Source organism: Salvelinus alpinus, chromosome 9, assembly GCF_045679555.1.
Source record: "Salvelinus alpinus chromosome 9, SLU_Salpinus.1, whole genome shotgun sequence".
In the NCBI taxonomy this organism is placed as follows: domain Eukaryota; kingdom Metazoa; phylum Chordata; class Actinopteri; order Salmoniformes; family Salmonidae; genus Salvelinus; species Salvelinus alpinus.
In genome coordinates, this window is record NC_092094.1 from 51835203 (window position 1) to 51907291 (window position 72089).

General features: G+C 42.6%; 1 protein-coding gene across 1 annotated transcript; it reads left to right on the top strand.

Annotated features, from left to right (window-relative positions):
* Positions 1-22221: 22221 nt before the first annotated feature.
* LOC139584004 (ethanolamine kinase 1) lies at positions 22222-56142 on the top strand. The gene is made up of 8 exons (XM_071415516.1): positions 22222-22759; positions 26401-26663; positions 29589-29729; positions 38561-38709; positions 39890-39973; positions 44291-44451; positions 51695-51768; positions 55418-56142. The coding sequence occupies exons 1-8, from the start codon at positions 22619-22621 to the stop codon at positions 55485-55487; spliced, it is 1083 nt and encodes a 360-aa protein (XP_071271617.1). The 5' UTR covers positions 22222-22618; the 3' UTR covers positions 55488-56142.
* Positions 56143-72089: the final 15947 nt, after the last annotated feature.

A 72089-nucleotide genomic window follows, 5' to 3' on the forward strand; every position in this document is an offset into this window, starting at 1 on the left:
TCAATGTAAATCTCTTTCATACACAAAGACAACAACCTGGGTCTCCCGGGTGGCGCAGTGGTCTAGGGCACTGCATCGCAGTGCTAGCTGCGCCACCAGAGTCTCTGGGTTCGCGCCCAGGCTGGGCTGGGTTCGCGCCCAGGCTCTGTCGCAGCCGGCCGCAACCGGGAGATCCGTGGGGCGACGCACAATTGGCATAGCGTCGTCCGGGTTAGGGAGGGTTTGGCCGGTAGGGAGGGTTTGGCCGGTAGGGATATCCTTGTCTCAGTATGTAAAAATGTAATAAAATGTATGCACTCTACTGTAAGTCGCTCTGGATAAGAGCGTCTGCTCTTGGCCGGTAGGGATATCCTTGTCTCAGTATGTAAAAATGTAATAAAATGTATGCACTCTACTGTAAGTCGCTCTGGATAAGAGCGTCTGCTAAATGACTAAAATGTAAAATGTAAATGTAACAAGCCAATACGAGAGGAGGGGGACATTTCTTTGCTCCCCCTGACTGCAGAAATTCAAACAGCATTAAACACAGGTCTGGATGCCCTACTCTAGTAGGGCTGTATAGTGAGACATCTGTAGAAAGAGTGTGTGTGTGGTGTGGTGTGTGTGCTCTAACAAAGCAATGGTAAATGGGTGAGTAAAACGCTTATAAATATGTTATAAACTAAATAGTGTAGTTACACAGTGAAAGTAAACCACTTTGAATTGTTGTATGTGAGTATTTCTCTTTGTCAGGAAAAAGGCACTGTAAATGAACAAGCTTAAGGGAAATGTTTTTCTGACTAGCTTTGTTTTCTGCACTATTACCCACAATTTGTCCAGACGAAATATGGACAGTAAATATAACACAAATGTATGTAGACTTTCAACATTTTATTGCGCAGGACACTTGATATTGTTTCGAACATTTGATCAAACAAGAGGGAGGCACCAGCATTGAGGCTAGACTGTGTGATCAGAGATGAAAGTGAATATGTAATTAACACTCTCCCTATAATTGCTATCAGACATTCTTTTCATTTGAAGATTAAATGATTTATGTTCTCTTCCGAAACCACGGTCAGATGCCCAGTCATACATATTTAATAAAACAGGCAGGATTAACACACGGGCGGGCAGGCTGGCTGCTAAGCTAAATGCCATGCTATCGTGTGCTCTATCGTGCATCTCTAAATGAATTAAATGGCATATCTAAAGTACACTCATCATGCAGACAATTATTACTGTAAAATGAAATCAAACTTGGTGATAGAGTTGGAGTTTACTTAGCCACGCAGCCATGGGTGAACAGGGAATACGTTAGAGGACTGTGTGTGGAGTAGGTGTTGTTTCTTATCCTGTATTTGTGCATATTAATAGGCCCATAAATGCATATCTTAGTTCATTATTATCTCACAGTGCAAAACGGTCTATTTCATTGAACCATGTAACGCTAATAGCCCCTACTTAGAACAAAAAACTGTTGGGTTGTTTCATTTCAGCAAGCCATGACACCCACAATCTCAGATTCTTCTGAAGTGGATTTCTGTAGTTAGAAACAGATAATATAATAATTCCTGCAACATTATTTTTGTTGAAAGACAATTTGAACTCTGAGACATTAAGCTAATTTACTGCACCCAAATTGGCCATTTTAATTTATGGGATTCATATAATATATACTATATATTCAATAAATATAGTACCCAACATCGGATTTGGACCAAACCTCTTCTTAACAATCCAACTAAATGGTCAAAAGCTACCCACGGACCACCCCAAACCCCACACCAAGCCCACCGCAATGGCCCGTATACAGTATCAGGACAAACTGAATTGCTTTCATGGAGGATTGGCTTGAATTGTGAGGATGACCACACTATTTATTTTCATAATGAACAAAAGCTATTGTTGCAAAGAAAATGTACTCAGCTCTGGCAACCCATTATGACACACACCTGGCAACCCTCATTACGCACACCTGCGCCCCATCATGAGGCACACCTGGACTTTATCACTACCCTGATTACTTCCCCCTTTATCCAGCACTCCCTAGCATCACTCTTCAGGCAGTGTTGGTTCACTTTTCATGTCCAGAAGCTTCTCTTGTTTTGTAACGCGCCATCTTCGTTATTATTAACCATCTGCACCTGCTTCCTGACTCCCTGTGTCTACATTACAGAATTCGGCCTCAGAAATGATGGAAGCAGCAAATGATTAGACCATCTTCCAGATGTTCAAGCAACAGGTTTAACTACTCTACTGGGTACGACCATGAAGGAGGTCCTACGTGTTCTCCACCGCCTCGACACCACCAGCGAGGTTCTCCATACCGCTGACGGAGTGCCTCCTACCATGTGTCGTCACAGTGAGTCAGTCCCCCAGCCGCCCGCCCAGGTCAGCGATGCCCGACTTTCCCTTCCGAGAAGGATGACGGTACTCTATCGAAATGCCATGGCTTCCTACTCCAGTGCTCCCTCTATTTCACCTATCAGACGGGAGCCCCCACCCCCGAGAGGTCCAAGGTTGCCACGGTCATTTCACTGCTGACTGGACAGGCGTTGGAGTGGGCTACGGCCGGCTGGGAGAGAGGAGAGGATGAGTTTGGTTCCTATGAGAGGTTCATAGCGGTCTTCGACCATCCTCTAGAGTGCAGAGAGGGAGGTGAGTGACTTTTTTATTTTTCTTCGGGAGCACTGGTGTCCACCATGCCACTCCGCTCCTCGTTTGGCTGTCCTAAGGGAGAGCCTGAAACCATGAGGTGGGGGCCACGCACCTCTCCACGTCACGGGAGACAGCTGGGACTCTGTTCCTATTGTGGCCAGGAGGGACACCAGCTTCAGCGGTGCCCGGTGCGTGACCTTCCATCTCCCAGGGTAGGCATGAGTTTTCCATCACTTTCCGCCAAACCCTTTCTGGCTTCAATTTGGCTGGCTGTCCCTCATCTGTCTCTACAGCTCTAGTGGACTCCGGTGCCACTGGGAACTTCATCAACAAGACCTTTGCCTCCTCCCTGAACATAAATTAATACCCGCTCTCCTCTCCTTTTCCTGTTCAAGCCCTGGATACATGACCATTGGGATCCGGCACAATTACGCACATCGCAGCACCCTCACCATGGGACCCATGCACCAGGAAAGCCTTCCCTTCCTCATCATCACCACACCCGTACAGTCATCCTCGGCCTCCGTTGGCTCGAACGTCATAACCCCACCATCTCCTGGTCAAGGATGACAATCACCGCCTGGGGACCAGGATGCCGGAGGACCTGCTTTCCCACACCCTGTGGTTCCACGTCTGTGGAGGGTCCTGGGAGTGTCCTCCAGCCCATCAAGCGGTCCTCCCATATCGTTGGTCCCATGTTTTGGGACATAGATGTGGACATCTGCCAGGCTCTGGAGAGAACCAGTTCCTGCCACCTGCCCTCCAGAGCGCATCTACGTCCCCAATGAGGTGAGAGATTGGCTGTTGACCTGGGCACACACCCCTTGCCGCTGGACACACATCCCTTGCCGCTGAACACCCAGGTATCACCCGCACCATCCAATTCCTCTCCGATAAATACTGGTGGCCCACCTTGGCGAAGGACGTCGCCCACTATGTCAACTCATGTTCGGTATGTACTCAATCCAAATCTTCCCAGCACACTCCAGCAGGTAAACTACTTCCCTTCCATCAGCGCCCTTGGTCACATCTGTCCATAGAATTTGTTACGGATCTCCCCATTTCTGATGGTTTTGCCACTATTCTGGTTGTTGTTGACAGATTCTCAATCTTGCCGTTTTTATCCTTCTCTCTGGTCTACCTACCGCTCTCCAGGTCGCTGAGGCACTATTCCAGCAGGTCTTCCGACACACGTCGCGGGTCTGGAAAGCCTTTATGGAGAAGCTGGGGACCACGGTCAGCCTCACATCTGGGTACTGGCCAGATGTGCAGGGGCCAGCTGATATCCAGGAGCTGGAGAGGTTCGTAAGGAGTCACTGCCAGGACTGGCAAGGGGAGTGGGCCCGGTTCCTTCCCTCGGCGGAATTTGCCCAGAACTCACTCCTCCACCAGGCTGACTCCCTTCCAGTGTGTCCTGGGATATCAGCTGGCCCCTGCTCTGTGGACTCCGAGCCAGTCTAACGGGCAGGTGGAGAAGACCAACCAGGAGCTGGAGAGGTTCGTAAGGAGTCACTGCCAGGACTGGCAAGGGGAGTGGGCCCGGTTCCTTCCCTCGGCGGAATTTGCCCAGAACTCACTCCTCCACCAGGCTGACTCCCTTCCAGTGTGTCCTGGGATATCAGCTGGCCCCTGCTCTGTGGACTCCGAGCCAGACTGAGGCCCCTGCAGATTATGAATGGTTCCGGCGCGCCGGCAGAAGGATCAGGTGGACCACCACTGCAGTGAGGCTCCCGTGTTTCATCCTGGTGCTCACGTCTGACTCTCCATCAAGAACCTCCGTCTGCTCTGCTGGAAGCTGAGCCCCCGGTTTGTGGGGCCTCTCAAAGTCCTCCTGAGGGCCAATGGCATCACTGTCACGTCTCCTCCCGCTCCGGCGCTCGACATCACCGGTTTACTAACCACCGGTCCTGGTAACCCATCATTACGCACACCTGCGTCTCATCACCACCTTGATTACTTCCCCTTTATCTAGCAATCCCCAGCGTCAGTCTTCAGGCAGAATTGGTTCAGTTTTCATGTCCAGATGCGTCTCTTGTTTTGGAACTCCATGTTATTATTAAACCAACTGTCTACGTTACAAATGTTTTTAAAATTGTATAACTGCCTTAATTTTGCTGTACCTATTATGTGGATCCATAATAAATACAAATAAACAATACACTACGCCGCAGCTTCATAATACTTGTCAAACATAGAGAACTGATACTGGCCATTAGGGAGTGCTTGGTTTTGGGGGGTCCGTGAGTGGCTTTTGACCATTTATTAAAATCATTGTTAAGAAGACGTTTGGTCCAAGTTGGGTACTATATTTATTGAACGTTACATGAATCCAACAAATTGAAATAGCCAATTTGGGTGCATCAATTGGCATAATTTCTTAGTTCTAATTATCTTTCAGCAAAATGTTGCTGAAATGCTTATCTGTTTCCATCTACAGAAACCAATTTCAGAACAGTCTGAGAATGTGGGTGTCGAAATCCTCTTGTGCTTTTTGAGATGGAATAACTCAGTAGCCAGACCTAACTATCCAGTACTCATTATAAAACTACATTTGGGACTCATCTGGTTACGCGGTTATGGTGGCTGGGTCTCCGACAGATGATTTCAGCACTTAACCCACTGCCATGCTCGATAAACACACAGCCCAACCGCAGTATTGCTTTCCGCGTATCCTAATATTGACATTATTAGCATTCACAGTCTGAGGAAGTCTCTGGTGAAACGTTTTCCGAACATGGAATATATAATCCAGGAATTATAACATTTTATGGGGGAAATATAAGAGTGTTACCGGAGCAGGCTTAAGACTACATTTGTTCTATGCTAAGCACGCCCAGCTGTGGTAAGGGCTGCTTCTGCCAATAAGCAGCACTGCTTCACAGAGCCTAAGCATGAGTCCCAAATGGCACCCTAGTCCCTACATAGTGTCTTAATTTTGACCAGAGCCTTAGGCATGGTCAAAAGTAGTGCACTATATAGGGAATAGGGTGCCGTTTGGGAAACAACCCAACATCCTTGTAGAAGCTGCTGTTAGTATTAGACTAGAGCCATTTCTGTGGGTGACCTCATGGACTGTGGTTTGGATGGCGCTCCAATGACGAACAATGTTTAAAGCTATGGCAATGGATGACAGAAAAGTGTACAGTACAACATGACCTCAACGTTTCAATCCTCGTCTGCTCTACACGTAGTAGCGTTTCTCCAACTCTTGACAGTCGAGCCAATTGATTGGCTAAACATTGCCTACATATTTTCATTACAAACTGGATACAGTACATACACTCTCAGAAATAAAGGTTTATTTTTGTTCTTAAAGGGGTACAAACACTTGTCACTGTAGTGATACCCTGTAAGGTATGCCCTTTGTACCTTTAGTTATAGGTACTTAATTGTACTCTTGCGGTTTGTACCTTAAAAGAGCCAATAGTGTACCTTAGGGGACAGGTACAAAATCATACCTTTTTAGGGTACCACCAGTGTGGCAAAACCATTTGTTCCTTTTAGTTGGCAAAAAATGTACCTCTAAAAAGGTTTTGGGGTGTTGTTTTAACAGGGTGTAAAGCCTTATTTGCATATTTCCCAGTGTGCCTTTCAAGTTAATTTTAGAGTAGGCAGTAGCATGTTTGTTAGTGACAGAGACATGGCTGTTGCGTTCAATTGATTTTTGTCCTGTAGTCTTCACCAAGTGATTGCCTAAGTGAATATTTGTAATTGAAATTAAACTCTATGACCACCCACATGAAAAAATACTAGTTTACTATAGAATACTACAGTGCTTACTATAGAATTATGTAGTTAACTGTAGTATACTGTAGAATACTATAACAAACTGTAGTATCCCTCGAGCATGTGTACTGTAGTACTTACTATAGAATGTTGTAGTATACTGTAAAATAGTACAGTAAATACTACAATAATGTCCGAAAAACACTACGTTTTTTTAACTATAGTAATAATACAGTATTCACTTTGCATATACCCTTCCCATTCCCCTCCCCCATATCCCAATTTGTGCCACCCATAAGTGAGAAACCTACATGCCAAGTATAGCATAGATTTTCTTTATTATTAGCCTATCAGATTTACTACCAATGCTCCTTATAGGACACATCACTGCACCATGTACTTCTCTGTAAACTGGCAATCTCTGTATAACAGGTGCAAGACCCACTGGTTGATGCTTATTTACATTGAACAAAAATATAAATGGAACATGCAACAATTTAAAACATTGTACTGAGTTACAGTTCATACAAGTCAATTGAAAGAAAAAAATGAGGCCTGGCCGAATCTATGGATTTCACATAACTGGAAATACACATATGCATCTGTTGGTCACAGATACCTTTAAAAAAATAAAAAAAGGCAGGATAGTGGATCAGAAAACCATCCAGTATCTGGTGTGACCACCATTTGCATCATTGCCTCATCTCCTTTGCATAGAGTTGATCAGGCTGTTGATTGTGGCCTGTAGATTGTTGTCCCACTCCTCTTCAATGTCTTTGCGAAGTTGCTGGATATTGGCGGAACTGGAACATGCTGTTGTTCACGTCGATCCAGAGCATCTCAAACATGCTCAATGTCTGGTGAGTATGCAGGCCATGGAAGAACTGGGACATTTTCAGCTTCCAGGAATTGTGTACAGATCCTTGTGACATGGGGCTGTGCATTATCATGCTGAAACTTGAGGTGATGGTGGTGGATGAATTGCACAACAATGGGCCTCAGAATCTTGTCACGGTATCTCTGTGCGTTCAAATTGCCATCGATAAAATGCAATTCTGTTCGTTGTCCGTAGCTTATGCCTGCCCATACCATAACCACACCGCCACCATGGGGCACTCTGTTCACAACGTTGACATCAGCAAACCGCTTGCCAACACAACGCCATAAACGTGGTCTGCGGTTGTAAGGCTGGTTGGGCGTACTGCCAAATTCTCTAAAACAATGTTGGAGGCGGCTTATGGGAGAGAAATGAACATTCTGGCAACAGCTCTGGTGGACATTACTGCAGTCAGCATGCCAATTGCACGCTCCCTCAAAACTTGAGACATCTGTGCCATTGTGTTGTGTGACAAAAAGTCATATTTTAGTGGCCTTTTATTGTTCCCAACACAAGGTACCCCTGTATAATGATCCTGCTGTTAAATCAGCTTCTTGATATGCCACACCTGTCAGGTAGAAGGATTATCTTGGCAAAGGAGAAATGCTCACTAAGACGCATGTAAACATATTTGTGCACAACATTTGAGAGTAATATGCTTTTTGTGCGTAAAATTTCTGGGATCTTTTATTTCAGCTCATAAATGTGTTTGTATTTATTATAGAAACCCATTATCTGCTGCCAAGGCTACTCTTCCTGGGGTCCAGCAAAATGTAGGCAGTTTATACAATTTTCGACACATTACAATACATTCTCAGATTTCACAACACACTGTGTGCCCTCAGGCCCCTACTCCACCACTACCACATACAGTTGAAGTCGGAAGTTTACATACACCTTAGCCAAATACATTTAAACTAAATGAAATGTCAGAATAATTGTAGAGAGAATGATTTTATTTCAGCTTTTATTTCTTTCATCACATTCCCAGTGGGTGTGAGTGAATTAGTATTTGGTAGCATTGCCTTTAAATTGTTTAACTAAGGTCAAATGTTTCGGGTAGCCTTCCACAAGCTTCCCACAATGTTGGGTGAATTTTGGCCCATTCCTTCTGACAGAGTTGGTGTAACTGAGTCAGGTTTGTAGGCCTCCTTGCTCGCATACACTTTTTCAGTTCTGCCCACAAATTTTCTATGGGATTGAGGTAAGGGCTTTCCCCCTTTTTCCTCCAAACATAACGATGGTCATTATGGCCAAACAGTTATATTTCTGTTTCATCAGACCAGAGAACATTTCTCAAAAAGTACGATCTTTATTCCTATGTTCAGTTGCAAACCATAGTCTGGCTTTTTTATGACGGTTTTGGAGCAGTGGCTTCTTCCTTGCTGAGCGGCCTTTTAGGTTATGTTGATATAGGACTCGTTTTACTGTGGATATAGATACTTTTGTACCTGTTTCCTCCAGCATCTTCACAGGGTCCTTTGCTGTTTTGGGATTGATTTGCACTTTTCGCACCAAAGCACGTTCATCTCTAGGAGACAGAACGCGTCTCCTTCCTTCGCGGTATGACGGCTGTGTGGTCCCATGGTGTTTATACTTGCGTACTATTGTTTGTACAGATGAATGTGGTACCTTCAGGTTTGTTTGGAAATTGCTCCCAAGGATGAACCAGACTTGCGGAGATCTAGAATTTTTTTTCTGAGGTCTTGGCTGATTTCTTTAGATTTTTCCATGATGTCAAGCAAAGAGGCACTGAGTTTGAAGGTAGGCCTTGAAATACATCCACAGGTACACCTCCAATTGACTCAAATTATGTCAATTAGCCTATCAGAAGCTTCTAAAGCCATGACATCATTTTCCGGAATTTTCCAAGCTGTTTAAAGGCACAGTCAACTTAGTGTATGTAAACCTCTGACCCACTGGAATTGTGAAACAGTGAATTATAAGTGAAATAATCTGTCTGTAAACAATTGTTGGAAAAATTACTTGTGTCATGCACAAAGTAGATGTCCTAATCGACTTGCCAAAACTATAGTTTGTTAACAAGAAATTTGTGGAGTGGTTGAAAAACTAGTTTTAAAGACTCCAACCTAAGTGTGTGTAAACTTCCGACTTCAACTGTATCTACAGTGCTAAATCCATGTGTATATGTGTGTATAGTGTGTATATTATCGTGTGTGTATGCATGTGCCTGTGCCTATGTTTGTGTTGCTTCCCAGTCCCCGCTGTTCCATAAGGTGGTTTTTGTATCTGTTTTTAAATCCAATTTTACTGCTTGCATCAGTTACTTGATGTGGAATAGAGTTCCATGTAGTCATGGCTCTATGTAGTACTGTGCACCTCCCATAGTCTGTTCTGGACTTGGGGACTGTGAAGAGACCTCTTTTGGCATGTCTTGTGGGGTATGCATGGGTTTCAGAGTTGTGTGCCAGTAGTTTAGACAGACAGCTCGGTGCATTCAACATGTCAATACATCTCATAAATACAAGTAGTGATGAAGTCAATCTCTCTTTGAGCCAGGTGAGATTGACATGCATATTATTATTATTAGCTATCTGTGTACATCCAAGGGCCAGCCGTGCTGCCCTGTTCTGAGCCAATTGCAATTTTCCTAAGTCCTTTTTGGTGGCTCCTGACCACACAACTGAACTGTAGTCAAGGTGCGACAAAACTAGGGCCTGTAGGACCTGCCTTGTTGATAATGTTGTTAAGAAGGCAGAGCATCGCTTTATAATGGACAGACTTCTCCCCATCTTAGCTAGTACTGTATCAATATGTTTTGACCATGACCGTTTACAATCTAGGGTTAATCCAAGCAGTTTAGTCATCTCAATTTGCTCAATTTCCACATTTTTTATTACAAGATTTAGTTGAGGTTTAGGGTTTAGTGAATGTTTTGTCCCAAATACAATGCTTTTAGTTTTAGAAATATTTAGGGTTAACTTATTCCTTGCCACCCACTCTAAAACTAACTGCAGCTCTATGTTAAGTGTTGCAGTCATTTCGGTCGCTGTAGTAGCTGACGTATATAGTGTTGAGTCACCCGCATACATAGACACTCTGGCTTTACTCAAAGTCAGTGGCATGTTGTTAGTAAAAAATGTAAAAAGCAAGGGGCCTAAACAGCTACCCTGGGGAATTCCGGATTCTACCTGGATTATGTTTGATAGGCTTCTATTAAAGAACACCCTCTTTGTTCTGTTAGACAAGTAACTCTTGATTCACATTATAGCAGGGGGTGTAAAGCCATAACACACATTTTTCCAGCAGCAGTCTATGATTGATTATGTCAAATGCTGCACTGAAGTCTAACGAGACACACAAATGACTTGTGATTGGCTGAGAGAAATTGATGATAAAATGATTGTGGGTGTTAAGTGCTGTGCTTGTTGAGTGCCCTTTCCTATAAGCGTACTGAAAGTCTATTGTCAATTTGTTTACTGTTTAATAGCATTGTATCTGGTCAAACACCATTTTTTACAGAAGTTTACTAAGGGTTGGTAACAGGCTGATTGGTCGGCTATTTGAGCCAGTAAAGGGGGCTTTACTATTCTTGGGTAGCAGAATGACTTTAGCTTCCCTCCAGGCCTGTGGGCACACACTTTCTTGTAGGCTTAAATTGAAGATGTGGCAAATAGGAGTGGCTATATCGTCTGCTATTATCCTCAGTAATTTTTCATCCAGATTTTCAGACCCCGGTGGCATGTCATTGTTATTGCCATACCGTATTATTTACATTATCAACATATGAATCACAACAAAACTTATTGTATGACCTCTTATACACTATATTATGCCCAGCCTTTGGAACTTTGGTTTTCCTAGATATACCTATTATATTGTGATCACTACTGTACATCCTATGGATTTGGATACTGCTTTAAAGCAAATTTCTGCACCATTAGTAAAGATGTGATCAATACATGTTGATGATTTAATTCCTGTGCTGTTTGTAACTACCCTGGTAGGTCGACTGACAACCTGAACCAGGTTGCAGGCACTAGTTACAATTTAAAGTTTTTTCTTGAGTGGGCAGCTTGATGATAGCCAGTCAATATTTAAATCACCCAGAAAATATACTTCTTTGTTGATATCACATACATTATCAAGCATTTCACACATATTATCCAGATACTGACTGTTAGTGGTCTGGTGGTCTATAGCAGCTTCCCACATGAATGGGCTTTAGGTGAGGCAGATGAACCTGTAGCGATATTACTTCAACAGTATTTAACATTAGATCATATCTAAGCTTTACAGGAATGTGGTTCTGAATATAGACCGCAAAACCGCCCCCGTTGGGATTTCTGTCTTTTCGGTAGATGTTATAACCATGTGTTGCTACCACTGTATCATAAAAGGTATTATCTAAGTGAGTTTCAGAGATAGTCAGAATATGAATGTCATCTGTTACAAGCAAGTTATTGACTTCATGGACCTTGTTTCTTAGGCTACATATATGTTAATATGGGCTATTTTTAGCACTTTTCTGGGTTGCTTGATTGTTTTTAATGCTTTACTGGGACGCTTATCAGAAGTAGACCTACTCATGTTATTTACATTGGAGCTGTTAGTGCAGGGTGAGCTGCACAAAGTGGTCTTCCTACTAGGGCACACCGCCTCAGTGCTAACAGTGTAAATCTGGTTCATAGGCTCATGATTACTGCATACAATAGCTGTAGGATAAACGGAAGTATTCGGTGCAATTAGGGGTACATAAATTTAATTACTTACATTGTGTTTGCCAATGCCCCTAGGATCATGTACATTTGATGCAGCAGTATGACGACTTATTGTCACAATGGTAGGGATTAACTGAGCTGGTCTTGGATCATTGACCAGTCATTGCTTCAATGCAGCCTTGAAAAGCCAGTCCAGGAGTCCAGGAGCCAAGATGATTTGGATGGACTCCGTCATTCCTGTAGAGTATCTTCTGTTTCCAGAAGGTGTCAAAGTTATCTATAAAAGTGACTCCAGCAGAGCTACAATAGTCTTTTAGCCAGATGTGTAGTGTCTGCTGAATCTATCACACCGGCGGCCTAACGATGGTACTGGACCTGAAATGATTGGCCGTTTTTTGGAGTCTTTTAATACAAAAATCAGTTCTGAGCTAGCCCTCCTGATGTCGTTTGATCCCACATGGACTACGACAGTGTCAGCTCCCGGCATCTGTGGTAGAACAGTCGGAAGCAGCCTTGTTTTGACCTGTACTCGTGCTCCTGGGTAGCACATGGTTTGTGCCTTGGTAACCGAGATGTTTTTCACCATAGAGCTGCCTATGATGACAGCTGGTGATGTTCAATGGGCCGGTCTCTCAAGGAGCCTCATGGTCTGATGAGGGTGGGAACTCCGAGGATCTAAACCATGGAGACCCCCATTTCCAGAGGATGCGATTTCTTCGACTTCCACAGCGAGTGACGCACCTCCATGGCTGGTTGGTTGGGTCGAGAACAGCTCCGTTCTCCAGGGAAGGTGGAGATGAGGATGAGGGTTGCAGTGGGTATCTCAGATAGGGGTGAGTGAGGCCTAAGAGCGTTTTATACACGTTTTAAACACAACACTTCATGTATTTTCGTGAAATGCCTGGGTTCACCGGGGATCTCTCGGTGAACAGGGTAGCCTTGGAAAGGGGGTTGGGCCTTTTCCTGGCACGCTTGTAATCTTTGTAGTTCTTTGGCCCACTGGTCACAGGTCCAGAAATGTCTAGACTTTCCAAGTTACAGTATTTCCTTTATAACATTTTTAATGACATCACAAAATGACATTAGTGTTCTATAGATCACCTCTGACCATTCCCCACGTTCCTCATTAGAAATATTGTTCCAGTATTCGCTTTTGAACGTGTTAGAGTTTCAGCGGGAAAAAGGTCTGTTGAGACAAAGCACATTCCTTTAGTGAATTTGGAGAGTGCATGACTGGATCTTCTCCCTTGATTTACAACAGGACTTGATTTGTTCATTCCCACTAGTTCTCTCCTTCCCCCTCTACGGGTGAAAGGGGGTCTGATTGAAGTTATTCATTGCAAACCTGATCTGACCTATTTGAATCTCGTGGACAGAGTTGATACCAATCTACCATAAAAGCCTGATTAGTGGAGGGCTGCAGAGATGGTTGTCCTTCTGGAAGGTTCTCCCATCTCCACAGAGGAACTCTAGAGCTCTGTCAGAGTGACGATCGGGTTCTTGGTCACCTCCCTGACCAAGGCCCTTCTCCCCGACTACTCAGTTTGGCTGGGCGGCCAGCTTTAAGAAGGGTCTTGGTGGTTCCAAACTTCTTCCATTTAAGAATGATGGAGGACACTGTGTTCTTGGGGACTTTCAATGCTGCAGAAATGTTGGTACCCTTCCCCAGATCTGTGTCTCGACACAAGCCTGTCTCGGCACTCTACGGACAATTACTTCGACCTCATGGCTTGGTTGTTTGCTCTGACATGCACTGTCAACTGTGGGACCTTATATAGACAGGTGTGTGTCTTTCCAAATCATGTCTAATCAATTGAATTTACCATAGGTGGACTCCAATCAAGTTGTAGAAACATCTCAAGGATGATCAATGGAAACAGGATGCACCTGAGCTCAATTTCGAGTCTTATAGCAAAGGGTCTGAATACTTATGTAAATAAGGTATTTTAAAAAATATATATCTTCTACATTTGCAAACATTTTGGGGTATTATGTGTAGATTGCTGAGGAAACCTTTATATTTAATCAATTTTAGAATAAGGCTGTAACGTAACAAAATGTGGAAAAAGTTGAGAGGTCTGAATACTTTCCGAAAGCACTGTATATGCCATATCAATTAATAAGGCTGCTGTAACAGATCAGAATGTTTAGCTTAAAATATTGATAAACTGTTTCTTCACATTTTAGTTGCAGCAATGTACACACTGAAATAGGCCCACTCATGATCATGAATGTTCCAAAGTGCAATTTGTAGGAAAACTCTGTTCTAAAATGCGCACGGTTTCATGGACAAATATCTGTTAGACAATTTAGAAAGAGGGGGGATTTAAAGATGCCTACCTGTTAAAATGATATCATGATTATTTGCATCAATCCAGTGGCCATTTATTTTGCAAACTCCAACAGTTCTAGGTGGCTGCACACTTGAATTAAATGGTAGCTACACTCAAAAATCAACATTTCTTAGATTTGTCCAAAATCTTAAAAGTGGTCTGCTGATGTGGTTTAAGCACTGTTATGACTTGAAACATACAATTTTGTTGTTTTTCAGTCAAATAATTATGACTTTGAGAGCGAAAACCTGTAAAAAAAAATATGAAAACTGTGAATTTCTGTCTCAGCTGACAGAATCATTTATCTGATTTAGGTCATTCAGAGTGTATGTCACTGTTTCTCATCAAATTCTTCACACCGGGCACCTTTCTATTGCCAGGCGCAGGCCTTTTAGATTTTTTTTGTTGGCAAAATTAGAGTATACCCACTTCTCCAAGCATCAGTACACCACTGATTATTTGTCCTGAAGAGGGCACTCTATACATGGCTTTAAGCCTATCTTGCCTTGGCGCGCTACAGCAAGACTGGACACTATAAACCAATGCAACTACACCAGGGCAAAAAATATGCACTGGCCATATATAGTAGGCTACTGTTATGTGAAGTGTCATGGTAGGGTGTTCGGTGTCGTGACAAACAATAAATGCTATGCCCAAATGTAAAGCAAGTGCCGTGCTAAGAACGTTCAGCTCTGTGGTAAAGTTAACGTTACAGCCCTTTAGTGAATCTGGTGTGTTATTTTATATTTTTGCAATGTGTAACCTATTCCCCAAGCTCTTGTCATTCAAATGTTTTCAGAGACACTAAATAAACATGGCAGTTTACAAAGTAGCGCTTCGTAGCTACGTTTTTAACCTTAACCCCTATGCTAACCACAAGCCTTACTTACTTATATTTTATATTTGAGATTCTTCAAATAGCCACCCTTTGCCATGATGACAGCTTTGCACACTCTTGGCATGTACAAAAAGTGCTGTAATTTCTAAAAGGTTCCCCCAATATGGATGAAAATACCCAACAATTAAAGCTGACAGTCTGCACTTTAACCGTACAGTCATTTTATCATTTCAAATCCAAAGTGCTGGAGTACAGAGTCAAAACAACAAAAAATGTGTGACTGTCCCAATACTTTGAGCTCACTGTAAGTCTGGTTGCACATCTGATTGGCAAACTTACTGTAAATTGAGAAATTATGTGACTAAACTGAACAAAAATAAGATTACATTATTTTTTTGAAACCAAGATAAATGACAATGTATGATGGAAAAAGCTGAGGAATATTTAAATGGAATTATGGGCCGATAGACTAATTCATCTCCATCTTTCATTGAATCAGATGGCTCATTTATCACAAAACCTTTTGATGTTGCCAATTACTTTAATAATTATTTAATTGGCAAAGTAGGAAAACTTAGGCATGAAATGCCAACAACAAACTGTGAGCCATCATTTTCATGTATAAAATACTTAATAATGTAATTAGTGGGTGATGTGGAAAAAATATTGTTTTCCATCAATAATGAAAAACCACCTGGTATTGAAAACGTATATGGTACCATAACCTGTTGTTGAAAAAACATTTGTGTTATGGCTTTTCAACCTCTGCCATATTGTGGATTCAGAGCTTTCTATCTAATAGAACACAGAGGGTTTTCTTTAATGGAAGCTTCTTATTTGTGGTGTACCGCAGGTCAGCTCTCTTTTCCCTCTACTCTTTACTATGTTTGCTAATGACCTGCCACTGGCATTAAACAAAGCCTGTCTGTCTATGTATGTTGATGATGCAACCCTATACGCGTCAGCAACCACAGCTAGTGAAATCATTGCTAAATAAATAATTGCAGACAGTTTTAGAATGGGTGGCCAGTAATAAACTAGTCCTGAACATCTCTAAAACTAAGAGCATTGTATTTGGTACAAAGTTCTAGAACTCCTCTGAATCTGATCATTAATAATGTGGCTGTTGATCAAGTTCATGAGACTAAATTACTTGGTGTTACCTCGGATTGTAAACTGTCATGGTCAAAACCTATTGATTCAATGGTTGTAAAGATGAGGAGAGGTCTGTCGAGATAAAGAGATCTCTGATAAAGAGAGCTCTGATTTTTTTTTACACCACACTCCACAAAGAAAGTCCTGCAGGCTCTAGTTTTATTTGATCTTGATTATTGTCCAGTCATATGGTCAGGTGCTGCAAAGAAGAAAAACTGAATCTGGCCAAGAACAGAGAGGCACATCTTGTTTTTCACTGTAATCATATCAAAACCATGCATGCCAGTATCTCTTAGCTAAAAGTAGAGGAGGGATTGACTGCATCACTTATTGCCAAATTGCTTGTAATAGTCAACTTACACACAACTCTGACACACACACTTACCCCATCAGACATGCTAATAGGGGTCTTTCCACAGCCCCCAAATCCAGAACAAATTCAAGAAAATGTACAGTATTATATACAGTGCCTTTAAAAAGTATTCACACCCCTTGTCTTTTCCATATTTTGTTGTGTTACAGCCTGAATTAAACATGTATTACATTTAGATTGTTGTGTCACTGTGTCACCCCATAATGTCAATTTTTACAGATTAATTAAAAATGAAAAGCTGAAATGTATTTAACCCCTTTGTTATGGTAAGCCTAAATAAGTTCAGGAGTAAAAATGTTGCATGGACTCACTCTGTGTGCAATAATAGTATTTAACATGATTTTTGAATGACTGCCTCATCTATGTACCCGACACATACAATTATCTGTAAGGTCCCTAAGTGGAGCAGTGAATTTCAAACACAGATTCAACCACATAGTCCAGGGAGGTTTTCCAATGCCTCGCAAAGAAGGGCACCTAAAAAAGCAGACATTGAGGATTTCCCTTTGAGCATGTTGAAATTATTAATTACGCTTTGGATGGTGTATCAATACACCCAGTCATTACAAAGATACAGGCGTCTTTCCTAACTCAGTTGCCCGAGAGGAAGGAAACCACTCAGGGATTTCATCGTGAGGGCACTGGTGACTTTAAAACAGTTAAAGAATTTAATGGCTGTGATTAGAGAAAACTGAGGATGGATCAACAACATTGTAGTTACTCCACAAAACTAACCTAAATTACATAGTGAAAAGACGGAAGACTGTACAGAATACAAAATATTTTCCAAAACATGCATCCTGTTTGCAATAAGGCACTAATGTACAACTGCAAAAAATGTGGCAAAGGAAATTAACTTCATGTCCTGAATACAAATGTTGTTTGGGGCAAATCCAACACATCACTGAGTACCACTCTTCATATTTTCAAGCATAGTGGTGACTGCATCATGTTATGGGTGTGCTTGTCATCGGTAAGGCCTAGGGAGTTTTTTAGGATAAAAATTAATGGAATCGAACTAAACACAGGCAAAATCCTAGAGGAAAACCTGGTTCATTCTGCGTTCCAACAGACACTGGGAGAAAAATTCACCTTTCAGCAGGACAATAACCTAAAACACAAGACCAAATATACAATGGAGTTGCTTACCAAGATGACATTGAATGTTCCTGAGTGGCCTAGTTACAATTTTGACTTAAATCGGCTTGAAAATCTATGGCAAGACTTGAAAATGTCTGTCTAGCAATGATCAACAACCAACTTAACAGAACATGAAGAATGTTTTAAAGAATAATGTGCAAATATTGTACAATTGAGGTGTACAAAACTCTAAGAGATTTATCCAGAAAGACTAACAGCTGTTATCACTGCCAAAGGTGTATTATACTTATGTAATCAATATATATGAATGTTTTAGATCTTAATAATTTTTTACAAATGTAAAAATGTTTGTCCACTATGATATTATAGAGTATTTTGTGTAGAAAATTGATGAAAAATTACAATTAAATCAATTTTAATCCCACCTTGTAAACACAACAAAATGAGGAAAAAGTCAAGGGATATGAATACTTCCTGAAGTACAGTCATAGCCAAAGGTTTTGAGAATGACAGAAATATAAATGTTCACAAAGTCTGCTGCCTCAGTTTGTATGATGGCAATTTGCATATACTCCAGAATGTTATGAAGAGTGATCAGATGAATTGCAATTAATTGCAAAGTCCCTCTTTGCCATGCAAATGAACTGAATCCCCCCAAAAACATTTCCACTGCATTTCAGCCCTGCCACAAAAGGACCAGCTGACATCATGTCAGTGATTCTGTTGTTAACACAGGTGTGAGTGTTGACGAGGACAAGGCTGGAGATCACTCTGTCATGCTGATTGAGTTCGAATAACAGACTGGAAGCTTCAAAAGGAGGGTGGTGCTTGGAATCATTGTTCTTCCTCTGTCAACCATGGTTACCTGCAAGGAAACAGGTGCCAAAATAATTGCTTTGCACAAAAAGGGCTTCACAGGCAAGGGTATTGCTGCCAGTAAGATTGCACCTAAATCAACCATTTATCGGATCATCAAGAACTTCAAGGAGAGAGGTTCAATTGTTGTGAAGAAGGCTTTAGGGCGCCCAAGAAAGTCCAGCAAGAGCCAGAACCGTCTCCTAATGTTGATTCAGCTGCGAGATCGGGGCACCACCAGTACAGAGCTTGCTCAGGAATGGCAGCAGGCAGGTGTGAGTGCATCTGCACGCACAGTGAGGCGAAGACTTTTGGAGGATGGCCTGGTGTCAAGAAAGGAAGCAAAGAAGCCAATTCTCTCCAGGAAAAACATCAGGGACAGACTGATATTCTGCAAAAGGTACAGGGATTGGACTGCTGAGGACTAGGGTATAGTCATTTTCTTTGATGAATCCCCTTTCTGATTGTTTGGGGCATCCGGAAAAAAACTTGTCCGGAGAAGACAAGGTGAGCACTACCATCAGTCCTGTGTCATGCCAACAGTAAAGCATCCTGAGATGCTGTGTGGGGTTGCTTCTCAGCCAAGGGTGTGGGCTCACACACAATCTTGCCTAAGAACACAGCCATGAATAAAGAATGGTACCAACACATCCTCCGAGAGCAACTTCTCCCAACCATCCAGGAACAGTCTGGTGACGAACAATGCCTTTTCCAGCATGATGGATTACCTTGCCATAAGGCTAAAGTGTAGACTAAGTGGCTCGGGGAACAAAACATCGATATTATGGGTCCATGACCAGGAAACTCCCCAGACCTTAATCCCATTGAGAACTTGTGGTCAATCCTCAAGAGGTGGGTCGACAAACAAAACCCCACAAATTCTGACAAACTCCAAGCATTGAATATGCAAGAATGGGCTGCCATCAGGCAGGATGTGGCCCAGAAGTTAAATGACAGCATGCCAGGGCAGATTGCAGAGGTCTTGAAAAAGAAGAGTCAACACTGCAAATATTGACTCTTTGCATCAACTTCATGTAACTGTCAATAAAAGCCTTTGATACTTATGAAATGCTTGTAATTATACTTCAGTATTCCATAGTAACATCTGACAAAAATATCGAAAGACACTGAAGCAGCAAACTTTGTGGAAATTAATATTTGTGTCATTCTCAAAACTTTTGGCCACGACTGTATATGAGATTTGGTTGCGTTGTCAGCTAAACACAATTCAATATTACTTTTGTAATACAGTAAATAGTCTACAGTTAAGGCTATCTTACAAACAAATGTAACATTCAATCTTAAAATGCGTAACACATTCATGGCCACCTTTTGAGGTTACTGTAACTAAAAATGTCTTCTTATGTAATCATATAAAAGTGCGCATGTTCAAGATAGCATGGCATGCATAGGTCGTCACAGGTTTGTGGAGATCTTCACAACTGCTGTAACAATCTGCGCAACATCTCGAACGGCATTGATCACTTGCACAATGTCTTTTTAATGTCATCTCAACTGCGTTCCAGGTCATTTGGTTCTGCTAGATGAAGCACAGTGATAATAATCTGTTGTATGAATAAACAAAATATCTGACATATTCCCATTTGAATTTTGCTGGGGTTTTAAATGGTTGAAAACGCATTGAAAGACATTTGGGTGACAACTAAACCAAAAATCAGACAGCGTTTTTTTCCATTGGAATTTGGTTGTGCTTTTAGATTGTTGAAAGGATAGTGATGAAAACAAATTGGAAATTCAACTAACTTTCAGCTGCCTTTTTGAGTGGGTGAATATAGGTTGTAATCTCATTGATCAACGCCTCAATGAGAGGGGGGGTAGTGACGAAGTGAAAGTCTGTGAGAAAAAGTGATGGAAAGACAGAAAAGAAAGTGTGTTTGTGTGTGTCTGTCTTTGTATATGTGTCTGTGTGCCCCCCAGTACCCTTTATACTGTTCTTCTAAATAATTTATGTATACACTCATATCTCTCAGTACACAACTTCTTTGATGCCCTTTGATGACAACTGAATTTAATTTGCGTCTAAAAGCCTAGAAAAGATTGAATTCATGATTATCAGCACATTCTTGACTTCTAAGCAATTACTGTAATTATGTAAATGTAGAACTTTGGACCACGTTCTGAATAATTAAAAATGTAAACAGACTGTTATTCAATATGGTAGAATGTTAAAGGGGAAGTTTAGGTTTTTACAACTGGATGTTAGATGACTCCTCACCCTAAAAGGAGAAGCTGTAATGCGTGGTTCAGGTTTTTTTCAAACAGAAAACCGAACCATCTAACATCAAGTAGTAAAAACTTCCCCTTTAACATATTCCATGGCAGTGAACTAGCGTGATTAGTCATGCTGAAAGGATGCTAAATGATGTGATGTTTAAATACGTTTTAAAGAACACCACAGAGATGGCTATGTATAATGGTGCCGGAGGATATGGCTGCCGTTTTACGGTCTCCTAACCAATTGTACTATTGTGTGTGTTTTTTTGCGTTATTTGAAACGTATTTTGTTCATAATGTTTCTGCCACCGTCTCTAATGATCGAAAATAGCTTCTAGATATCAGGACATCGATTACTCACCTCGTACTGGACGAACGAGTTGGACGCAAAGGATTTACTTCAGACACTCGACAAGCCCCAAATCCCTGTGATTCGCATGAGAAAGAGACGGAGATATCGGGGACGTAGGTCGGGTGCCTTGTAAGGATTCGAAAGTCCTACAGCTGCACCATCGAGAGCATCCTGAGCGGCCTCTGACCGCAAGGCACTACAGAGGGTAGTGCATACAGTCCAGTACATCACTGGGGCCAAGCGTTCTGCCATCCAGGACCTCTATACCAGGCGGTGTCAGAGGAAGGCCCTAAAAATTGTCAAAGACTCCAAGCCACCCTAGTCAGACTGTTCTCTCTGCTACCGCACAGCAAGAAGTACCGGAGCGCCAAATCTAGGTGCAAAAGGCTTTTTAACAGCTTCTACCCCCAAGCCATAAGACTCCCGAACAGCTAGTCAAATGGCTACCCAGACTATCTGCATTGTCCCCCCCCTCTTTTATGCTGCTGCTACTCTCTATTATCAATGCATAGTCACTTTAACTCTACCTACATGAACATACTGTATTACCTCAATTACCTCGACTAACCGGTGTCGACTAACCGCACTAACATTGACTCTGTACCGGTACCCCCTGTATATAGCCTCGCTACTGTTATTTTACTGCTTCTCTTTAATTATTTGTTATTTTTATTTTATACTTTTATTTAAATCTGTGTTGTTGATTAAGGGCTTGTAAGCATTTCACTGTAAGGTCTACACCTGTTGTATTAGGCACCATTTTTTTGAAATTTGATATTACTCAGACAGTCCCCTTGGTAAAACGTCTTTGCAATCACCCCAGCCAACTCTATCAAAAATCTTCTTCACCCATCGCACACAATCTGCAGCACATTAGTGATTTCCGCCTGCAGTCAAAGGTACATGTTCTAGACAGGCGGCCACACAAATTGTTAACATTTAGCCCATATCTTTAGTATGTTTTAGCTTTGGTTGTGCCTAGTGTCAGTGAGTTTGATGGTTAATGTGTAACCCCCACAAACTAACTGAACCTGGATTCGTGGAGATGCCCAGAGGAACATTGTGCTTTGATAAGCCAGCTGGTGTTGCGTGCTGAGTCACTGAACACACGACTGGACAAATAGGTGACAAGTTAGCACACATAATGACAGTTTGACTGGGTCCACACCACCGCAAGACAACGCTGTGTCTGAACAGCGCATGTTGGACTGTTCACTTGGTTGAACAACACTCAACTTGGGACTTACTACTACTACTACTAGTTGGTCGGAACACCGCTCAACTTGTTCTAAATACTACTCCACTACACTATCTTGGTTGGACTACCACTCAACTTGGTCTGGCTACCGGTCAACGTGGTCTAAAAACTACTTAACCAGCTTGGGTTGACTACCTCTGACCAAGTTTCAGACCCTGCCCCATCTTGAGTAGTAACCCTGCTTCAGGTGGTCATGGATTGTGGCTCTAAATGCCCCAGGGGTCAGCTCCTGCACCTGGATGTGTGTGTGGATGAGCAGAAGCCTCGCGGCGGTGTCCTAGAGCTCCTCGGGAGACTGAGGCCCCAGTGGAAGCCACAGGACATCAAGATGAAGGTAAGTGAAGGGATTGTCACATCAGTATGCCAATGGGCAAAACTGGTTGAAATGATGTTGTAATGCTGTAATTTCAACCAGTTTTGCCTGTTGGAATGTAAGCGAGAAGTATTAGTATTCTGAGAAGTGAGTAGTATTAACCCCTAGTTGTGTTCTCGTGCGCATCAGACCTTGAACATGTTTCAATGAAAAAACATTCCCCTCAATCTTCAACCAGACACTCAGAGGTAACAACTTCAGCAATAAGGTCATAGAAAACCATAGGAATCGCGTAGAACGTCTGTCCTCAGCTAACATAGCTTCTCTTAAGGTCTCCATTCGTGTGTGCAAACAGTGGGGCAATCTCCCAGAGAAATAGGATCTATATTTGTCAGGGTCACAGTGGAGCGGGACTGACCTCTCAATCTAGAACAGGTCTAGTTTAAGCACACAGAGAGATGAACGCTACCCCCCCAGATTTCCCCCTCAAGCCCTCTCAATCAGTATTGAGGCTAGGTTTGTGGGGACTCTGAGCAAAAATATTAAACCAAAAATAGACACTCTTGGTTCATAAAGACGAAGCTGTTCAGAAACGACAGAAAAGTGGGTATATAGACATCTCCGAGAAATTCTCAAAAAGTAGGCAGCATAGCCTCTCAAACTCTCTGGATTGAATTAAAGCTTTTCTGTCCGGTTCAAATGCCTTTGCTCTGTCAATCTCAACTCCGAGACAGACATTGTTCAACATAATTCAGAGGCCACGTTGAATAGATATGAGTCAGAATAAATTAGGGAGAGAGACTTTTCAGTCAGTTGGATAGAGAAATGATCCTAAGCAGAGCTTAGACCAAGACATCTAGTTTCACTGACTGGGCTGTGTTCATTAGACACGAAACCGAATAAAACATCCTGAAACCGGAAGGGACTGCCTAGACTTAATGTACGTTTTCCGTGGCAAAGATGGAAGAATTCTTACAGTTCTCCAATTCATCCAATTAATTTAGTGCTCCTCATACCTCTATTGAAGTACGGAACAGATAGCATAATCATCTCTTAAACTCCATAAAAAAAGACATCTATTCAAACGAGGCAAACACCTCTCCTTAAACCAGGCCCCGTGTTTTGGGAACAGGAATACAACTAATTGTTCTTTTAAAGTTGGATCTAGTAAGTCTTATACTACACAAAGCATGTGTTCCATCAAATGTGAGTTCACAACAGCATGAAGGCTACAGTGGCATTGGTGAATGGTGCTCACCACATTGTGCAAACCCAGAACCAAATGTTGTGTATACTGGCCAGCTAACAATTGTTCTAAGAGTCAACTCAAGTTTGCGAAAACATTTGTGATTGCTATCCAACAAAAGGCAGATTCTCGCTAGAATACACCCCCACACAAACGGTTTGTAAACGCATGGTCCTTCATGTTCAAGAATAGGTTATGGGTTTGCTCTCTCTCCCACATAACACACCGGTTTGATGACAAAAGCCTGTCGTATTTTATTACAATAGCCTATCTTGTGTCAGCTGTGGCATGTTTGTTCAAATGGCTCCCAATCCAGCGCTATGAATACTTCATCAAATGTCAAGGTGACCATGTTTGTTCTCTGCCACTCTCGATGAAACATTGTGTTAGATGCAGTCCCTTCGGGGTTTGAGGAGCCCTTGGGGGACAGTGGGAGTGAGAGAACGCTGGAGCAGGCAGTGAAAGGAAACAAACGTACATTGATGTGCATGTGGAAGGTCTGATATTGCTTACCATGACCACATCATAACCACTGAACATTTTCCAGTCGGTGCTCAATAATGAAAGTGGCCTGTAGGATTTGTCCTTGAAATTGTCCCAATCCGTTACATAATACACTGGAGTGACTATAAATGCTTACAAGCAGGATGTTTTAATGTTTCATTTGAATAGTTCCTCCAATTAAAGGGATATTTCACTCAAATTACAAAATGACATTAGTTTCCTTACCCTGTAAGCAGTCTATGGACAATGTAAGACAGCAGTCAATGCTATGGTTTTGTTGATCTGGCCACTTTCTGCAGGGAATTTGTATTTATTTGATTTTTATTTAACCTTTGTTTAAACTAGGCAAGGCAGTTAAGAACACATTCTTGACGGTAATGGTGTGGAATTTTAGTGAACCATCCCTTTAATGAGAAGGACCATACATACCCCTCTCCCTCCCTGGAAGAGTCTCCACCTGCTTTGAATAAGAGATGGGATTGTCTCTCTTTGGTTAATCATGGGCTAAATTATCACAACACTGTTATTCTTATTGTAGCGTAAAGTTGGGAGTCATAAACTATTGCGACCTGTCAAAATACCATCACAATATGAATGCTGGCCCAATTGAAGTGTTATGCAATTACTTTAAACAGGAACTTATGACTAGACGTTAGGATACACGTGTTATATTTAATGTTTTGGTTTGTTACGGAACAGTATTTGCCCACGTGGAACAAACCACAGCACGGCAAACCTTTCATTTTTAATCTCATGCAGTTTGGACTTTTGTTTTGGATTTGTTCTGATCTTTTTGTGTGCTTTTCTCCTCTCTTTCCTCATTCATATTTGTATACATTTTTGGACTGTTGAGGAACAGAGATTGTGAGTCCACTGGCCTATCACCGTAAACATACAAAACATCATTGATGTAGACGTCACGTGTAAAAGTGATATAATCTGATTTAAAACAGGAGGAGTGGGAGACACTCACACATAACAGGTAGACAGTAGTGATGGGGGAGAAAATCGATACAGTTACATATTTGGATATAATTGTTTACAATAAATTGTATCGTTTCGACAATCTCGCAATATAATTTTGTGTACTAGTTGGCTGTACCAAAACTCCAGTATTTTTTCTTCATAGCTTGTTCTCCATCTTCTTTTTAAATATGGAGCCAATTTGCTTTCAGCAGTTTTATTTCCATGACTGATTAAAACTCGTTTTCTCATGGCTCTCTCTTGTGCCTCTGCATCAGACATATGGTGAGCAAGATGTTTGGAACATCGAATCGTAATATAATCACAGTGTCAAATCGCAATACATACATAATCTTGAGAATCACAATACATATTGTATCGGCAACTTATATAATATCGTGAGGTCCCTGGAAATTCCCAGCCCTAGAAAACAGGTATACACATGGGTGGGCTGTGACGTCGCAGCTGAGCTTGCGCTGTTTGTGAAACCTCAGAGCAGGGAACTAACAGCTCATGAGGGGGTTAATATGAGGATGAGAGTCAGGATCGTTACCGGGCCTCCCGAGTGGCGCAGTGGTCTAAGGCACTGCATCGCAGTGCTACCTGTTCCACTAGAGATCCTGATTCAAGTCCAGGCTCTGTCGCAGCCAGCCACGGCTGGAAGACTCATGGGGCGACGCACAATAGGCCCAGCGTCATCCGGGTTAGGGGAGGGTTTGGCCGGCAGGGATGTCCTTGTCCCATCGCGCATTAGCGCGTGGCACGGCTCTCCTGTGGCACGGCTCTCGACCTTTGCCTCTCTCGAGTCCGTAAGGGAGTTGCAGCGATGGGACAAGACTGTAACTACCAATTGGATACGACAAAATTGGGCAGAAAAAGGGGTTAATTAAAAATTGAAAAGATTGTTACAGCTATCAACACTATCCTGATATTGTTGTGTTGTGTTCAGGTGTTCACAGAGGGCATCACCAACCAGCTGATGGGCTGCTTCGTGGGCTCGCTCCAGGAGTCAGGGGCTGTGCTGGTGCGTGTGTACGGGAGGATGACAGAGCTCTATGTGGACCGGGAGAGAGAGGTGGAGATGTTCCAGATACTCCACACTCACAACTGCGGCCCGCAGATCTACTGCAGCTTCCGGAACGGCATCTGCTACGAGTTTGTGAGGGGGAACGTGTTGGATGACACACTGCTCACACAGCCTGCCATCTATAGGTATCTGTGAAAAGTTCTAAATGTCTTACACATACTGTACATTTACGGTACAGATTTGAAGAACACAAATGAATAGATTTCATCATGTGACTTTCAAACAGTTACAGAGTTTAATGGCTGTGATAGGAGAAAACTGAGGCTGGATCAACAACATTGTAGTTCCTCCACAATACTAACATATATGACAGATTGAAAAGAAGGAAGCTTTTACAGAATACACATATTCCAAAACATGCATCCTGTTTCCAACAAGTCACTACAGTAATACTGCAAAGAAACGTGGCAAAGCAATTAACTTTTTCTCCTTAACACAAAGTGTTATGTATGGGGCAAATCCAATACAACACATCACTGAGTACCACTCTCCATTATTTTCAAGCATAGTGGTGGCTACATCATGTTATGGGTATGCTTGTAATCGTTAAGGACTGGGTAGTTTTTCAGGATAAAGAATTAACAGAATGGGCCTCCCGAGTGGTGCAGCGGTCTAAGGCACTGCATTGCAGTAATTAAGGCGTCACTACAGACCTGGGTTCGTTCCCAGACTGTGTCACAACCGGCCGTGACTGGGAGTCCCGTAGGGTGGCGCACAATTGGCACAGCGTCGTCCGGGTTAGTGGATGGTTTTGCTGGGGGGGCTTCACTTGGCTCATTGCGCTCTAGTGACTCCTTGTGGTGGGCCAGGCGCCTGCAGGATGAATTTGGTCGTCAGTTGAACGGTGTTTCCTCTAACACATTGGTGCAACTGGCTTCAGGGTTAAGCGGGCGGGTAAGAAGCAGGGTTTGGTGGGTCATGTTTGGGGAAAGCATGACTCGGCATTCGCCTTTCCCGAGCCCGTTGGGGAGTTGCAGCGATGAGATCGCAATTGGATATCACGAAATTGGGGAGAAAACGGGGGTTAAATACAAATATATATTTGTATTATTTTATTATATATATATATATATATATATATATAATAAAAATAAACAGAATACAGCTAACCACAGGCAAAATCCTATAGTTGCTTACTAAGAAGAAAACGAATGTTCCTGAGTGGCCGAGTTACAGTTTTGACTTAAATCTGCTTGAAAATCTATGGCAAGACTTTAAAATGGTAGTCTAGCAATGATCAACAACCTATTTGACAGAGCTTTTGTACAATCCAGGTGTGTGAAGCTCTTAGAGACTTACCCAGAAAGACTGTAACACCTGTAATCACTGACAAAGGTGATTCGAACATAGCAAAAAGCTACGGACAATGTGTTTACGCGGAGTGGATCAGGGAAACCCAAGAGCAGACTCAGACGAGGAGACTGGGATGAAGTAACCAAGGTATTTATTGAAACACGGGGAAGATGGAGTGCAGGCCAGGGGAAGCTCGGACGGGTTGCAGGAAACCAGGTGCGGAGACTGAGGCTGGAGCGAGAGGGGTTGGGAATAAATCAAGGGGTATGAATAGTTTCTGAAGGCACTTTAGTTCCAATGCAAATGTTCTAACTTTCGGCGAAGTGTCTTACGTCTTGAGCGTCAAATATCTTGATAAAAAGCATCAGGTAGGATTTAATCAATACACAAATACGAATATAGTTTTATATATATCTGAAATGACTTTGTTTTTTGTGAATTTGATTACATCATCTTGAGGTCTAGTCAAGAGATTGTGGTGCATGAACCTGGAAGTATGACGTAGGAACGCGCCACTCTCATAGGGCGCTGTAGCAGTGTCAATCCAGTGAGTCTCACATTGGATCTGAAAGTGAACGATAACAGTGGAGCATGGGAATGGAGGAATGAGAGGGTTATCCATCCATGTGTCTGGTGCGGGGGTCATGGGAGTACTCTGTCTTTTAGGAGTATCAGAGGAGAGGATAGGGTCGCTGAGACATCAGAGAACAAAACGATGTGAAGGCTTTCACAGGTTCTTAAAGGTTTTCTTTAGAGTAGCACCTGCTGGTTGGCTGGCTGTGTGTGTGTGTGTGTGTACGTGTGTGTGCATGTGTGTGTTTGTTTGTTTTTACTTTATGTAAGTCTCTCAGTGTGTGAGTCTGGGGCGGTGATTAAGATTTGGGTCTGGATAATGGTTTCTCAGTGGGTACCATTGTAAAGAGTATGTTTGTTGGACTCAAACTGTACTAATACCAACCAAACAATTACAGTCAAATTTCTGTGTATTACCTTCAACCTTCTGACTTACTTTTACCGACCTCATTAAATATGCTTACTCTTCAATTCACTACCTCGCATGTGTGCAAATCAGTTAAATACTGTATATTGTGATTGTATTTAATGATATATATTATGCCTATTATTTAATGTAAATCAGTTTCCTTAGATTTACTCCCTGGATACATTTCCTTTGATCCCCTGAACCAGTTTCCTTAGGTTCTCTAAACCAGTTTCCTTAGGTTCTCTAAACCAGTTTCCTTAGGTTCTCTAAACCAGCTTCCTTTGATCCCCTGAACCAGTTTCCTTAGGTTCTCTAAACCAGCTTCCTTAGGTTCTCTAAACCAGTTTCCTTAGGTTCTCTAAACCGGCTTCCTTAGGTTTTACTCCCATTGATCAATTTTAACTCTGAACCAATTTCCTTAGGTTCTACACGTGATTGTAGGTCAACTCTCGATCAATTTCGTTAAATCCTACTGTTCACCGACCAGATTAATCATTATAGGAAAATAGTTCTGCCAAATTGAACCTCAAAATGTTGTGTATGAGGAGGACAAGAGATCTTTCACCATTAAGACTCGGCTGGAAAACAGACAGTACCTCACAGAGATTTTTGAATAAGGTATCTTACCTTCTTAATTGTGGGCGGAGTTGCTGTCTGTGTCCAAGCCGAGTCAAACAGGTCAAGAAGTCAAGTCGCTTTTTTTGTGTGCAATATCTTGGTTCTGTCTCATTTGTAGTTATGTTATACAATTATACTATTTGTTTTCCTTCTGTAGATTGATTGCGACAGAAATGGGAAAAATCCACTCGATCAAGCTTGAATCGGACAACCCTGTGGAGAATATTCTGTGGAAGAAGATGGCCCAGTTTCTCAAACTTGTCCATAACGCTCAGAGCAACACAACAGCACCACATAGGTGAGTAAACACAACCCTATCTACTTAGAAACTTAAATGTTTTTTGTAAACCAAAGATTTGTAATAGTCGTTCACTTTCCTCTTCCTTTATTAGTTGTATTGATGGTGAAGTCTGACTCATTTAGCCAGTCGTTACTGTTGCTATTATGCTGCGTTCATAACCAAGTAGGAAGGTGGTATTTACCACATACAGCTGGGAAAAATTCAGTTGAATGTCCCTCCAACTGGTAATTACTATTGGTAAATAAGTCTATAAGCAATCTATTAATATGGTTTTTAAACACTATCATTTGTTTGTGAGCTTAATGTGTACTTTTAGATTAGGGTTGACATAGCTTGTTTGCCATCCGCCAATTTGTGTTTCTCAGCGGGTTCAAAGCATGTGAATGTATCCGGCTCGTATTGTAAGAAGCACTATGCAGAAATCGCTCAGCCATATCCTGGTTGAAAATTCTAATAGTTCTCCTAATTTCAGTTTGTATGACAAAACAAGCAGTCATTGTTCCAGAGAATCATTGTACCATCTAAACCGGTGTGAAACATATTTTCCATAACCAAAATTATTGTATTTCAGCTGTTGTACAACCAAAGTAAAAGACACAAAAACAAAACTACAGAAAGGGAAGCATAGAAATAGCATACATAGAACAGATCTACCGCTTCTTAGACTTGCCTTCAATGAAAGATCTATTACTCATATTTTTATGTGAATTTGCTATGGTTGCCCAAAAAGTTACATATTGTAGCTTTTAAGACTGAACAAGTGGAAATTACTAGCTTCCTATTTTGTTATGAACGCAGCATTAGTCCACTCTCTCTTGCTATGTGGGGACACCAAGATGAGAAGAAGTGATTGGCCCATTGAGGAGGTGGGGGAGTAGCGCCTGTGGTAATGACATTGTGCTATCTTAGCCAGGGTCACAGGGTGAAAAGTGAGATGGAACTTCCAGACACTACAAATAAAAGCAGACACTGGCTCGGTTTCCTTGAAACGCTCTCTCCCTTATCAGTCAAATGTTCTGCGTTGTTTACGTTTGCTAAGAGGGGTCGGAAGTCCATGCAAACTCGAGTCAAACTAGAGTCCCAAAGTAGTGGGTCTGCTTTAGTTTTTCAGATTGAAAGAATATCACCAGTCTAGTATGTTCGTTCTGTTTTTTTATGTTTTGGGGGGAGAGGGCAGGGCAATTAGCTGTGGAGTGGGTCATCCATTTAACATAGAAGTACGATGGGGAGATTGGGATCACTACGATAAGATAGAAGCAGCTTCCTGCATACATATGAGATGGAGTCAGCATGTCTCTAGTAGTCTTTTTAACATTGCTATGACAGGACACAGACAACTAACTTGTGTGTGTGTGTAACATCCCATATAAGTTCTATTTTAAATAAAGAGAGTCGCACACGCTTGATATAAACTTCCAGTCATTTATCGGGTAAACCACCAACGTTTCGGCATCACTGTGCCTTCTTCAGGATAATGTAACGAATGCTTGAACCAGGTTATGTAGACAAACAGTGCAATTAGTGCAACCAATGACAATAGTGAGGGGGTGTGTCATAGTTACTGGGGGTCTACAAGCATGGCCACAGTATTGGGGATAGCTTAGTGAGATCTGACCTGCCCCCTGAGCCCACTCTGACACTCCTGACACCCATTCCAAATGGGAACTACGAATGTGGCTCATGCACCCAGTGCAATAGCACCACATGAACATCCTTCTTCAGACACCCACATACAGGTCAGAAAATCCCTGTTAGGGGTATCATCTCATGCAAGACAAAGGGAGTAATCTATCTCATCACCTGTCCATGTGGGAAAGCATAGATAGGACAAACGAAAAGTAAATTAAAACAACGCATAGCTGAACACCAAAGCTTAATCAGGTGTAAGAGCGTTGACTTTCAAGTAGCAGCTCACTTTGTTGGAGCTAACCATCCTATCTCCTCCCTCAAATACACAGGTATTGAGCAATGGCTATCCAGACTACTTGCATTGCCCCACCACCTTTTACACCGCTGCTACTCTCTGTTATCATCTATGCATAGCCACTTTAATAACTCTACCTACATGTACATATTACCTAAATTACCTCGACTAACCGGTGCCCCCGCACATTGACTCTGTACCGGTGCCCCCTGTATATAGCCTCGCTGTTGTTATTTTACTGCTGCTCTTTAACTACTTGTTACTTTTATCTCTTATTCTTATTCGTATTTTTTCAACTGCATTGTTGGTTAGGGGCTACAAGTACGCATTTCACTGTAAGGTCTACACCTGTTGTATTCGGCGCATGTGACTAATACTATTTGATTTGATTTGTTACTTTACCTAGGAGAGGAGGTAACATCGAGACCCTACTACTACACAGGGAGGCCTACAGGATATCCTGTCTAAAAACACTGACCCCTAGTGGTCTGAATATTGACGTTGATCTCAAGCCCTTCTTATGAACATTTCTCCTTCTTATAAATGAATATATTCTTTCTACGCTTATTATGCATTATGGTTGAACCAAAAGATTACATGTAACAACAATGAAATGTAATGGAAACAAATAAATGTATATGAAATAAAATTCAACAGTAATGTATGTTGATGCTAATATGATGTACAATATCTAATTTATGTTGCCATATGATAACGATAGCCTAATATATTCAACATGCTGTAAACTATTGTCTTGTAAGGGTTTCACTCAATTCATTCTCGTCAACCTAGTAATTATGACACACCCCCTCACTATTGTCATTGGTTGCACTAATTGCACTGTTTGTCTACATAACCTGGCTCAAGCATTCACGACGTTACCCTGAAGAAGGCACAGCAATACCGAAACCTTGGTGGTTTACCTCGATAAATTACGGGAAGTTTATATATATATATATAGCGTGCGACTCTCTATTTATTTTGATAGCTTACAGTTTACTCGCCGTTAGTCAGCACCTCTACACAAAATAATTTCTCAGGGTGTGCGCCTGCTCATGGTTTTTCTTAGACATATACATGATGTGGCATGACACAGGTAGTGGTATTTACAATATGATAATGGAAGTATAAGCAAACAATTTTCAAGAATCTTAGAAGTAACTAAGATGATGTTAAACCCAAGTATGTCAAGGCAATTGCTAACCTGTAGACAATTTAATTATAGAAAGGGCATTATTCATTTTGCAGAGCGTACACCAGCTTTAAAGTTGCACCGCATTCGGACGTCCAATAGATGGAGCTATATTGTGATACATTTTTAAACCTGGACAAATTGATCCACAGTTAAGTTTCAAAATCAAATTCATAGGACAAAAAAAGAACAAATAGAAAGTCAGAAAGGCCCCACTAAAAGGTTGAACATTGTCTCCAGACATTTGGATGCACAGGAGGTTGGTGGCACCTTAATTGGGGAGAACGGGCTTGTGGAAATGGCTGGAGATGTATAGGTGGAATGGTATCAAATACATCAGACACATGGTTTCCATGTGTTTGATGCCAATCCATTTACACCGTTTCAGGTATTATTAGGAGCCGTCCTCCCCTCAGCAGCCTCCACTGTTTGGATGTCTAGATCAATATTTAAATGTCGGTTTATACACTACATGACCAAAAGTATGTGGACACCTGCGAACATCTCATTCCAAAATCATGGGCATTAATATGGAGTTTGTCCCCCCTTTGCTGCTATAACAGCCTCTACTCTTCTCGGAAGGCTTTCCATTAGATGTTGGAACATTGCTGCGGGGACTTGCTTCCATTCAGCCACAAGAGCATTAGTGAGGTTGGGCACGGATGTTGGCCGATTAGGTCTGGCTCGCAGTTGGTGTTACAATTAATTTCAAAGGTGTTGGATGGGGTAGAGGTCAGGGCCCTGCAGGCCAGTCAAGTTCTTCCACACCGATCTCGACAAACCATTTCTGTATTGACCTCGCTTTGTGCACGGGGGCATTGTCATACTGAAACAGGAAAGGGCCTTCCCCAAACTGTTTCCACAAAGTAGGAAGTACAGACTCGTCTACAATGTCATTGTATGCTGTAGCATTAAGATTGCCCTTCACTGGAACCAAGGGGCCTGAACCATGAAAAACAGCCCGAGACCACATAGTTGGCACTATGCATCCGCCAAACCCAGATTTGTCCATCGGACTGCCAGATGGTGAAACGTGATTCATCATTCCGGAGAACACGTTTCCACTGCTCCAGAGTCCAATGCGAGCTTTACACCACTCCAGCCAACGCTTGGCATTGCGCATGGTGATGTTAGGCTTGTGTGCGACTGTTTGGCCATGGAAGCCCATTTCATTAAGTTTTCGACAAACAATTATTTTGCTGACATGGCTACCAGAAGCAGTTTGTAACTCGGTAGTGAGTGTTCCAACCGAGGGTCGACGATTTTTACACACTACGAGCTTCAGCACTCTGCAGTCCCGTTCTGTGATGTTGTGTGGCCTATTACTTTGAGGCTGAGCCGTTGTTGCTACAATAGACGATTTCACTTCACAGCAACAGCACTTACAGTTGACTGGGGCTGCACTAGCAGGGGCTACTCTGACAGTGCCACGTGGAAAGTCACTGAGCTGAATCCACTCATTTGAAGGGGTGTCCACATACTATTGTATACATAGTGCATGACATAATCAAATATGGTTGATTTCTGTGCAGAACAAATTTGTTTATATTTTTCACATCTCTCATTGTACGGTATTCCACTTATACAAGGAATTCTTCCAATCTATTGGCTCTTACAAGTCAATCGTCCATAAAATATACATTTCAAATTATTGCCTTGAATGTTTGTTTGTGGTTTTGTGTGTGATAAAAGGAGCCACAGAGGGAGAGGTTGAGAACCGGACAACACACAAAAGCATCAGAGAGACTTTTGTACTTCGGGAATGTAAAAGTGCTTGTGAAAGAGTGTCTTCCGAGGAAACGGAGGTAGAGGGGGAGCAGGAAGAGGCTGCACCTGCAGAAGAGCCCCTCAGTCAGCGTCAGACAGTCACCCGCTGGGGTGGGAGGCAGAAGAGAGGAAGGAGAGGAGAGAACAGGAGAGGAGATACATCTGTGGTGTTGAGGAGAGGGGGGAAGAGGGCAGAACAGGAGAGGAGTGGGGGAGGAGAGAACAGGACAGGAGAGATACAGCTGCACTACAGTTCCGAGGAGAGTGGCGAAGCCGGAGAGAGCAGCCTCCTGCTCTGCTCAAAGCCCTCCTGCTAATTCTTCCATTTAACACTCAACACAAACCACACAATACTGCCATAATCACTGCTGCTCCACTGGAGCTGGTAATCAGCTGTAAATAAGGCGCATTGATAACGAGCCGCCAGAAGAGGAAATTCCTCTAATTACTGTAGCTAGCTCTCTAGAAACTTCACTGAAAGAAATGAGAGGAGTGGGAGCCGGGAGACTAGCAGCATACTTCACGACCGCCTGCATCTGAAAGGCAGAGGAGTTGGGCAAGAGAAGGGGGGGAAAGTTCAAGATAGCAGAGTGGTGTTGCAATGTAAAATGTTTGGGAGCTTGTTTTTGTTGTTTGAATTTATTTTGAAGATAGAATAATTGATCGGAATTAATCCAGTTCTCTTTTTTACCATGGATTGTGCCTTTGAACAAACATTTGTTTTCTTCTGTACTGTTATTCTGCAAACAGAATAAAAAATGAGTTTGCATTTTTAAAGAGATATGGAATTTGCGAACCACATTTAATAGGACATATTTTAATGAATATTGATGATATTGAGATACAAATAAATTGCCCATAAAAAGCTAATATAGGAATGAAATACTAATATCATACTGTTTTATTTAACTAGTCAAGTCAGTTAAGAACAAATTCTTATTTATTATGACAGCCTACCAGGGAGCAGTGGGTTAACTGCCTTGTTCAGGGGCAGAATGACAGATTTTTACCTTGTCAGCTCAGGGATTTGATCCAGCAACCTTTCAGTTACTAGCCCAACACTCAAACCAATAGGCTACCTGCCACCCCCTGTACTAAGCTATTTTTAAGAGTTTCTGGGAAAGTAAAAAACTAAGAAAAAACAGGGTTATTCTAAAATTGCAAGAACACATGTTGTAAGAACAAAACTGTGTTACAGTGTAGGCTATATCCCAGAAATACAGATAACAGTTTTGACTGAATAGGGCCCAAAGCCTTTATGAGTGATGAGCAAAGTGTCCATTCGCAACGACAATGAAAAATTATTCAAACGGAGCTGAACAAAGTAATCTTCCATCCAAATGAGTGATTGTGGGTCTGAGAAAATAGTGCAGGGTCTGTAGGAGGGGAAAAGAGCTCTGTCATGACTGTAAACAACGGCCTACGTCTCTGCTTTTATTGTACGTTCCTAACAGACCCCACTAAATTATGTCGACAACTGTGTATAATAGCACCACAACTGTTTGTCCCCTTGCATAAATAGGTATAACAGTGTTTAAATTACTTTCTTGGATTTTTTTTCTTTGGCGATTGAAAAGAGACAAAAAAAATCATTTGAACGGCACAATGCTTACACAGCGTTTCCCAGGTGCATTTTCGAGTGGCGTCCGTGAAAATAAGACCTTTGTTGATTGATAGTGCTTTCCCAAGAAGGAATAACAAAACATTGTGAAGGCATGTAACCTCTCCGGATGATATGTTGTGCTGTCTAGTGTCATAAACAACTTGTTTTGATGTAAACGCATGCAGGCCTGGAGAATGCATCTACAGGTTGGAGAACTACTGCATTAAGTAATTCTCCCCCTGGTTGAATACAAGACCGGGCCAGACGTTTTCCTCTTCTAGACTTTCTTCAAGTCTTTGCAGGCACAGGAAGTAATGGACTTTATTTGTCTCTGTATTTGTACTGTGTACTGATAGATTAATGGCCAACATGGACGTGATGTAATGCAACAACTTGAAACATGGAAATAAGTCCAATATAGTATATTTTCTTTTAAAATGTCCGTATTCAGTCAGTGGTCAAGTCTCTTGAAGGCACTGAGCCCTGCACATGTACTATATACTGTTTACTGTTTCAAGATTTAAGTTTTATTGTCACATGAACAAGTACAGTGAAATGCCTTGCACGCGCCAAACCCAACAATGCAGCAATCAATATCATTGTAGCACTAAAAATAACAGAAGGTAGAACAAAAACAATAAGAATAACACAAGAAAGTAAGAAGCTATATACAGTGTCAGTTCCAATACCATATTATTAACAATGTGCAGGAATACTGGAGTGATACAGGTAGATATGTAAGGTGACTAGGCATCAGGATACATGATAAACAGAGAGGCAGCAGCATAAATGATGATTGTGTGTGAGTGTGTGTGCAGGTGTGTAGTCTGCATAAATGTGTGTGCATGTTATGTGTGTGTTGGAGTGTCAGTGTGCGTGAGTGTGCATAGAGACAGTGCAAAAATAAAATACAGTATAAGGGTCAACTCAGATAGTCCATGTAGCCATTATGTCAGCTACAGTATTTAGCAGGATTATGGCTTGGGAATAGAAGCTGTTCAGGAGCATGTTGGTGTCAGACTTGATGCACCGGTACCGCTTGCTGTGCGGAAGCAGAGAGAACAGTCTATGGCTTGGGTGGCTGGGGTCTTGAACGATTTTCCGGGCCTTCCTTTCACACCACCTGATATAGAAGTCCTAGATGGTAGGGAGATCGGCCCCAGTGATGTACTGGGCTGTCCGCACCACCATCTGTAGCACCATGCGATCGAGGGCGGTGCTGTTGCCTTAACAAGCAGTGATCAAGATGTTCTCAGTGCTGCAGCTGTATAACTTTTTGAGGATTTGAGGGCCCATGACAAACCTTTTCAATCTCTCGACTGTGTGAGTAGACCATTTTAAGTCCTTAGTGATTTGGACACAGAGGAACTTGAAGCTCCCCTCCATTGGTGGTATGCTCGCCCCCCTGTTTCCTGTAGTCCATGATCAGCTCCTTGGTTTCACTGATGTTGAGGGAGAGTTTGTTGTCCCGGCACCACACTGCCAGGTCACTGACCTCCTCCCTGTAGGCTGTATAATCATCGCCGGTGATCAGGCCTGCCACCGTTGTGTCCGTCAGCAAACTTGATGATGGTGTTGGAGTCGTGCGTGGCCACACAGTTGTGGGTGAACAGGGAGTACAGGAGGGGACTAAGCACACACCCCAGTGGGGCCCACGTGTTGAGGGGCAGTGTGGCAGTCAGGAAGCCCATGATCCAGATGCAGATGCAGATGGAGTTCAGTCCAGCTGATCTGCACATGCTCTGAGAATGTGCCCAAGAATATTGTCCGGCTCCGAAGCAGCGAACCTTCACTCTGTGGACAACGTCGCCGATGCATTTCCTAATGAAGCCAGTGACGGAGGTGGTGAGCTCGTCAATGTTATTGGCGGAGTCTCGGAACATATTCCAGTCGGCGCTAGCAAAGCAGTCCTGTAGCATAATCTCTGATTCTGATGACATTTCTCAACGGGGCGAGTCGCAGGTACTTCCTGTTTGAGCTTCTGCTTGTAAACAGGGAAGCAGGAATACGGACTCATGATCTGACATGCCGAATGGCGGATGAGGGAGGAGGGCCTTGGACGCTTGCTTGTGGGTAGCGTAACAGTGGTCTAGGACTTTATCGCCCCTAATGGCGAAGGAGATTTGTTGGCATCACGTGTCTTAATGACACAGAATTAAAATAGCCGGCGACAAGAAAGGCTGCAGCACATGCATCTTTAGTACATTCTAAAACACATTATACCGTCCTTCATCTGTGTAAAAACAGCATGTGGAATAGCATGAAATACATTTGAATGTGATGATACTTTCAGTGCCTGCAATGTGTAACTGTTATTTTATTGATTTTTTTTGCCCACACAGTTCCAAGCTGCTGCGAGAGATCCCTAGCATCGAAACCCTGTCAGATGAAATGGAGACGCTGAAAAGACACCTCTCTCAGATCGGCTCGCCGACCGTGCTGTGTCACAACGACCTCCTGACTAAAAATATAATCTACGACAACAAAGAGGGTGGGTGAGGGTGTATGATGCGAGTTCATTTTGTACAGTAGTTAGAAAAGCAACGGGGCATGGGGTAGAACTGGATTCATTAGAATTGAACTGTTTAGGTATAGCATTTGTTCTGCCAATCTGGTGCAATAGACCATCAGTGTCGGTAAGAATACAAGATTGCCATATTTTAGACTCAATAACTCTTGATGTCCCTTCGATTTCACTTATTTCCACTTATAAAGTGGTCTGATTGTAGGACATGTTCCACTTTAAAACTTTGACAAAATGTGGTTCACGAAACGGTCTTGATCGATCCCACAGCTTTCCTTTATTTTGCTACTAAACCTATACCCTATTCCCTTAATCCTCTTTTCATTTTTTTAATGTCCTAATGTCATTTCAAACTTGCAGCATTGCTATGATGCATGTAAGGCACACGATTATGATAAAGAAATGATTCATGTTTCTCTGAATCTTGTCAGGGACGTTGCAGTTGCAACAGTAAAGCACAAACTAAAAGCCTATGATACTGGAACATAATCTAAGTAAAATGGAAAATAATTTCATTGTATCTAATTGAGGAAATTTAGCATTGACTTTTGGGTGTTGACTAAGGTGCGGGAGGTAGCCTCGAGGTTAGGCTCAAAAGGTTGGTGGTTCAAATCTCACAGCCGACAAGTTGAAAAAACTGCCGCTATGCTCTTGAGCAAGGCACTTAACCCCAATTGCTCCAGGGTCGCTGGACAACGGTGACCCTGACCATGACCCCACTCCATCCGGGTGTCTCAGGGGGAGTTTGGATTCGCAAGAAGCACATTTCAATTACAAACTTGCAATGATGAACACTTGTACAAGTGTGTAACACGACAAATATAAGCACCCCCAAAACTATTATTTGTTGAAGCTTTCAGATCACACTATCAATTATAGCAACATGAATAGAGTACAGACTTGGGTTTCAAGTACTTGAAGTCTGCCTGGTGGGTGGAGTTGACAGTTTTGGGACTTTGATTTATTAAGCCAGGCAAGCTCCAACAGGCCCAGGTAAGGTATTTGAATGGATTTTTTACAAGTATTTGAGACCCAGATCTGGATTCAAATACGTCTATTACTGAAGTGCCAAAGAACAGTTTACTAAAGTGCATGTGTGTCATCGTAATAAGCTGCATTAACCCTACATTAATCTCTCCTCCTTTAGGCATGGTGAGATTCATTGACTATGAGTATGCTGATTTTAACTACCAGGCCTTCGACATAGGCAACCATTTCAATGAGTTTGCAGGTGCGTTACTTCAGTTTATAATTCATAGGGAGTGGCCCCTGATCCGTGACTGGTTGTTTTATTTCTGTGTATCTCGGAGGAACTGGAAACTTATTTTCTTTACCTGGACCGGGTTAACTGCATAGTTTAATGTCAAAAATAGATTAGCAATGTCACTATGCAAAATCAAACAAACCCAACAAAAATAGCCAGTACAAAATTTTTATTTACTTAGGTGGTGTTGCAGTTTGCACGAGCTAACGTTAGATAGCTAGCTAGAAGGCCTCAGTAGACTATTTAATCTCGCTAGCCAAACAGTGTGGGCCCATCAGTCTCAGGCATTGATCTAAAGCGCTTGCTAAAGGGCTTCTTAGCTAGCTAGCTAACGTTAACTGGTTCTATTTGGAGCCTTAGCTGAGAGCGGTATAGTGTAAACTGCAAAATCACATGAGTACAACTTCCGGCGCCGAACAGGATGGCTGCCTCGCTTCGCGTTCCTTGGAAAATATGCAGTATTTTGTTTTTCTATGTGTTATTTCTTACATTGGTACCCCGGGTGATCTTAAGTTTCATTACATACAGCCGGGAGGAACTACTGAATATACGATTAACGTCAACTAACCACCCTTCCTACCAGGAATATGACTTTCCCGAAACGGATCCAGTGTCTTGCCTTCCACCCAATACAATGGACCTGATCCCAGCCGGCGAAGCTACACGACGCCGAAAAAGGGGCAAACGTAGCGGTCTCCTGGTCAGGCTTCGGAGACGAGCACATCGCGCTCCACTCCCTAGCATACTACTCGCCAATGTCCAGTCTCTTGAGAATAAGGTCGATGAAATCCGAGCACGGGTAACATTCGAGAGAGACATCAGGGATTGCAACGTGCTCTGCTTCACGGAAACATGGCTAACTGAAAAGACGCTAACGGAGTCGGTGCAGCCAGCTGGTTTCTTCACGCATCGCGCAGACAGAAACATACATCTTTCTGGTAAGAAGAGGGGCGGGGGGGTATGCCTCATGATTAACGAGACGTGGTGTGACCATCATAACAACACTCAGGAACTAAAGTCATTCTGTTCACCTGATCTAGAACTCCTCACAATCAAATGTAGACCGCATTATCTACCAAGGGAATTCACTTCGGTCATAATCACAGCCGTATATATTCCCCCCCAAGCAGACACATCGATGGCCCTGAACGAACTCTATCTGACTCTCTGTAAACTGGAAACCACACACCCTGAGGCTGCATTCATCGTAGCTGGGGATTTTAACAAGGCTAATCTAAAAACAAAACTCCCTAAATTCTATCAGCACATCGATTGTCCGACCAGGGCTGGCAGAACTCTGGACCATTGTTATACTAACTTCCGCGACGCATATAAGGCCCTCCCCCGCCCTCCTTTCGGAAAAGCTGACCACGACTCCATTTTGTTGATTCCAGCCTACAAACAGAAATTAAAACTACAAGCTCCCGCGCTCAGGTCTGTTCAACGCTGGTCCGACCAATCTGAATCCACGCTTCAAGACTGCTTTGATCACGCGGATTGGAATATGTTCCGCACGGCGTCCAACAACAACAATGATGAATATGCAGATTCGGTGAGCGAGTTCATTAGGAAGTGCATTGACGATGTCGTACCCAGAGCAACGATTAAAACATTCCCAAACCAGAAACCGTGGATTAACGGCAGCATTCGCGTGAAACTGAAAGCGCGAACCACTGCTTTTAACCAGGGCAAGGTGACCGGAAACATGACCGAATACACACAGTGTAGCTATTCTCTCCGCAAGGCTATCAAACAGGCTAAGTCCCAGTACAGAGACAAAATTGAATCGCAATTCAACAGCTCAGACACAAGGGGTATGTGGCAGGGTCTACAGTCTATCACGGATTACAAAAAGAAAAGCAGCCCCGTCGCGGATCAGGATGTCTTGCTCCCAGACAGGCTAAATACCTTTTTTGCCCGCTTTGAGGATAATACAGTGCCACTGACACGGCCCACTACCAAAACCTGCGGGCTCTCCTTCACTGCAGCCGAGGTGAGTAAAACATTTAAACGTGTTAACCCTCGCAAGGCTGCAGGCCCAGACGGCATTCCCAGCCGCGTCCTCAGAGCATGCGCAGACCAGCTGGCTGGTGTGTTTACGGACATATTCAATCAATCCTTAGCCCAGTCTGCTGTTCCCACATGCTTCAAGAGGGCCACCATTGTTCCTGTTCCCAAGAAAGCTAAGGTAACTGAGCTAAACGACTACCGCCCCGTAGCACTCACTTCCGTCATCATGAAGTGCTTTGAGAGACTAGTCAAGGACCATATCACCTCCACCCTACCGGACACCCTAGACCCACTCCAATTTGCTTACCGACCCAATAGGTCCACAGACGACGCAATCGCAACCACACTGCACACTGCCCTAACCCATCTGGACAAGAGGAATACCTATGTGAGAATGCTGTTCATCGACTACAGCTCAGCATTTAACACCATAGTACCCTCCAAACTCGTCATCAAGCTCGAGACCCTGGGCCTCGACCCCGCCCTGTGCAACTGGGTCCTGGACTTCCTGACGGGCCGCCCCCAGGTGGTGAGGGTAGGTAACAACATCTCCACCCCGCTGATCCTCAACACTGGGGCCCCACAAGGGTGCGTTCTGAGCCCTCTCCTGTACTCCCTGTTCACCCACGACTGCGTGGCCATGCACGCCTCCAACTCAATCATCAAGTTTGCGGACGACACTACAGTGGTAGGCTTGATTACCAACAACGACGAGACGGCCTACAGGGAGGAGGTGAGGGCCCTCGGAGTGTGGTGTCAGGAAAATAACCTCACACTCAACGTCAACAAAACAAAGGAGATGATTGTGGACTTCAGGAAACAGCAGAGGGAGCTCCCCCCTATCCACATCGACGGGTCAGTAGTGGAGAAGGTGGAAAGTTTTAAGTTCCTCGGTGTACACATCACGGACAAACTGAATTGGTCCACCCACACAGACAGCGTTGTGAAGAAGGCGCAGCAGCGCCTCTTCAACCTCAGGAGGCTGAAGAAATTCGGCTTGTCACCAAAAGCACTCACAAACTTCTACAGATGCACAATCGAGAGCATCCTGTCGGGCTGTATCACCGCCTGGTACGGCAACTGCTCCGCACACAACCGTAAGGCTCTCCAGAGGGTAGTGAGGTCGGCAGAACGCATCACCCGGGGCAAACTACCTGCCCTCCAGGACACCTACACCACCCGATGTCACAGGAAGGCCATAAAGATCATCAAGGACAACAACCACCCAAGCCACTACCTGTTCACCCCGCTATCATCCAGAAGGCGAGGTCAGTACAGGTGCATCCAAGCAGGGACCGAGAGACTGAAAAACAGCTTCTATCTCAAGGCCATCAGACTGTTAAACAGCCACCACTAACATTTAGCGGCCGCTGCCAACAAACTGACTCAGCTCCAGCCACCTTAAAAATGGGAATTGATGGAAATTATGTAAAAATGTACCACCAGCCACTTTAAACAATGCCACCTAATATAATGTTTACATACCCTACATTACACATCTCTTATGTATATGTATATACTGTACTCTATATCATCTACTGCATCTTGCCATCTTATGTAATACATGTACCACTAGCCACTTTAAACTATGCCACTTTATGTTTACATACCCTACAGTACTCATCTCATAGGTATATACCGTACTCTATACCATCTACTGCACCTTGCCTATGCCGTCTGTACCATCACTCATTCATATATCTTTATGTACATATTCTTTATCCCTTTACACTTGCGTGTATAAGGTAGTAGTTGCGGAATTGTTAGGTTAGATTACTTGTTGTTATTACTGCATTGTCGGAACTAGAAGCACAAGCATTTCGCTACACTCGCATTAACATCTGCTAACCATGTGTATGTGACTAATAAATTTGATTTGATTTGAAAAAGTAAATACAGTTTTTGACAGGGGTAGTGGCTATTGTTGTTTGTCACTGAGCTTTCTCTCACATCAGCTTTCTCTCTCATTATTTAAATGTATTTCAATATTTAATTTCGCCTTCAACATTGAACTTGTACTAACCAAGCTCATTAAATGGACATTACACTTTCAAAGTTTGTTTTCAGACCTCTAAAGAAGTATTTTTTCAGATCTCTAAGTCTAATGTCAAGACACGACCCCTGTCCATCTACAGTATATGCCTCCACCCCAAATGTATAGAAAAGATAAACTGACAAGTTACATTTATGAGTAAAATGTCCCTTTAAGATGTGTAATCAAACCCTATGGTTTGACAAGTTCTCATTTATCTGTGTGTTTGATCCATCCCCAAGGTACGAGTGACACTGACTACAGCCTGTATCCCAGACCTGAACTGCAGAGGGACTGGTTGACTGCTTACCTTGAGAGCTACAAGCACAGTGTGGGGCTGGAGGCCACAGTTACAGAACTAGAGGTTCAGAAGCTCTATGTTCAAGTCTGCAAGTTCTCACTGGTGAGAGTCAATGGCACAGCACCTATTATCCGGCATTGATATTTCACAATAGTCTAAGTAGACAATCACAGCAAAATACTTTATATCTACTTTCTAACTCGCATATATATTTGTTGTGTTCATTGGCTGACACATCCATTTAATGAGTATTTGTTGATGCAGAGACAAGTAGTAGTTTTTGCAGGGGAGCCTGAATTTCACTATAGTTCAACATTTAAACTAACATCCAACTATGTCCGTTTATGGGTCCAGATTCCCAAAAACCAAAGTATGATCGACCTACCGCCCTGTGCGTTTTGACAGACTCTATCGGAGTTGATTTGAAACCACTGCAAGAAAAAATGACAGACAGCAGCCGAGATGTATTTTTTTTTACAACCACAATTTCCAGTCGTTGGAGGCTCGAGTGGAGCTGGACTAGACTCATGCTGCTTTCATAAGTCGACACAATATGCAAGATTGTCTTGGTAATCTTTGGGGTAGTGTCGATGTCTCTCAAAATAGCACAGAAATGATGAGAAGGCATTTTCTTTTCCTCTAAACGTGGAGCGAGGAAGAAAAAATTATGGCCTGGAAATGAATAAGAGCAGCGATAACATCTTGTTGATTGAAATCAGATTTCTGTGACAAACCAAGAACTCTGGCTTGGTGAAGTGGGAGAAGTCACTCACTCACTGACAACTAATGGCTGTGTCAAGTTTCCAGTCCAAGTAATTTGCAAGTCTGGCGTGGAGATGGTGGATATGCTTGTTGATCAAAACAATCACGAGAAAAAACGTTTGGCGTAGCTGCTTTTCATTTAAAGGCCCAGTGCAATCAAAAATGTGATTTTTTTTGGGGGGGGGTTTCTATACATTTCCACACTATGAGGTTGGAATAATACTGTGAAATTGTGAACGTTATGATAATACCCTTTGAGTGTAAGAGCTGTTTGAAAAAGCCGCCTGTTATTTCAGCCTGTTTGGGTGGGATTGAGTTTTGGCATTCCTGACAACATCACCAGGCGTTATAAGTTAATAGACCAATAACATAGAGAGTTTCAAACCTGTCTGTTTTCAGCTAGTTTTCAGGTTACATATCCCTCCCTTTAGGCTCATCCAATTAGACGCCTCTCTCAGACCACACCCAGACAGTCCTAGCTACAGGACAATAGGCAAGCAGCTTGGTGAGAAGGCAACAACTGTTGGCGCAATTATTAGAAAATGGAAGAAGTTCAAGATGACGGTCAATCACCCTCGGTCTGGGGCTCCATGCAAGATCTCACCTCGTGGGGCATCAATGATCATGAGGAAGGTGAGGGATCAGCCCAGAACTACACGGCAGGACCTGGTCAATGACCTGAAGAGAGCTGGGACCACAGTTTTTCAGGTTACATATCCCTCCCTTTAGGCTCATCCAATTAGACGCCTCTCTCAGACCACACCCAGACAGTCCTAGCTACAGGACAATAGGCAAGCAGCTTGGTGAGAAGGCAACAACTGTTGGCGCAATTATTAGAAAATGGAAGAAGTTCAAGATGACGGTCAATCACCCTCGGTCTGGGGCTCCATGCAAGATCTCACCTCGTGGGGCATCAATGATCATGAGGAAGGTGAGGGATCAGCCCAGAACTACACGGCAGGACCTGGTCAATGACCTGAAGAGAGCTGGGACCACAGTCTCAAAGAAAACCATTAGTAACACACTACGCCGTCATGGATTAAAATCCTGCAGCGCACGCAAGGTCCCCCTGCTCAAGCCAGCGCATGTCCAGGCCCGTCTGAAGTTTGGCAATGACCATCTGGATGATCCAGAGGAGGAATGGGAGAAGGTCATGTGGTCTGATGAGACAAAAATAGAGCTTTTTGGTCTAAACTCCACTCGCCGTGTTTGGAGGAAGAAGGATGAGTACAACCCCAGGAACACCATCCCAACCGTGAAGCATGGAGGTGGAAACATCATTCTTTGGGGATGCTTTTCTGCAAAGGGGACAGGACGACTGCACCGTATTGAGGGGAGGATGGATGGGGCCATGTATCGCGAGATCTTGGCCAACAACCTCATTCCCTCAGTAAGAGCATTGAAGATGGGTCGTGGCTGCGTCTTCCAGCATGACAACGACCCGAAACACACAGCCAGGGCAACTAAGGAGTGGCTCCGTAAGAACCATCTCAAGGTCCTGGAGTGGCCTAGCCAGTCTCCAGACCTGAACCCAATAGAAAATCTTTGGAGGGAGCTGAAAGTCCATATTGCCCAGCGACAGCCCCGAAACCTGAAGGATCTGGAGAAGGTCTGTATGGAGGAGTGGGCCGAAATCCCTGCTGCAGTGTGTGCAAACCTGGTCAAGAACTACAGGAAACGTATGATCTCTGTAATTGCAAACAAAGGTTTCTGTACCAAATATTAAGTTCTGCTTTTCTGATGTATCAAATACTTATGTCATGCAATAAAATGCTAATTAATTACTTAAAAATCATACAATGTGATTTTCTGGATTTTTGATTTTTAGATTCCGTCTCTCACAGTTGAAGTGTACCTATGATAAAAATGACAGACCTCTACATGCTTTGTAAGTAGGAAAACCTGCAAAATCGGCAGTGTATCAAATACTTGTTCTCCCCACTGTAGATACTTTTGTACCTGTTTCCTCCAACATCCTCACAAGGTCCTTTGCTGTTGTTCTGGGATTGATTTGCACTTTTCGCACCAAAGTACGTTCATCTCTAGGAGACAGAATTTGTCTGGACTCACACTGGACTCACTATGTAGTGTGTGAGTGTGTGTGTTCGGGTGTCAGTGTAAGTATGTGTGAGTGTGTGGGTAGTGAATCCAGTGTGTGCCAGAGAGTCAGTGCAAGAGAGTTAGTGCAAAAAATGGTCAATGCAGGTAGTCCGGGTAGCCATATGATTAACTATTTAGCAGTCTTGTTCAGCAGTTATGGCTTGGGGCTAGAAGCTGTTCAGGGTCCTGTTGGTTCCAGACTTGGTGCACTGGTACCACTTGCCGGGCAGTAGCAGAGAGAACAGTCTACGGCTTGGGTGGCTGGAGTCTTCCTCTGACACCGTCTGGTATAGAAGTCCTGAATGGCAGTGATGTACTGGGCCGTACTCACCACCCTCTGTAGGACATTTGCGGTCGGATGCCTTGCAGCTGCTATGTCAAGATGCATTCAATGGTGCAGTTGTAGAACTTTTTGAGGATCTGAGGGCCCATGCCAAATCTTTTCAGCCTCCTGAGGGGGAAGAGGTGCTGTCGTGCCCTCTTCGCAACTGTGTTGGTGTGTGTGGGCCATGTTAATTCCTTAGTGATGTGGACACTGAGGAACTTGAAGCTCACAACGCGCTCCACTACAGCCACATTGATGTGGATGGGGGTGTGCTCGCCACTCCGTTTCCTGTAGTCCACGATCAGCTATAGTTATTAAGAGATCGTGCAATCATTCTCACGATAGTGTATTGGTACTAGTCAGTGGCAAATATCAAAGCTAAGCAGCACAGGGCTTGGTTAAAACCCTGGATGGGGGACCAAATGAATAGCTGTAGATAGATCAACTATCCAGTAGGAGGTGCTGCCCAGCAAATAACGTTGAAGATCTGATGTTGTTTCAAAGGTACAAATTAAACATATTTTATATAAGGTTTGTCTATGTTGAAAATTGGTTACAATGATGACATAATCCCGTGGTTGAAATTCCACCCTCAAAACAACCGTTAACTTTTTTCAAATTCAATGTATTTTCCACGTAGATTCCGCAGCACAATACGTTTACAAATTACTTTGAAACAACTTCGATTCAACCAGTTGGTGCCCAGAGGAATGTAAAAGTAGACCTACCAATATCAATTTTGTTTATGATCTATTAAGTGATTAAATCTCTTAATTCTGTTACCAAATTGGGAAATGGGAAATCATAGCACATGTGTAGTCAGAAACCACGGACTTTGATTTATCATCCAGACCGGCCTTGACTTGGCCCAAACATAGACGTCAATGATTGGTGACCGGACCAAATCTGAACCAATCATTGATGTTTATGTTTCACAAGTTTGGACAGCACAGTTTCATTAGAGTACAGTACTGTAAATACACGTAGAGTTCAGTACAGTACAGTAGAGCACACTAGACTATAGTACAGTACTGAACTATACTTTGCTTTACTGTACTGCACTGAACTATACTCTACTCTACTGTGCTGTACTGTGATGTCCGAACTTATGAAACATAGACGTCTATGATTGGTTCAGATTTGGTCCGCTACGAACCAACCAAATGTAGCCAGTGGGTAGAATAATACCCAAATATGCAAATTATGATATTGCATATTTCTACATTTGTGTGCCTATTCAGGATACATCACCATGAAGAGAATGACTTACAGTTGAAGTCGGAAGTTTACATACACTTAGGTTGGAGTCATTAAAACTTGTGTGGGTCTTCCAAATGGACAATGACCACAAGCATACTTCCAAAGTTGTTGCAAAATGGCTTAAGGACAACAAAGTCAAGGTATTGGAGTGGCCATCACAAAGCCCTGACCTCAATCCTATACAAAATGTGTGGGCAGAACTGAAAAAGCGTGTGCGAGCAAGGAGGCCTACAAACCTGACTCAGTTACACCAGCTCTGTCAGGAGGAATGGGCCAAAATTCACCCAACTTATTGTGGGAAGCTTGTGGAAGGCTACCTGAAACGTTTGACTCAAGTTAAACAATATAAAGGCAATGCTACCAAATACTAATTGAGTGTATGTAAACTTCTGACCCACTGCGAATGTGATGAAAGAAAAGCTGAAATAAATCATTCTCTCAACTATTATTCTAACATTTCACATTCTTAAAATAAAGTGGTGATCCTAACTGACCGGAATTGTGAAAAACTGAGTTTAAATGTATTTGACTAAGGTGTATTTAAACTTCCGACTTCAACTGTATATATCCACGATTATGCATTTCTGTATAGTACAGATCAGGGACCCATTATGTAATTCCGTTACCGTAAATATTTTACCGGGTGTAAATCCACTACACTTATTGTAGTTCAATAACCAAAAGGGATTTTTTTTAAACTCAAGGTGTCATGTCATAGCTGACAAGCAATTCTTTCTGCAGACATCTTTGAATCTTAATTCGGAACACTATATTTGTTCAAGATTTTGGAAAATGTGGTCGCATAAAAAACTGAGCAAGATTTTACCGCGATTCTCTTACCAAACTTTGCATCTGCACAGTTCTTCCAGTAACTGTGTTTTTGTGAATTTCTCGATGGAAATTGCTCAAAGTAGTCCTTGTGCATAGAGTTGTATGGTTTGTTACCGTTATCCGTTTCTGTGGAATTGCCCTTCATCAATCACAAAAAGAGAAAGAACTGATATTGATGCCCCCTGAACTGCTGGGGTATGTTTTGATATTTCCCAGAGCCCATTAATAGACAAATCGTCTCTGTGGCATCACTAAGAAGTGGCTCTCCGCCAATGTTCTTGGGATGGGAGCTTCTCCACTGCTCCTCTCCCCATCTTAAGCCCAGACAGAGCGAGCCAAGGCACACTGAGTTCTCTACAACTCGCTCTATGATAAAGAAATTGCAAAAGAGAATGTTTTTTTACGCAAACTGAACATTTTTAATATCGACTGCCATATCTAACAAATGTTCTATAAATCTGTCCTGCAGTGTGCAGTCCTTTGGTCATATATGCATGTTTGGAAATAATTGGTGTAGATCAAGAATCAGACACCAACGTATACACAAAACTCATCCTCCTAAAACTTGAAAGTATTTAACAAGACAGTACTCATCCCCTTTACTCAAAACTCACTCAGCCGGACAAGGGGAAAGAGACTTCTTCAAAAGAAAATCAAAACAGATAGATATGGGGACTCATTTTTTCCCCAACATCCATTAGGCTGTATAATAGATAGTCTGTTGGTCCCTCGACTATACAGCATATTGCACTTTCACTTTCAATGTGTAGCTATGGCACTTTGAATGAATTCCATTGTGTTGTTTCTGTGTGTTTCATGTTTTATGTACCGTCTTTTTAAGCACATGACCAAATGAATTCCCCCCCCCCGGGGGTATAATAAAGTTGATCTGAATCTTCTTTGTCCCCATCAGGGAACCCCTTCCCAGGTACCGAAGGGCCAAAGACTGTGACTCTGTGATGATGACTCTATTTCGTATTAGTAGCATGCTTCGTCTCTGGGCTTTTCTGAATGGCTCCCTGTCATTGGCCATCTCTGCTTAGAGTTAGGCTAATGGCATCTTAATGTCATTAATCATAGCAAAAAAAAAATGCACTCCATCTCCATCTAGAACTGAGGAGAGACGTTACATATGAAAATGTGGCAGGGAAAAAACGAGAGGGGAAACCACATACTGCTCCAGTATTTCATTCCACCCTTTATTTGATTATCAAATAAAAATGTGATTATATCATTCGGCCACAGCACAGAGGTCTGCCTGGAACTCGTTAGGAAATGATTAGTGGTCCCACCATAGAGAATTACAATAAGGGTGGATGACAACAGAAATGTATGGAAGCGTGGGAACCTATAGACTTTTCCCCATATTTTTCAGAAGCAAAACACAGGGAAAGCAAAACCACAATTCACATGTGGTTTATGGGTATACAAAAGCCTGTCATGAAAATATTTCCTAAATAACATCCCAAAACAATACACCTCTTGCAAGTTAGAGTCCGGGCCTCTATTTCAGCTCTTGCCTCAAATTCCGTCCAGCCGCAGTGGGCAGTATTTTCTGTCGGCCGTTGCAGCATTTGTCGTCGTCATCTCATTGAAAACAGTTACATCTGTTTCTGTCCTGCCATCATGATTCGCCCGGGACGCGGCATAAGAAAGCCCATTACATTTCTGTCCGGTGGGCACACAATCTTTCACCATGAGAGGTACATCCTCAAAACCACAGCAATGTTGAACAAAGGCCGCTGGGGACATACATGACAGGACAATAACCAGAGAGGATTTTTTTATTGTTTTCTGGCGTCTAAAGCACTTCAGATTCAACAGCAGGCTACAATGTCTCGATATGACAACTCAGTGGGTACTTCAATTTCAGAACTTTAAGATGGACAAGACTCTGAAATCTATTCAATAGTAATACAACATTTTTAGTCACAGGGTAAAGCATTGGATGTATACAGAAGATGAGGTCAAGTGCAACCCTGGCCTGAACAAGCAGGAAACCTGTGTCCTAACTTTTGCTTCTCTCGCTTTCTCCTTATCCCTCTGTTTTTCTCCATCTATTCGCAGGCCTCCAACTTTTTATGGGGTCTCTGGGCAATCCTGCAGGCCAGATATTCCTCCATTGATTTTGACTTTGAAAGGTGAGTGACCTGTATCTCTAGAGTCTTGAATGTGACCAATATTCCCATTGGGCAAAACTGGTTCATCAACATTGTTTCCACGTCATTTCAAACCCCCCAAAATGTATATGACGATATTGAATCAATGTGTAAAACTGATTGGATTTGTAAAAAGTCATCAGCGTCAGGGCATTTTGTATTTTTTTCACTCAACTTTTCACCTAAATCCAATGGCATGGTGAATTGTTTTGTTGATTTCATGTTTCACATTATTTGACAACTCAACCAAAGGTAAATCAAAACTAGACGTTGAACTGATGTCTGTGCCCAGTGCGTTGCTTCTAAATGCTGATACCAAGTAAAACCTACAAGTGTTTACATAGCTTTACTACGAATAGCCGTTCCTCTCGTCAGATCCCTGCCGCCCAACACTCACACAACCTTCATGAGAAATAAGAAAAATGATTGCACAATGCATTAACTTTAATCGAATCACCTGGTAACACATTAGCCCCAGTAACAAATATTTGTATTTTCAGGGGGACCAAAATGTATTATGAACAGCATAGTCCTCTGAGCAGAAAGTATTCCTGTCCTCCAATGCCCCATTGTACCCCACAGAAGCAGCAGTCGCCACTGTGCTGACGTTAATCACTATTGACACACGGCACCCTCCCCTATGTGTGGCTTCGCTGTCCGCTCTGTGGATCAGTGACAGGGGCCCCACCACTTTATATCGGAACTATGGAGGAAATGCGATCCAGCAGGAGCAGATGGAACAGAGACAGTATTGTTCCAGTCTCATTGGTCCTCCATGTCTGTCTCTCACCCCTGGTTCGGCCATATGTGGCTGTTAGCCTGTCTGGCCCCACTAAGCTCCAGGCACAAGTTGCCCCAATGTGCGTAGAAAGAGTCAGATTACATCCCTATATCCCAAATCTAAGGTTAACCATAACAAGGTGGAAAACAACAGTGAGTTTGCACCAGTCACTTAAGGGGTCCCCCTCCAGAGCTTCCAAAAGAGAGCATATGTCCTAGACTTGGAGAAGGAGGGTCCTCACGATGGAGGTTTGTTGGGGTGTTTCTCTCTATGCCCATTTACTTGTTGCGTTATCCCTTTTAAGACGAGTCTCTGCTGACTACTCAACGAGTGACAGGCAACTGCTAGGCCTCACACTTAACCAAAGCCACATGTGCATGTGATATTGGGGAGCCGCAATGGGAATGCATGAACTCCACCCTCCCTGCCTCCCACCCTACCGTTGATATTGACTTTATTTATTTTTTGTTTCACTTGTATCTGCTAGGCAGCGGTTGAGTTTGTGGATGTATTGGCAAGGCAGCGGTTATTCCATGCTTCCAAAGCCAATTTGACGAAGACATTATTATGAGGAAATGAGTAAGAGGCCCACTGTTTGGAATGGTTTGAGTGAAGAAAATGGGGACATGCACAAAAGCACATTGTGGAATGGTTTACCTGCTTTTCAGTGTTTGAATTTGCCCCCCTTTTTCTAAATAGTAAATAGGAAAATGTTTTTATTTTAGATTTATTGTAAGATAATATGGTTAATTTTTTTCTACTTTCATTTTCATTTAATACTGTTGGAGAAGTTAAATGTAGGTTTTCTTTACTGCGCTTCATGTGGTCAATGAGGTCACGTGTCAAACGGTATGCCTACATCATATAACCATAGACTTATTTCATCTTTAAGCAAAAGGGAAAAAACTGCAAATTACAACAGATGGCTCAATGGAAAAAATATTTGTAATCATTCGTTCTCAACAATAACTGTTTTCTGATTAACCAAGTTACTATTAGAAGTCAGATGACGACTCTAAAACAAGTTCTACATTTTTCAGATAAATAACTTTTTATGAAATTGAACAATGGAAACAATTTACCATCCTTTCCATAATGTCATTGCCAATTTCAGGCCCAAACTATCAATTTTAACAGAGTGAAAGATTCATACAAAACAAATACAACAAAACAAAATCAAAACACACACAATGCCAAGGGGTACGTGGCGGAACTGGAATAGAGCTTTATGTAATTCAACTGTTGTGTCTAACTGAGTCTTTTCATCACTGAGGTAAGGCGCTGTCCAGTAACGTTCACACTATATACTGAGCAGGCATTGAGGAGTTAACGATAAAGTCCTTTATGTCTCCATTTTCCGTTCTTTTGAAACTTCACTCTGTTTCAAAGACAAGCACAATAGCCAACGGCGAGAGCACACACAGACATTAGACGTATTGAAGTGTTGAACAACATGGTTCAAACAAATACAAAACCACTTTACTCTTGGTCAACTTTTGAAACATGTCTAGGCTTTAAAAGAAACCGTACTTTGTTCAGATGTTGAAAGTCAAAACAAACTTAATGTAATGAAAGGCAAGTACACAAAGCAATGCCATTTTGGGGCAACTTCTGTGAAGATACAACATGCTATTGTATTTATTATGGATCCTCATTAGCTACTGCCTACTCTTCCTGGGGTCCAGCAAAATTAAGGCAGTTACACATTTTGAAAAAAAAATTGTAAAACAGTTTGTCCAAAGTAAGAGGGAGAAATTGCCCGTGGAATAAAGAAAATGTGTAATATATTGATTAGAAAACCTTAGTTTTCCTAATCAGTATTGTTTGATTATTTGACTGTCAAGTCCCATTATCATCAGCCTATCTACAGGATATGAAATGTAGGATGACATTTGGTATAAATCCCAATCTTTGTAAACATGTTATTTTAATTTCATCATTGTCATTTGTCAAAATCAATTAAGTGCTCTCTCATGCCCCCCCCCGAAAGGAAAGGCAGCGTAGAATGAGGAACATTTAAAGTGCTTTCACTGAATTGCTTCCTCTCCATGACTGAAACAAGCTACTTTTATCTGGCGTCACTGAAAGAACTGTGATAACGGTTATCAAATTAATCATGTTTTTTCCTCCCCTGCATTATGGCAACACACCGCATTTGTGTTGATGAATAAGTCTCTACGCTGGAGTCTGAAGCACAGTTCACGAGTGTAGAAAAGCGCTGAAAAGGCAATCCGGGCCAGCCAAACAAGACTGGGACTGATCCCGAATCATCTCCTATACAGTTCTAAATGCTTTTGACAGAATGGATATACAGTAGTTCGCAGAGCAATGCAACACTTTAAAAAATAATTGTATTTATCATCTTTTTACTCATTAGCATGTAAATCCATGATTTAAATATTAATTAGCAGAGCAGGTGAAAACATTTTCTTTGAATAAACACCAGATGTTTCATTTCTTTGTGTTTTACGGCATAATAATTTTAGTGTGGATTATTTAACTGTACTTCACTATGTTAAACTGTTGACGGTAAACAAAGAAATGTGTTTTTCCGTCAATGTCATTCCACCTGTGTTCATGCAGGTGTGTTCATGAGGGGAGTTAGATTTAAGACAGGATTTAATCCAAGGTGCTTTATAAAGCAGAGCACTACAACATACGTTTTAAGGTCATTTACACATGAGCCGACATGCATTTACCGTGACTAAGATATCCGTGAAATGCCTTTAAACGGCGAATTGTCGGCTGTCTAGTGCGATGCGCTATAATGCACCTTGGATTGAATCCCAGCCTTATTATGATGCGCATGGAACACCTCAAGGTCTTTCATCTCTTATCCTCTATCTGCAGGTACGCCATAAACCGATTCGACTACTACTTTGAGAAGAAGGAAGAATACTTTGGATTGACTCTTAGTTAGAAAACTGAGCCCGAAGAAATGTAAACAGTTCCAGTCTGCTGCATCTTTATTTGAATCGAAGATAGTATTTTTATCGATACACAATGTTGAAATGTTGCAAAAGAATGCGGGCAATATAACCATGTGTGTTTCCAGAAAATGTACACTTGATTGTTACAGTTACTAAAAAAGAATGGCGTAATTTCAACTGATTCTCCAAATATTTGTTTTACCACAGTGAGGTTGGAGATAACCTCCTTTGGAAATGGAGATGGCTTCCAGGCCAGAGAGATGTTCATTTACATTTAACCAAGTTACTCAAAGCAACAAGAACTAATACTAAAATCATGAGAGGGTTATTTCCAGGCTCATTCAACATTACGCTCAGTTGCATTTTTTTTTTTTTAAATGTCCCCTGGCATGGATTTTCAGCGTTGTATTATTTCAAGATGGTATTACCATCATGCTCTGTTTCAATTGTTTTGTTATAAGACTGCTCTCTTTTGTTGCCCAAAAGATGAATATTAGATAAATAAATTGTTCATACAATGTACATCGAACAGTATATTGTACAGTATATACTGCAGCATGTGTTTTTTGCTGAACTTCACTTCAGTACAAATCATTACAATTGCATAAAAAGTATTTTAGAAATAAAGTGTTGTCTATCCATTTATCTATCCCTCTTGATAGCTGGAGGGAGTGTCATCTATGGATTCATCTCTGTTCAATATCTACTATGGACATCTAGTTACTAACGGTGTACATCCGATTTTGGCTACCATGGCTGCGTTCATACAGGCAGCCCAATTCTGACCTTTTTTTTTCACTAATTGGTCTTTTGACCAGCCAGATCAGCTCTGAAAGAAATCTGATGTGATTTGTTCAAAAGACCAATGAGTGAAAAAAAGGATCTGAATTCGGCTGCCTGTGTAAACACAGCTGTATATGCGTTTTATATGCAATATGGGCAAAAACATTTATGCTCATGGGTGTGGAGAGGTAATTTCTGGGCAATATCTCTGTCCATTTGGAGGAGCCCTTTTGCCTCAAGAGCACCTCCAGAGACAAAAGTTTATTTTAAGAGTAGTGTGACAGAGAAGTGAATTTCTTCTCTGCTGCTGTAAATGAGAAAGTGCCTTAATCAGCTTAAAATAACAATATCAAATGAAACACACAAATTGACTAACTGTATTCAGCAATGTGCTACTACAGTACATCCTACCCCCAGAGCCCTAAACCTAAACATCAGATTGAAGCCAAGAGATCCCAAAGTTCCCAAAAAGAAGTGGGATGTCTTACAAAAAAACAACAAGAGGGGCACTGAGCCAAATCGTTTTGGACCGAGAAAGGCCTCTTTAACTGATGATCCCATTCTCCAAGTCGGACAATGCTAATGTGAGGCGTGCTGAAGGCTGGTTAACGAGATCAAGAGGCGACCGCAGCGCTGACGGTCACCTTAACAGAACAGTTGTCTAATTCAAACCAGGCCATCTCATCCCCTTCAAGACATGGTAGGACCAAGCGCTCATACTGGAAGGGGAGGCCTCGGAATAAACACATGACTGTTTAGTGCAGTGCAGTGCAGTGGAGGCTCTTCAGAGGAGGAAGGGGAGTACCATCCTCTTCAGTGAATTTCATAAAAATAAAAAGTGAAACATTATCCTTTTTAGATAAAACTATTCTAAATATATTCACCTCACCAAATAATTGATTAAAACACATTGTTTTGCAATGAAGGTCTACAGTAGCCTCAACAGCACTCTGTAGGGTAGCACCATGGTGTGGCTGGAGGTCAGCTAGGTTCCGTCCTCCTCTGGGTACATTGACTTCAATTCAAAACCTAGGAGGGTCATGGTTCTTACCCCCTTCCATAGACTTACACAGTAATTATGACAACTTCCGGAGGACGTCCTCCAACCTATCAGAGCTCTTGCAGCATGAACTGACATGTTGTCCACCAAATCAAAGGATCAGAGATTGAATCTAGTACTGAAAGCATAAGCTACATTTAGCTAGCACTGCAGTGCATAACATGTGGTTAGTAGTTGACTCAAAGAGAGAGAAAGACAATACTTCAACAGTTTTGAACAAATTAATTTCTTCCAAAATTAAGGAGAAGCAAGAGAGAGAGCTAGCTATATTTTTGACTTTCACTTTTACTTACTTAGCTAGCGTCGAATGCAGTTAGCTAGTTTAGCCTACTCAAACTCCCAGTTCAAACAGAGGGATGCTATGTTAGCTAGCTGACTATGGCTATCCAACACTGGAACTCTTCCAAGTCAAGGTAAGCCTTTGGTGTAACTACTTGCTGCTGACTGTACACTAGTAGCTATTTTGATTATGACGTGACATCGTCATACCTGAAATTATCCAATAGAAACTCTCGTTTGCAACTGTTGGGCGAATGATTACACCCTAGATCAACTAGATGCAGGCAAGAGTGTGTAAGGCGGTATAGAATGTGTCAATTGATACTTTTGTATTTGATTATGAAATGTAGGACCCCTGTAGGTATTAAAAAAAAGGATTATACATTGATTTTGGCCCGACTGCTATGAGCCCATAGAAACGCATTGAATAACATATTCATATGTGGCAAAACAGATAGTCAAACAATATATCAACAGGAAGTTTGTTTTGATGTGTCTGTCCTAAACTGGGAGGTATAAGAAAGATCTTATTGATTTTTTAAACTATATTTAACCCCTTTTTTTGGCCACTAAACTACTTCCATATACACAGAGAATACCTATCAAGACTCAGGATATTACCCAGATGCAGACACAGGAAGCGGATAGTTTGATTCTCAGAATATTTATTATAACAAAGGACGAGGCAAAGGGCAGGTCGAGGGCAGGCAGAGGTTCGTAATCCAAGGCAGAGTCAATCAGGGACAGAACGGCAGGCAGACTCAGGGTCAGGACAGACAGAAAGGTCAAAACCGGGAAGACTAGAAAACAAAACTTGAGAACAGGAGAAAAACGCTGGTAAGACCTGACATAACAAGATGAACTGGCAACAGACAAACAGAAAATGCAGGTATAAATACACAGGGGATAATGGGGAAAATAGGAGACCCCTAGTGGGGGGTGGAGACAAGCACAGGGCAGGTGAAACAGATCAGGGTGTGACAATAGCAAACATTAGGAACACCTTCCTAATATTGAGTTGCACCCCTTTTTGCCATCAGAACAGCCTCAATTCGTTGGGGCATGGACTCTACAAGGTGTCAACAGCTTTCCACAGAGATGCTGGCCCATGTTGACCCCAATGCTTCCAACAGTTATGTCAAGTTGGTTGGATGTCCTTCATGCGGTGGACCCTTCTTGATATACACTGGAAATTGTTGAGCGTGAAAAAACCCAGCACCGTTGCACTTGTTGACACAAACCGGTGCACCTGGCACCTGTTACCATACCCCATTCAAAGGTACTTAAAGCTTTTGTCTTGCCCATTCACCCTCTGAATGACACAAATACACCATCCATGTCATGTTCTAGACCTCAGCTGAATCTGGTAATGAATGGTGTGGCTGTTGAAGAAGTTGAGGAGACTAAATTACATGGTGTTACCTTAGATTGTGTATTTTTACTATTTTCTACATTGTCGAATAATAGTGAAGACATCAAAATATACCACATCAGTCACCGGCTTCATCAACAAGTGCATCAATGATGTCGTCCCCACAGTGACCGTACGTACATATCCCAACCAGAAGCCATGGATTACAGGCAACATCCGCACTGAGCTAAAGGCTAGAACTGCTGGTTTCAAGGAGGGACATTAATCCGGACGCTTATAAGAAATCCTGCTATGCCCTCAAATGAATCATCAAACAGGCAAAGTGTCAATACAGGACTAAGATTGAATCCTACTACACCGGCTCTGATGCTCGTCGGATGTGGCAGGGCTTACAAACTATTACAATGGGAAACCCAGCCGCGAGCTACCTAGTGACGCGAGCCTACCAGACGAGCTAAATGCATTCTATGCTCGCTTTGAGGCAAGCAACACTGAAGCATGCATGATAGCACTAGCTGTTCCAGACAACTGTGTGATCACGCTCTCCATAGCCGATATGAGTAAGACCTTTAAACAAGTCAACATTCACAAGGCCGCGGGGCCAGACATATTACCAGGACCTGTATTCAGAGCATGCGCGGAACAACTGGCAAGTGTCTTCACTGACATTTTCAACCTCTCCCTGACCGAGGCTGTAATACCAACATGTTTCAAGTAAACCACCATAGTCCCTGCGCCCAAGAACACCAAGGTAACCTGCCTAAATGACTACCGCCCCGTAGCACTCACGTCTGTAGCCACCTGGAAGAAACAAACACCTATGTGAGAATGCTGTTCATTGACTACAGCTCAGCGTTCAACACCATAGTGCCCCCAAAGCTCATCACTAAGCTAAAGACCCTGGGACTAAACACCTCTCTCTGCAACTGGATCCTGGACTTCCTGACGGGCCGCCCTCAGGTGGTAAGGGTAAGCAACAACACATCTGCCATGCTGATCCTCGACTTCAAGGATCATTCAAGCTCGACTTCAAGCACGACTTCAACACCATCATTAAGTTTGCCAACGACACAACGGTGGTAGGCATGATCACCAACAACGATGAGACAGCCTATAGGGAGGAGGTCAAAGACCAGGCAGTGTGGTGCCAGTACAACAACCTCACCTCTGTGAGCAACACAAAAGAGCTGATTGTGGAGTCGAGGAAAGAATGCCTGAGCATGCCCCCATTCACACAGACGGAGCTGTAGTGGAGCGGGTCGAGAGCTTCAAGTTCCTTGGTGTCCACATCACCAACAAACTATCATGGTCCAAACACACCAAGACAGTTGTGAAAAGAGAGCACGACAATGCCTATTCCCCCTCAGAAAACTGAAAATATTTGGCATTGGTTCCCAGATGCTCAAAAGGTTATACAGCTGCACCATCGAGAGCATCCTGACTGGTCGCCGGGAATGGTGACTGCTCGGCATCTGACCATAAAGGCACTACAGAGGCTAGTGCGTACGGCCCAGTATATCAGTGGGGCCAAGCATCCTGCCATCCAGAATCTCTATACCAGGCGGTGTCAGAGGAAGGCCCTAAAAATTGTAAAAGACTCCAGCCACTCAAGTCAAAGGCTGTTCTCTCTGTTACTGCATGGCAAGTGGTACCGGAGTGGCAAGTCTAGGTCCAAAAGGCTCCTTAACAGCTTCTACCACCAAGCCATAAGACTGCTGAACAATTCATCAAATGGCCAACCAGACTATTTGCATTGACCCACTTTTTTTTTTACACTGCTGCTACTCAGTGTTTATTATCTATGCACTTTACCCCTACCTACCCCTACCTACCTACATGTACATATTACCTCAATTAGCTCAACTAACCCCCGCACATTGACTCAGCGTGGTACCGGTACCCCCTGTATATAGTTTCTTTACTAAATATTTTTTTAACAATTATTTTCTTAAAGCTGCATTGTTGGTTAAGGGCTTGTAAGAAAGCATTTCAATTTGTCAGAGCTAATGGTGGGAGGCTTCGGCGACTCAGACCACATAACGGGTGGCGGAAAGACTTGGGAAGGCTCGGGCTCTGACTCTTGCTTAGTGGGGAAAAATGGTTGAAAATGTATATGGCTAAATGAGCAACATTGGTTGAGAATGCACCAAAGCTGTCAGAAAATTGTCCGGCTGCGGGGACTGTGCAGGGGGATTAACACTCCTGGAGGTGTATAATAATAAACGCACACATGTTTAGGTGAGGTGCTGGCTAGTGGAGTAGAACACTTGAACAAGAAAAGGAGAGCTGTACCCTCTAGGAGCTCAAATGCAATAATTTTATAACCAACGTTTCGACAGCCAAGTTGTCTTCATCAGGGTATAATAACAAACACTGCGGGTCACTAGTTTATATAGTTTGAAAGGACATACACAGGTGTCTGTAATCATGGCTGGCTGTGGCTTGATTTCATTGGTTGATTAAGAGATATAAATGGAACATATAAAAAAGCATGAATGGATAACATAATATCATAGATCCAATTTGGCTAGATACAGTGCATTCACTTTTTCCACATTTTGTTACGTTACAGCCTTATTCTAAAATGGATTCAATTAATTTTTCCTCATCAATCCACACACAATACCCCATGATGACAAAACTAAAACAGTTTAGACATTTTTGCAAATGTATTAAAAATTAAAAACTGAAATACCTTATTTATATAAGTATTCAGACCCTTTGCTATGAGACTCGAAATTAAGCTCAGGTGCATCCTGTTTCCATTGATCGTTCTTGAGATGTTACAACTTGACTGGAGTCCACTTGTGGTAAATTCAATTGATTGGACATGATTTAGAAAGGCACACACCTGTCTATATAAGGTACCACAGTTGACAGTGCATGTCAGAGCAAAAACCAAGCCATGAGGTCAAAGGAATTGTCCGTAGAGCGCCGAGACAGGATTGTGTTGAAGAACAGATCTGGGGAAGGGTACCAACATTTTTGGGCAGCATTGAAGGTCCCCAAGAACACAGTGTTCTCTATTCATTCTTAAATGGAAGAAGTTTGGAACCACCAATACACTTCCTAGAACCGGCCGCCAGCCAAACTGAGAAATCGGGGTAGAAGATGTCAGAGCAAAAACCAAGCCATGAGGTCGAAGGAATTGTCCGTAGAGCTCCGAGACAGGATTGTGTCGATGCACAGATCTGGGGAAGGTAGCTTTGAAGGTTCCCTTCAATGCATTTCTGTAGCATTGAAGGTTCCCAAGAACACAGTGGGTAAATGCAAGAAGTTTGGAACCACCAAGACTCTTCCTAGAGCTGGCCGTCTGGCCAAACTGACCAATCGGGGGAGAAGGGCAGTTCTTGGTCAGGGAGGTGACCAAGAACCCGATGTTCCTCTGTAGAGATGGGAGAACTTTCCAGAAGGACTACCATCTCTGCAGCACTCCACCAATCAGGCCTTTGTGGTAGAGCGGCCCGACGGAAGCCACTCCTCAGTTAAAGGCACATGACAGCCCGCTTGGAGTTTGCCAAAAGGCACCTAAAGGACTCTCAGACCATGAGAAACAAGATTCTCTGGTCTGATGAAACCAAGATTGAACTATTTGGCCTGACTGCCAAGCGTCACATCTGGAGGAAACCAGGCACCGCTCATCACCTGGCCCATACCATCCCTACGGTGAAGAATGGTAGTGGCAGCATCATGTTGTGGGGATGTTTTTCAGCGGCAGGGACTGGCAGACTAGTCAGGCTCAAGGGAAAGATGAAGGGAGCAAAGTACAGAGAGATCCTTGATTAAAACCTGCTCCAGAGCGCTCAGGACCTCAGACTGGGTCGAAGGTTTACTTTCCAACAAGACAACTACCCTAAGCACACAGCCAAGACAATGCAGGAGTGGCTTCGGGACAAGTCTCTGAATGTCCTCGAGTGGCCCAACCAGAGCCCAGACTTGAACCCAATCAAACATCTCTGGAGAGACCTGAAAATAGCTGTGCAGCGATGCTCCCCATCCAACCTGACAGAGCTTGAGAGGATCTGCAGAGAAGAATGGGGGAAACTCCCCAAGTACAGGTGTGCCAAGCTTGTAGCATCATACCCAAGAAGACTCAAGGCTGTAATCGCTGCCAACAAAGTACTGAGTAAAGGCTCTGAATACTTTCTTACTTGTTATACATTTACAAAAATGTCTAAAAACCTGTTTTTGCTTTAACATTATGGGGTATTGTGTGTAGATTGATGAGGGGGAAATAAAAAAAATATATATATTTTAGAATTAAGCTGTAACGTAACGAATGCACTGTCAGCCTACAAACATGATTTACAATGGATAGCAAAAACACAATAATCACAAGAATGGCTTCAGATATAACTCTTCGTTTAGACTGAAGGGAGCAAGGGTCATTAAATTAAAGAGCCAGGCGGACTCTCGTTTAGACCGACGGGAGCAAGGATCTTTCATTTAAAGACCCTTTCTTCCTTCAGTCTCAACATAGAGTTTGATCTAAAGCCATTCTTAGGATTATTGTGTTTTGCTATTCATTGTAAATAATGTCTGTAGGCCTTATGTTATCGATTCATGCTTTTTTATATGTAATATTTATATCTCTAAATCAACCAATGAAATCAAGCTACAGCCAGCCATGATTACAGACACCTGTGTGTGTCCTTTCAAACTATACTGAACAAAAATACAAACGCAACATGTAAAGGTTGGTCCCATGTTTTATGAGCTGAATTAAAATATCTGCAAAATTTTCCATACGCGCAAAAGGCTTATTTCTCTAAAATTTTGTGCACATATTTGTTAGCATCCCTGTTAGTGAACATTTCCCCTTTGCCAAGATAATCCATCCACCTGACAGGTGTGGCATATCAAGAAGCTGATTAAACAGCATAATCATTACAAAGGTGCACCTTGTGCTGGGGACAATAAAAGGCCACTCAAAAAATGTGCAGTTTTGTCACACAACACAATGCCACAGATGTCTAAAGTTTTGAGGGAGCGTGCAATTGGCATGCTGACTGCAGGAATGTCCACCAGAGCTGTTGCCGAAGAAATTAATGTTCATTTCCTAACCATAGCCGTCTCCAACGTCGTTTTATAGAATTTGGCAGTATGTCCAACCAGCCTCACAACCGCAGACCACGTGTAACCACGCCAGCCCAGGACCTCCACGTCTGATTTCTTCACCTGTGGGATTGTCTGAGACCAGCCACCCGGACAGCTGAGGGCGCCCCTGCTCAGTCATTCGAAATCCATAGATTAGGGCCTGATGAATTGATTCCAGTTGACTGATTTCCTTATACGAACTGTCACTCAGTAAAATCGTTGAAATTGCTGTTCTTAAAAAAAACTACTTCTTATACACTGATGAAGACAGCTTGGCTGTCGAAACGTTGGTTATAAAATGATTGCATCTGAGCTAGAGTGGCTCTCCATTTTCATTTTCAAGGATGAACTCTACTACCTGTATTTACGCGTGGCACAGGCACTGTTTCATCCTTTGCCTAATGATTGTGTCTGAAGCCGGGCTTGCAACTCGGGCTATACTCACCTTAAGGTGATAGTTCTCCTGTATATTATGAGTACAGCTACATGATGTTACAGTACTTAGCTTTTTCGGTTTGGAGGAGGTCCTGCAAATCCATGTCCAGATAAGCGGAAGTGTGACGGAATGTAACAGCCTTAAATAGCCGCCTGTCCCTTTTAATAGCCGGGCGTCAGCACACATTTCAGCAAATAAACGCCTCTCTCAAATAAACGCCGGGTGTAATTTAAATGTTTACGAGGTTACCATGGACACATCTTTGATATTCCCACGGTCGTGTGCAATAAAGGTATGAATATTTGTTATTGCGTCATCGTTGGTAGCCAGGGCGCCACCAAAAAGAAAACACGACATCAAATTCAAGCTAGCAGGGAACAAATTCAGAGAGCAGAATTTGGTCGAGGCAACCGCCAGGTATTTTGGGTCCAAACGAGTGAGAGAATGGCGAAGTCAAAAAGTCAATGTTTGTCTGAGGTGGATCAGAAGAGGGCGAGACTGCAAGGTGGGGGGAGGAGAAAGGGAAGTTGAATGCACGCACTGGAACAACATCAAGATACTGAAAACATGTTCTATTTCGGCATCTTTACAGGTCGACTCAAGGGCTTAATGGGCAGGTTTGGCTTTGACCTGAAGACAATACACTCATTTATCACTCAAAAAAAGTGTTATGAGTGAGTGCACCACAAACATCTTTCCAGGGTGTTGATGCATTCTCTTCCCAATCCAGTTCCACCTCAAAAAGCACAAGGAAGAGGATTTCGACACCCACCATCTCAGATTGCTCTGAAATCGTTTCTGTAATTTGTAACAGATACGATTAGCATTCCTGAAACATTATTTTGCTGAAATATAATTTGATCTCTGAGAAATTAAGGTAATGGATCGCACCCAAATTGGCCATTTTAATTTATAGGATTCAGATAATATTCAATAAATATAGTACTTAACATCTAATTTGGACCTAACTTCTTCCTACCAATGACTAAGACATGAGCACCCCCCACACCCATGCCAATTCCACCCCAGTCAACCAATCACACTTATTTATGAAGCCCTTTTTACATCAGCAGATTAGCCAAAAACCCCAAACAGAAAGCACTGCAGATGTAGAAGCACAGTGGCTAGGGAAAACTCCCTAGAAAGGCAGGAACCTAGGATATAATCCCACCCACTTTGCTAAAGCACAGCCCCAACACTACTAAAGGGAAATCAACAGACCACCAACTTACTACGCTGAGACAAGGCTGAGTATAGCCCACGAAGATCTCCTCCACCGCACAAGCCCGAGGGGGAGCAAAACCGGACAGGAAGATCAAATTAGTGGCTCAACCCACTCAAGTCGACCATAGCGGGAAAAACCCTGGCACGACATGACGCATCCCTCCTAGGGACGGCATGGGAGAGTATTAGTAAGCCCCCGTATTTGGGCTCCGAATGGCGCAGCGGTCTAAGGCACTGCATCTCAGTGCAAGAGGTGTCACTACAGTCCCTGGTTCAATTCCAGGCTGTAACACATCCGGCTGTGATTGGGAGTCCCATAGGGGGGCACACAATTGGCCCAGGGTCGTACGGGTTTGGCCGCGGTAGGCAGTCATTGTAAATAAGAATTTGTTCTTAACTGACTTGCATAGTTAAATAATGGTAAATAAAATAATAGGTCAGAGGCAGAGAATCCCAGTGAAGAGAGGGGAGCCGGCCAGGCAGAGACAGACAGGGCGGTTCGTCATTCCAGTGACTACACTCAATCATAGGACTTACTGAAGAGATGAGTCTTCAATAAAGACAAAGGTTGAGACTGAGTCTGCGTCTCTCACATGGATAGGCAGACCATTCCATAAAAATTGGGCTCAATAGGAGAAAGCCACAACTCCAGCTACTTAGAAATTCTCGGGACAATAAGGAGCCCTGCGTCTTAGTGTACTTGTAAGTATGTACGGCACGACCAAATCGGAGAGGTAGAAGCAAGTCCATGTAATGCTTTGTAGGTTAGCAGTAAAACCTTGAAATCAGACCTAGCCTTAACAGGAAGCTAATTAAGGGTAGCCAGTAGAGAGGCTATCACTGGAGTAATATGATCACATTTTGGGGTTCTAGTCAGGATTCTAGCAACCATATTTAGCACTGACTGAAGTTTATTTAGTGCTTTATCCGGGTAGCCGGAGAATAGAGCATTGCAATAGTCTAATCTAGAAGTGACAAAAGCATTGAAGTTTCTGTTTTTTTCAATGTTAAGAAGATGGATAAAAGCTGCCCTTGAAATATTCTTGATATGTTCGTCAAAAGAGAGATAAGGGTCCAGAGTAACGCCGAGGTCCTTCACAGTTTAATTAGAGACGACTGTACAACCATCAAGATTAGTTGTCAGATCAAACAGCAGATCTCTTAGTTTCTTGGGACCTAGAACTAGCATCTCTGTTTGGTCCGAGTTAAAAGTAAAACATTTGCCGCCATCCACTTCCTTATGTCTGAAACACAGCCTTCCAGGGTAGGCAATTTTGGGGCTTCACCATGTTTCATCGAAATGTACAGCTGTGTGTAGTCCGCATACTGTAGCAGTAAAAGTTGACATTGTGTTTCCGAATGACATCACCAAGAGGTAGAATATATAGTGAAAACAATAGTGTTCCTAAACGGAACCTTGACGAACACCAAAACTCACTATTGATTTGTCAGAGGACAAGCCACCACAGGGACAAACTGATATCTTTCCGAGAGATAAGATCTATTCCAGGCAAGAACTTGTCCGTGTAGACCAATTAGGGTTTCCAATCTCTCCAAAAGAATGTGGGGATCGATGGTGTCAAAAGCGGCACTAAGGTCTACGAGCACGAGGACAGATGCCATTGAGAAGTAATTGACTACCTTCACAAGTGCAGTCTCAGTACTATGATGGGGTCTAAAACCAGACGGGAGCGTTTCATATATCTTATTTGTCTTCAGGGCGGCAGTGAGTTACTGCGCAACAGCTTTTTCAAAAAAATTTGAGAGGAAAGGGAGTTTCTATATAGGCCGATAGTTTTGACATTTTCTGAGTCAAGGTTTGGCTTTTTCAGGAGAGGCTTTATTACTGCCACTTTTAGATTCAAAGAAGACCATCCTCACTTGAGGAATACTGCTTTCTAGTTAGCTTTGCGACAGTATCAAAAATAAATTTTGGCATGTTTTTATTCTCCTCATTCAGGTTGGAAAAGTAGGCTGATCGAGCAGCAATGAGGGCTCCTTCGATATTGCACGGTACTGTCTTTCCAATAACCAGTATACAGTATCAGTTCTCTATGTTTGAAAAGTACTATGAAGCTGTGGCTTGGAGTATTGCTTCTCCATCCCATAAAACTCCATCGCTTACTAGGCATCAATTAGCTAACACAATTGATTTGTTTATTGGGAAGTTTAACTAATGAGTTAGACACTCATCATACAACTTTGTTAGGTAGGTCATTTGGTTTCCATTTCCAACAAATGTTTCTTCTTCAGACTTTCTGGTCTTGGAACTGGTCTAGGAACTCCTGTGTTCACCAGAAACGACTTCTGGTAAACTATTTGCCACTAGTGGCAATAAATATTGTTGCCACAGGTATGCCACAGATTAAAATCGTTTTTTTTCCAGAAAAAAAAACTCTTGCGAACTGTTTGCTACTAGTGGCAATACATATTATTGTTGCTGCAGATTCACCACTAGTGGCAAACATTTGCAAACCTCTGGCAAATTTTTTTGGCACACTATTTAGTTTGCAGCAAATTTGCCACAACGTTAAGGGAAGTTTGCAGCAACACATTCATTTTTGTAAGGGAAATACACCAAGAAAAGACATTGACAGCTCTTGTCTTTGGTAAATGTTTCGTGTCTTTATCCATTATTAAAAGAGATGCGAATACAAAAGTGATTGTAAAAGGGTTATTGATGTAGGGGCTGTTATTTTTTGTACCATAAGTCTTGGACATATGGCAATGCATTCTGTTACATCATTAGAATTACAGCTGCACACAATTCCACTGATCAAGGCTGCAATAGTGCCTTTCATTCACACAATCTGACAAGCTTTCAAACGAACATTGATTGAATATAGCATATTTAATTAATGAACTGAGCATGTGAAAGCGACCAAGGACTTTGAATGAAGAAAGGAAAAATTGCCCTTTTGTCCATTGACCATTTTCCTTTGAATGTTTCCTTTTTTAATTGAAATAAAAGGTTTGATGTATAAGTACAGAATTCTAAAGCCTGTCTCACAAAGGCAATGTTTCAACATTTTATTTTATTTCTGTGATTTGCGTTTAGCATTTTAGTATCTCCAAGGTTGACCGTTTGGTATTTTAATTACTAGTGTTCCTGAACTGAACTTTCTTAACAACTTTTACAGTGGCTTATTGTAGGCCATTCTATCAAAGCTGAGGATGATTGCTACTGCTTAGTCATGGGGACACTTTTTACGCGTGTCACAGCCAAGCGTGCCGCAGTCACCCGGGTCAAAATCCGTGAGAAAAAAAGGCTGACAAAATAATTTCATTTCTGTGGCATTTGTTTTTGTAATTGAATTAAGTAAAATATTTATCCCCAGGCGAGTGAGGCATCCTGGTCTGTGCTGTGATGTGAGACAACAACAAAAAGGACTTGGACCTGACTGAATCGATGAACTGATAGCTGTTTATTGTACCGCCACATCTAGGTGTAACAAAAACAACCAATGAGACAACGCTCTTGGAGAGAGCCTCTCCAAGAGCGTGTTACCATGACCAAACCTTCTACTATAATGACCTCATCAGACGCAAGCTACCTTTTGATGATTCATCGGGAAGAGAGAGCCTCTCCAAGATGTTTGAAGAGCCTGCCTTTGTGATAATGATTTATAATTATCTTGGTGTGAAGCAAAATTGGCGAGAGGAAAAAACTATAGATTTTATAATGTACATTAAAAATCTTTTTTTTTTTAAATAAAAACGTTAATTGTGCCTTGAGGGTTCATCTTAAGGAGAGTCTTTCGTTATAAGATCACCCAAGAGCAGAGTATGTGATTATGTCACAGTTCCTCTGTAACCATAAAAGAATAAAGGTAAATTCAGTCTTTGTAATTAGCATTCGTTTATGAGTGTGTCAATCTTTCTCTCTGGCATTGGGCCATATGAACCAGTGTTAGACAAGAGCAGAACTCATGTCTGCCTTCCTTTTTGGATTTGATTCACTTGAAGATAGTGGATTTGTACTCAAGTGGTGTATTAGAAATCTCATCACATTTCCAAGTGAGGCACCAGGTAAATGCACAAACAGGATTCCTCACACTGGTGGAATGAACATCCCTCTTGATCCACTGTGTCAAACCTGTTGTCAACTAAAAATATTTTCCAAGTTAACATCCATGGCAGTAACATTCTCTTTTAAACAAATTAATTGACATAAATGAATATACTTTATACTATTTAGAGTCTGTAAACAATGTCAGGTGATCTATTGAGCCAATTCTGAAATTAAGCATCATTATGTGAGAAAAACAAAACATGCATATAAAGGTGCATCAACAGCATCAGAAAAGTACAACGCCTTAGGGCCCTCGTGTCAAAATATCCTGCCGTTTTGCTTAACACTTCATGGCTCTTTCTGCCTTGCTGTAAAGTTAGTCATACAAAAGAAAATCAGACCTGCAGGTTTTTTCTCAAGTGGGGGGAGTTCGGACTGGAAATGTCACTCTCGGTCGCGTTCATTAGGGCAAGCAACGGAAAATACTTAAAAAAAGAATGTGCAAAAGAAAACAGAAATAGCCATTTCTTATTGGGAGGCCCGGTGGTCCCCACCTTTCAGTCCATTTACTTCCGTTTTGGTGCCTAATGAACACAACCCAGCTCTGTCAAACGCTAGCTCCTCTAGAACTCTCCCCTAACTGTGTAGTCAGCACAGGAGAGTCCATTGTAGACGCAGAGCAATACATTAAGGTATCAATCACATCAAACACATGGAACCGACGTTTGACTCTGTTCCATTAATTCCATTCCAGCCATTACAATGAGCCTGTCCTTCTATAACTCCTCCAACCAGCCTCCTCTGATACACACATACAGTACACACACATACACACATGAACACACACATGCACAACTGATCCTTTCTATTTATCTGGTGTATGACAAACTGTACATCCTATAAAAACATTGAAAAGAAAGGGAAATATGAATTATTACGACTTATTTAACGAGATTAAGATGGCAATGGCACAAGTATGACTTCAAGCAGGCTCATCTCCTGGGAGCCACTTACACAGACACATGCACACACACAGAGCAGCGTGACAAACTTCCCGGCGCCCCTCATATGGTACAGTCAATTTGGGAATTACAATAAGATTTATTGAGTGGGTGGCTGGCTGGGAATGGCTGGGACTGTGTACACACCACAACGTAGTGAGAATGTGTGGCGTTCCCAAACACACACCGACACACACACACACACCCACCCACCCACCCACCCACCCACACACACCCACACACACACACACACACACACACACACACACACACACACACACACACACACACACACACACACACACACACACACACACACACACACACACACACACACACACACACACACACACACACACACACACACACACACACACACACACACACAGGCAAGGACAACTCACGATGAAGGAATAGAAAAATAGGCCACATTTAAATCGGTTCCCAAAATGATATTGCCCAATATTATTGGATGGGGACGACATGGGGACGACATGGATGGGAGACGGTTTTCAATCTGACTTTATTATATATAACACATCGACTAGGACCGCAGTGGAGAGGGTCAAAATCTTCAAGTTCCTCACCTTGCACATCACTGAGGACCTGAAATGGTCCCATCACAGTGACAGCGTGGTGAAGAAGGTGCAACAGCGCCTCTTGAACCTCAGGAGGCTGAAGAAATTTGTAGTTACGAAAGTTCAATCAGTAAGGCTGGTCTGAATGGATCGTCACTTTTCATTCATCTAGTAAACTCATAGAATTCACATCGCTTCCTATCTCACTCATCAGCGTAGCAGGTATTTATAAGGTAGTGTCTATAACGTTAACCCCCAGCATAGGGCAACCTGTCATCAGCATCTGGCTATGAGGAGCATTCTTCGGAGACGAGGCCTACCCCAAACTATTCGATAAAATTACATATTTTATTTTGTTTCTGTTGTCATTCAGTTAAGTCTGTACTCATTTGAACTACAGATGCACCATCGAGAGCATCCTGTCGGACTGTGTTACCGCATGGTATGGCAATTGCACCGCCTGCAAACGCAGGGCTCTCCAGAGGATAGTGTGGTCAGCCCAAAGCATCATCGGGAGCACACCGCCTGCCCTCCAGGACATCTACAGAACCCGGTGTCACAGGAAGGCCAAGAAGATCATCAAGGACCTCGCCACCGTGCAGTTCTTGACATAAACCGGTGCGCCTGTTCCAAGGCACTTCAATCTTTTGTCTGGCCCATTCACCCTCTGAATAGCACACATACACAATCAACTGTCTCAAGGCTTACAAATCCTTCTTTAACCTGTCTTCTCCCCTTCATTTACACAGA

Coding starts and splice junctions, on each gene's coding strand:
- LOC139584004 (XM_071415516.1), top strand. CDS start 22,619: ATGGATTGTGGCTCTAAATGCCCCAGGGGTCAGCTCCTGCACCTGGAT. Junction 26,664..29,588: donor ACACAGCCTGCCATCTATAG/GTATCTGTGAAA, acceptor TTCCTTCTGTAG/ATTGATTGCGACAGAAATGG. Junction 29,730..38,560: donor AACACAACAGCACCACATAG/GTGAGTAAACAC, acceptor TTGCCCACACAG/TTCCAAGCTGCTGCGAGAGA.